This window comes from Arvicola amphibius, chromosome 15 (genome assembly GCF_903992535.2).
Source record: "Arvicola amphibius chromosome 15, mArvAmp1.2, whole genome shotgun sequence".
Taxonomy (NCBI): Eukaryota; Metazoa; Chordata; class Mammalia; order Rodentia; family Cricetidae; genus Arvicola; species Arvicola amphibius.
In genome coordinates this window covers 10,114,393-10,186,481 of record NC_052061.1, presented here as the reverse complement: position 1 = coordinate 10,186,481, position 72,089 = coordinate 10,114,393, and the positions used below count along the sequence as shown (strand labels likewise).

At 41.8% G+C, this 72,089-nt stretch overlaps 2 long non-coding RNA genes and 1 other non-coding gene across 3 annotated transcripts; 2 read left to right on the top strand and 1 right to left on the bottom strand.

Moving 5' to 3' along the window:
* Positions 1-3,820: 3,820 nt before the first annotated feature.
* Positions 3,821-3,927, top strand: LOC119802413. Its single transcript, XR_005283425.1, has one exon. It is a non-coding gene; the product is annotated as a U6 spliceosomal RNA (small nuclear RNA).
* An 11,454-nt stretch (positions 3,928-15,381) lies between these two features.
* Positions 15,382-25,148, top strand: LOC119801656. The gene is made up of 2 exons (XR_005283273.1): positions 15,382-15,444; positions 24,541-25,148. It is a non-coding gene; the product is annotated as an uncharacterized LOC119801656 (long non-coding RNA).
* LOC119801654 lies at positions 23,856-59,132 on the bottom strand. Its single transcript, XR_005283272.1, has 4 exons — positions 58,931-59,132; positions 57,530-57,715; positions 52,687-52,758; positions 23,856-24,751 (listed from the first exon to the last, which is right to left on the bottom strand). It is a non-coding gene; the product is annotated as an uncharacterized LOC119801654 (long non-coding RNA).
* Positions 59,133-72,089: the final 12,957 nt, after the last annotated feature.

The following is a 72,089-nucleotide window of genomic DNA, read 5'->3' as shown; positions in this document are numbered from 1 at the left end:
AAATAGTTCAAGGAGCAAAAGCAAGTGGCAAAATGATGTCACCTTTTGACCAAACACATGCTGCAGAACTGTGTGGTGGCATGGTAATGTCTAGGGGATGGAAATGTTGGAATCTGCATGAGAGATTGAGTGCCACTCAGTACTGGGGAGAAATTGTAGGAGGACGAGCTGCCCGAATACAGAGAAATAGGGCAGCGCAGGAAAGGGGGAGACAGGTGCAGTGGCTCACACCTCTAGGCTCGGCTACTTGAGAGGCTGAGACATGAGAACTGCAGCTTCTAGGCTTACTTGGGCTACTTTGTGAGTTCAAGGCCTGCCTAGAAAACTCAGCAAGGCACTGTCTCACGACAGCACTTGAAAAATGTCGGGTGGGGTGCAGGAGAGGTGGATCAGCAGCCAGGAACACATGTGCACAGGTTGCTCTCCCAGAGGACCAGGGTTCAGTGCCCAGCATCCGCATGGCATTCATGACCATCTATGGTCCTAGTTCCAATGTTTTTCCCTGCTCTCTGTGGGCATCAGGCATATACATGGTGCACAGACATGAACACAGCAAGACACCAAATATAATAAATTATATCATAGTTTATTTATCATATATTTATCATAAGTAAAGACAAAGATATAAGTAAATTGAAAATCTTTTATTCCTGCGGTTGTAGCTCAATAGGAGAGCACTTGTCTGGCTGGTCCAAGGGCCTGGGCTCAACCATTAAGACAGAAAGAAGGATGTTAACTTAGGTATACTGATACTGTTTTGGAGAGAAAGAGAGAGAGCTAAAGCAAAAATGTAAATGAATTAAAAACATAACCTTACTGTAGTGAATGTACAGGAGTTTTGCCATGTTATTTTTTTTTAAACATTTAATAATAGCTTCTTAACTTTTTCAGTCTTTTTGAGAACCCTCTTCAGTCCAGGCTGACTTTGTCCTCCTGCGCCCCCACCTCCCAAGTCCTTTATTTTAAAATAATTATAAGCTGTGCGCAGTTTTGAGAATTACAGCATGTTTGTATCTTTTTGAGACTGGCCCTTTTGTCTGACCACAACACCCCAGAAACTCCCGCAGGCCGTGAAGTCCACTGTCCACCTTCCTGGCTGAGAATTCCACGGCATGAGCACAGCAGACCGTGGTCCCTTGCACTCATGTTTGCCAGCTTTCAGACACCGCGAGTGAATCTGCTGTCCATGTTCACACACAGGCCCGTGTGAAGATGGGCGCCAATCTGGAGCACTGCACTAGCTGGAGATCCGGAGAGCATGTGACAACGGCGTGTTCAATCTTCATAGAAATTTTCAAGCTGTGTTTCAGAGTTGAGCCTGCCACATCCCACCCACCGTCGTGTGTGTGTCATCTTGTCTCTCTGCATCCTTACGCCCATCTGGTACCCTCATCTGTAGTGAGGAGGCGAGCAGGCCTGCTTTTCGTCCCGCCTGGCTCCCAGCTGCCTGGCTAGCTTATGCCCAGAAATAACAACACACAAACTGTATTCATTTAAACACTGCCTGGCCCATTAGTTCCAGCTTCTTATTGTCTAATTCTCACATCTTGATTAACCCAATTTTAGTACTCTGTGTAGCACCACGAGGGGTGGCTTACCGGGAAGATTCTAGCCTGCATCCATCTTGGAGAGGAGAGTCATGGCGACTGCCCGAGGCATCTGCCTCACTCCCTTCTTCCCAGCATTCTGTTCTGTCTACTCAACCCACCTAAGGGCTGGCCTATCAAATGGGCCAAGGCAGTTTCTTTATTAACCAATGAGAGTCCTCCATCACTCATCTGTGCTTGCTCATCTGATGGGATGATTGCCATGGTCTCCCTGGTGGCAAAAGATGCTAAATGGTATCTTGGCTCTCGTCTCTGCCATCTTCTGGTGAAGGGCTCCTCCAGGCCTTTGCTTAAGTCTGAGAAACTTTTTGTTGTTGTTGCATGTTGTGAGTTTTTTTTATGTAGTTGATTTATTATCATTTTCCAGAGATAGGGTTTGTAAAATTTTCTCCAAGTATGCAAATTGTCTTTTCATTCTCTTAATGGAATCTTTCTCAGGGCCAAAGATTTTATTTTATTTTTTAATTTATAACTCAAGTTTTAGTGTCAAGTTTAAAATTCCCATGCCTAGCCAAGGATCCCAAAAAATTATAGTCTATTTTTTTAAAAGAAAAGATTTACTAATCAATTCATTCATAAAGTCAGTTTATTAATGAGGTTATAAAATTGTGTTTCATTGATATATCACAAATAATACAATTTACTGTTTACAATTGAGGAGGTTTTAGTATTCTCACAAGATTGCACAATCATCACTACTCAGCTCTGGAACATTTTCATGACCCAAAGTGGAGCCTTGTGCCCATGAGCCACTGCTCCCTACCATCTTCTCCTGTCTCTTGCTAGCTACTGAGACACTCTTTGGAGTCTCCTAATAAGGAGACTCACATGGCATGTCACCCTCACGCTCATTTCTTTTATCTTTCATTCTGTATACTGCTTTTGGTTTTTATCCATATTGCAGTTTTATATCCTTGCTGTTGTTGTTTGTTTTTTGAGAGAAGGGTTTCTCTGTTTAACAGCCCTGGTTGTCCTGGAACTCACTTTGTAGACCAGGCTGGCTTTGAACTCACTGAGATCCACCAGCCTCTGCCTTCTTAATGCTGGGAATAAATGCATGTGCCACCACCGCCTGGCAGGCTTTTATCCTTTCTAATGACTATGCTATGAAATATTCCATGCTATGAAAATACGACACTCATTTAACTGTTAGTTGATGGACCTTTGGGTTGGTTCCGGTGTTTGTTTCCTATAAAACTGCAGCTGATAACATGTGTACAATCTTTTATAAACACATGCTTTCAGTTCTCTTGGATATGCGTGTATGGGTAGAATTGTCCAGGGACAACCTCTTACTCCCCATTATTCACCCCATCATAATGCAGTTGCCCTCAGGGACGAACCACTTTGCGCTCACCCAACAACCAAAGCTCCAGCATCCTTCTTAAAATGTGTCAGTTTCTAAAACTTGGAATGAAATTCTGAGTGAGTGTGTTCATGCATGGTGGCAGGCACCCAGCACAGCCATGTAGTGGTCCTTCTGCCACGTGGATCCTGGGACTCGAACTCAGGTTGTTAGGCTGTGTAACAGGCATCTTTACCCACTAAGCCATCTCACAGGCCCTACCTTCTGGAAGTCATATTAAAAGATGACCGTTCATTGGAGTTTGGTTTTCTGTTGCTGTGATAAACACCAGGACCAAAAGCAACTTGGAGAAGAAAGGATTTGTTTCCTCTTGCTTGCTATAGTCCATCATCAAAGAAGCCAAGACAGGAGATCAAGACAGGCACTCAAGCGTACATTTTGTGTTTCTTTCTGCCCTACTCGCTCTTTTTCATTGTAGACCTAAAACCCACAATGCAGAATCAGTATTAGACTTCCTTGCAATTTCTGCCAATTGAAATTAGTCCCAGACTCTTCCATTTAGCCTGGGGCAAATTTCCAGGACAAAGGGCAAAAGGCAGCCACATTCTTTGCCTAACTATCACAAGAATTGTTTCCAGTCCAACTGGTAATATAGGTTACCTGTGAAACCTCTGGAGCTGGGCCTACATAATCCACTTCTTCTCAGTACTCTTGACTTCCAAGCTCCTACTAGGATGGTCCACGAATCCCCATGGACAGTATTCAACTTCTTTTCTAGTCCAAAGTCCCAAAGTATTCTACCTCCCTCCCCCAAAAACAGTGCTGTTAGGTCGGTTAGGGAAATACCTCATTCCTGATACTAACTTCTGTTTTCATTCCTTTTCAAATGTGATAAAATATCATCACCGTGCTCGCTTTGGCAGCACATATACTAAAGTTGGAATGATACAGAGAAGATTAGCATGGTTCCTGAGCAAGGATAACATGCAAATTTGTGAAGCATTTTGTATTTTTACTAAAATCTGTCAACGTGATCCACCACATAAACAAACTGAAAAATAAAAACCACAGGATCATTTCATTAGATGCTGAAAAAGCCTTTGACAAAGTACCACATCCCTTCATGATAAAGGTCTTGGAGAGGGCAGAAATGCAAGGAACATACCTAAACACAATTAAAAGGCCATATACAGCAAGCCAACAGCCAACATCAAACTAAATGGAGAGAAACTCACAGTGATCCTACTGAAATCAGGAACAAGAGAAGGTTGTCCACTCTCTCCATATCTATTCAATATAGTTCTTGAGGTCCTAGCTAGAGCAATAAGACAACCAAAGGAGATCAAAGGGATAAAAATCGAAAAAGAAGAAGTCAAACATTGGCTATTTGCTGGTAACATGATAGTTTACATAAGCAGTCCCAAAAATTCTATCAAGAAACTTCTACAACTCATAAACACTTTCAGTAATGTGGCATGATACAAGATTAACTCAAAAAAAATCAGTAGCCCTCCTTTACACAGATGATAAATGGGCTGAGAAAGAAATCAGAGAAACATCACCCTTTACAATAACCACAAATAACATAAAATATATTGGAGTAACTCTACCTAAACAAGTGGAAGACCTGTAAGATAAGAACTTTAAATCTTTGAAGAAAGAAATTGAAGAAGACACCAGAAAATGGAAAGACCTCCCATGATCTTGGGTAGGTAGAATTAACATAGTAAAAATGTCAATCTTACCAAAAGAAATCTACAGATTCAGTGCAATGTCCAACAAAATTCCAGAAAAATTCTTCACAGACCTTGGAAGAATAGTACTCAACTTCATATGGAAAAGCAAAAAACCCAGGATAGCCAAAACAATCCTGTACAATAAAGGAACTTCTGGAGGCATCACAATCCCCAACTTCAAACTCTACTACAGAGCTAAGTACTGAAAACAATCTGGTATTAGCATAAAGACAGACAGGAGGACCAATGGAACCAAATTGAAGACCCAGATATTAGTCCACACACCTATGAACACCTGATTTTTGACGAAGAAGCAAAAAACATAAAATGGAAAAAAAAAACATTTAACAAATGGTGCTGGCATAATTGGATATCAACATGTAGAAGGATGAAAATAGATCTATATCTATCACCATGCACAAAACTCAAGTCTAAATAAACCAAAGACCTCAACATAAATCCATCCACACTAAACTTCATAGAAAAGAAAGTGGAAAGTATACTTGAACACATTGGCATAGGAGACCACTTTCTAAATATAACCCCAGCAGCACAGACACTGAGAGAAACAATTAATAAATGGGACCTGAAACTGAAAAGCTTCTGTAAAGCAAAGGACATGGTGAACAAGACAAAACAACAGCCTGCAGAATGGGAAAAGATCTTCACTAACCATATATCAGAGAAAGGACTGATATCCAAAACATACAAAGAACTCAAGAAATTGGTCATCAAAAGAACAAATAATCCAATTTAAAAAAAATAGAGTACAGACCTAACAGAGAACTCTCAATAGAGGAATCTAAAATGACTGAAAGACAATTAAGAAAATGCTTATCATAAAAGGAGTGTTAATTTTTTTTTCTTTTGTGTGTCAATATCCAACTCTTATATTACTCATTAAAATAATTTCTTTTTCTCTTTTGCATGGTTTTGGCCCCTTTATCAAAATCAGTTATCCATGAATGCATGAGTTCACTTCTGGACTTCCAATTTCAGCAATTGGTCTGTATATCAACTCTGTCCCAGGAAGGAATACATTCTTAATTACTCTAAATTTTCCAGTGGGTTTTGAAATCTCATTTTTATTTTTTCAAGAATTGTCTTTAATATCCAGAGTCTTTCAACATTCCATGTGAACTTTAGCCAGCATGCTCAATTGAGTTTTGGAAACTCAATTTGAACTTCTGATAGAGGCAACATCAAATCTATGTATCAACCTAAGGGAGTTTGTATCTCAACAATGACAAATCCATCAGTGTATTCTCTTGTAAAACATTTCATTTAGTTAGCTGTTAAATAGTCTTGAGCAAAACATAATTTTTAGTGTGTGAAATATGTTTTGTACTTCTTTTAAAAATTTGTATTTTAATTATGTGTTTGCATGTGAATGTTTACATATGTGGTTTGGATAAGAATGGCCCTGTCTCAGTGAGGGTTTTCTATCTCTGTGAAGAGACACCATAAGCACAGCAACTCTTTTTTTTTCTTCTCATTTTTTATTAAAGATTTCCATCTCCTCCCCTTCCACCTTCCCCTTCCCTCCCCTCCCCTCCCCTCCACCCATACCCCCTCTCCCTCCCTCTCCAGGTCAAAGAGCCATCAGGGTTCCCTTCACTATGTTAAGTCCAAGGTCCTCCCAACTCCCCCTAAGTCCAGGAAGGTGAGCAACCAAGCTGACAAGGCTCACAGTGAGCCCGTCCATGCTGAAGAGTCCAAGACCATCGCCATTGTCCTTGGTTTCTCAGTCCTCCTCCACCGTCAGCCACATTCAGAGAGTCTGGTTTGGCCGCCTGTTCCATCAGTCCCATTCCAACTGGACTTGGTGGTCTCCCGTTAGCTCTGTCCCACTGTCTCAATGGGTAAACGCACTCCTCACGGTCCTGACTTCCTTGCTCATGATCTCCCTCCTTTTTCTCCTCATCAGGACCTTGGGAGCTCAGTCCGGTGCTCCAATGTGGGGCTCTGTCATTTTCTCCATCCAACGCCAGGTGAAAGTTCTATGGTGATATGCAAGATATTCATGAGTATGGCAATAGGATCTGGACATTTATGGCTTCCTCTCCTCAGCTGCCCAAGGAACTAGCTGGGGACATCTTCCTGGAAGGCACAGCAACTCTTAAAGAGAAAATATTTAATTGAGGTGGTGGCTTACAGTTACAGAGGTTCAGTCCATTATCATCGTGATGGGGAGCATGGCAGTGTGCAGGCAGACATGATGCTGGAGCTGAGAGTCCTGCCTTTGACCAGAAGGCAGCAGGAAGTTGACTGATTGTCACACTGAGAAAAGCTTAAGAAAAGAGACCTTAAAGCCTGCCCCCAGAGTGACACACTTCCTCCAACAAGGCCACACCTCCTAATAGTGCTAATCCCTTTGGGGGCTATTTTCTTTCAGATTGCCACAGGAGCCAAAAGGCTCATAGATTTGAATGTTTGATAACCAGGGAGTGGCACTATTTGAAAGGATTAGGAGGTGTGTCCTTGTTGGAGGAAGGGTGTTACTGGGGCTGGATTTTAAGGGCCTATGACAAGAACAGTCTTTCTTTCCCTGTTGCTTACAGATACACATATAGAAGTTTCAGCTCCTTCTCCAGCATAGTGTCTGACTCCATGATGTCATGCTCCCTGACATGGTGACAATTGAATAAACCTCTGAAACTGCAAGCAAACCCCAATTAAATGGTTTATTTTTAATAGCTGCTGTGGTCATGATATCTTTGCACAGTAATAGAATATGTTTGTGAGCAGGTACACATGAGGACAGGTGCCCATGGATGTCAGAAGGTATTATGTTCCCTGCAACTGAAGCTACAGGTGGTTGTGAGCTATCTGTCATGGGTACCAGGAATATTATTGGGGTCTTCTGAGCCATCTCTCTAGGCCAAGTTTTCAACAATTTTAGCTAAGCATATTTCTGAGAATTTTGCTGTCACTAACACTGTTATACCTGGAATTGCTTCTTATATTGTTCATTTTTACTATATAGAAATACACTGTTTTAAGGCATTGATCTCACTTTTTGCAAATGTACATAACTATGCATTAACTTTTTTTCTGTGTCTTCTTTGATTTTTATCTATGTAAAATTATATAATCTACACGGATGTACTTTTTACATATTCCATTCCAATATGTATGTTTTGCTCTCTTGTCCAATTGTCTGTATTGGGCCACTAGTGAACGCTGAATGGAAGGAGTTGGCATGTGTGCCCCTCACCTTGCTGACATTAACAGTGGAAGTTCCACCGTCAGGAATGATGTTCGCTAGCGGCTCTTCATAGGTGGTCTTAGAAGGTTAAAGAGGTGACTTTCCATTCTCAGTTTACTGTAGATATTTAGTGTGGAAGGGTGTGGGACAGAGTAGAATGCTTTTAGTGTCAATTTAGATGATCCTGTGAGTTTCACCCTTATCCCACCTGATATCAAGTGTATATAAAATTTTTGCTGTCTTATGATTCTATTTCCATTTCTCATTTTTAAATTTTTTTTGTAAATTACATATTCATACAATGTTTTCCCATGCTTAGATTTTTACAGTTATTACATTACATAGTTATTGTATTTTTAAGTCACAATGAATAAGAATTTTATACAACAAAAATACTTATACTCTCCTTTTTATTTACCTGTATAACCACTTCTATTTGCTGTGCCTGAAATAACTGTTTGATTCTGTTTTAATTAAGCTGGAGGGATGGCTTTACTATTTCTTGTAAGGTATGAGTTTTAGCAAAAAAGATCTGATGTTTTTGTTTACTTTATGTAATGTATTTTAAAAATGCCTTAATTTTTCCTTTCTCTGTGAAGGGTAGTTTTGCCAGATTAAAAACAAAACAAAACAAAAACACTCAGTGGACAGGTATTTTTTTTTTTTGGAAGTTTGAAAATGTCTTTCTGATGCTTTCTGACCCCTACGATTTCTGATAAGACACCACCTATTAATCTTATTCGGGATTCTCTGTATGTGATCAGTAGCTTCTCTCTATTTTCAGGAGCTTCTCTTTGTCTCTGGATTTTGACAGTCTGACTCTGATGTGTGTAGGTGTGAATCTCCTTGCACCCTGTGTGAAATATTCTGGGCTGTTTGGATGTTGAGGGATCATTTCTTCAGATATTCCCCCTACCTGTTTCTATCCCTCTTAGCAGAACTGCCTTTCTCTGTTTGGACTCTCGATGGTCCCCCCAGGTTTCTGGTGTAGTGCTCTTCCTAGTCTAGCTATCTTTCTATTCTGGGCTAGTGAATTTTTCATCTCAGCTTTTATACTTTTCAATTACAAAATTTCTGCTTGATTGCTTTTTATAATTTGCATATCTTATTGCTTATTTCTTTCTGATTACACATTTTTTCACATATTTTCCTTTAGCTCTCTGAACATATTCAAAATAGCTTATTTAAAGTCTTTGTCTTTTGAGTATGATCTTAGCTTTTTCGGTTATAGTTTATAAAGATTTCTTTCTTAGGCATAAGATTTTTGTAGGTGATTTATGCATGTTTATATACTTGTGTTTGTGTGTGTGTAAAACTGAAAAGAATGTATTTCTAGTAGTCTCATAGTAACTGAAAACCAGTTTCTTTTTTTCCCTTCATTCCTTATTGTTTCCTTTTGTAGTTGTTATTGTGAATTTAGATGTTGTCAACTAATTCTGTGAAATCTATATCATTGCTATGTATAGTCAATAAAGTCTCTACTCAGCTCCTTAATTAGCTAACGATTGGACAGAAATTTCCTTGGAAGCCTGGAGCTGATAAGTCTCCATTTTTGCTTAATGGTTGTGTATGGTTATTGGGGGAACGCCTTCAATACTCAACTAGCTAGTATAAAATTATAATTTAGCCTCCAGTTCTTGCTTGAGTTGAAATGTCATCTGGAGCTTCTCAGTGGGTAGTTTAGCTAATTGTTGACCTCAGCTACTAACTACCACTCAGTGCCCCAGGCAGTCTTAGTATACATTTCTTCTTCTTTATTGTTAACTCATGTTTGCTGGTATTCTCTTGATGGCGTTTGATATTTATGCTTCCATGAATCCTCACACTGGTCTGTGGTTACTTCTTCTTTCCACTCTCTTTGGTTTGGTTATTAGGGTAATATTATATGGTGGATTTTATTGATAGAATTTTATCATTTGCTTTCTCGGAAGAGGCCGGACAGAATTGCTCTTGATTCCTTAAATGTGTGCTGGTGTTTTCCAGAGTTACACTAAGGACTGAGAGTGTTGAAATTACCAGTTCAGTTGCCTCGCTAGCTGCGGGTCTTTGCAAACTGCCTGCCTTTTTGGTCACACAAGGCACGGTAGCTCACGTCTTTGTGGAATTGCTCCATATTATATCAGTTGTCAAGCTCACACGGGTGTGGGTGTTTTGTTTCTTACTGTCCCCTGTAGCTGGGAGAAGTCCCTGAAGCACCCAGGGGACCGTGTTTGATTTGGTCATTTGTGTCATGCCACCCCTTTGTCACTTTTGTTCATGTCAATTTGTATTCATCGTTTCAGGCTATTTAAGTGACTTTCATTGCTTCTCTTCTGTTTTTAATTTCACTAATTTCGCTGTGACTATGATTTCTCTCACTATGCTGTTGTCCTCGTTAGGGTTTTTATTGTTGTGATGAAACAAATGAAAGAAAGGAGGGAAGGAAGGAAGGAAGGAAGGAAGAAAGAAAGAGAGAAAGAAAGAAAGAAAGAAAGAAAGACAGAAAGAAAGAACGGCAAAAAGCAGCTTGGGGAGGAAAGGATTTATTTCATCTTTCTGAAGGAAGTTAGGAGAGGAACCTAAGGCAGGAACTGAAGCAGTGAGCCATGCCTGCTGGCTTGTGGCTCCAAGCTTGCTCAGCCTGCTTTCTTATACTGCCTAGGATCACCTGCCGTGGATGGCACTGCCCTCCCACATCAAACATTAATCAGGAAATGTCCCACAATGAAGACTTGTCTCTAGGCAATCTGATACAGGCATTTTTCACAGCTGACGTTCCCTCTTCCTAGCTAACTCTAGCTTATGTTAATATTACCAAAAAAAAAAAAACCAACCCAAAACAAACAAACCAAACCAAAACAAAAAAATAAAACCCAACCACGACCGCTATTTCTCTCTCTCTCTCTCTCTCTCTCTCTCTCTCTCTCTCTCTCTCTCTCTATTTATTATTTGCTATCCTTTCCCTAGGTTCTTGAAAGTAGAAGCTAATAAAAGTAGTGCTTACTTACACTCTTTTCTTCGTATATATAACATTAATGCTGAAAGCACCCCTTACTGGCTTCCATTAATTTATGTTATGGTGTTATTTTATTTCATTCAGTTCAATGCATTTTTTATTTCCCATAAGATTTCCTGCATAATTCAGAGACCATTTAGGAGGGAGCTCTTTAGTTTGCAAGTGTTTGAAGATTTTCATTTCTATCTCTTTGCTGTTGATTTCTAACTTAATTCCCCAGCAGTAGGAACCATGTGTGGTGTGAATATGTTCTGTATCTATGTGAAGGGATCTGTGTCGTGTCACCTGCGTGTTATAAATGCACATTGGCTGTGTCACCACCACTGATATTCAGTTACTGCCCTTCTGCTCCCTACTGATTCTTATTTATGAGTCATTTCTTTGAGTTCATCATATGTATTTGAATGTTTTGTCTCTCTTTTTTTCAAATCTTTTATCTATCTATTCTATTTATTTCTTTTACATCCAGACCGTATTTTTCCCTCCCTCCTCCCTTCCCATTGATTCCCCACCTCTCTTCCCTTCCCCGCCCATCCAATCTTCCTGTTTCTGTTCAGAAAGGGGCAGGCCTCCCAAGGGTATCAATGAAACATAGCATATCAAGTTGCAGTAGGACTAAGCGCCTCCCCTCGTGTTAAGACTGGGCAAGGCGACCCTGCATGAGGAATAGATTCCCAAAAGTCAGCAAAAGGGGACAGCCCCTGCTCCCATTGTTAGGAGTCCCGCAAGTAGATCAAGCTACAAAGCTGCCACATATATGTAGAGAGGGGTCTAGGCCAGTAACATACAGGCTCCCTGGTTGTCTGTCCAGTCTCTGTGAGCCCCTATGAGCCCAGGTTAGTTGATTCTGTGGGTTTTCTTATGATGTCCTTGACCCAGTAGTAATACATTTGAGAGTTGTTCCGTTTTATTGAATTTGTAGGCTTCTTGAAATTTGTGTTGTTGTTGAAATCCAACTTTAACCCATGGTGATCTGATAAGATACAGGGAGTTATTCCAGCATTTTTGCATGTGTTAAGACTTGCTTTGTGATCAAGTAAGTGGTCAGTTTTAGAGAAGATTCTATGCGATGTTGAAAAGACAATATATTCTTTGGTGTTGGGGTGAAATTTTCTGTAGATATTTGTTAGGTCCATTTGAGTTATAACATCTGTTAATTCTGTAATTTCTCTGTTTAGTTTCTGTCTGAATGACCTGTCCCTTGGTGAGAATTGGGTGTTAAAATCTCTCTCTGTTAATGTGTGGAATCAGATGTTTGATGTAAGCATTTTTAATGTTTCTTTTACAAATGTGGGTACCCTTGTATTTGGGGCATAGATGTTCAAAATTGAGACATCACCTTGGTGCATTTGTCCTTTGATGAATATGAGATGTCCTTCTCTACCTCTTTTAATTAATTTTAGTTTGAAGTCTATTTTTTAGATATTAGGAGAGTTACTACACCTGTTTGCTTCTTAGGTCCATTTGATTGGAAAATATTTTTCCAACCCTTTATTCTGAGGTAATGTTTGTCTTTGATGTTGAGGTGTGTTTCTTGTATGCAACAGAAGGATGGATCCTGTTTTGGTATCCATTCTGTTAGTTTGTGTCTTTTTATTGGAAAATTGAGTCCATTAATATTGAGAAATACTAATGACCAGTGATTGTTAAATTCTATTAGTTTGTTTATTGTTGTTGTTGCTGCTTTGTTGGTAATGGTGGTGTTTGTGCTTATGTGTGTGTTTCTCTTTTTTGGGTTTTGCTGGTGTGAGCTTATCTATTTCCTGTATTTTCGTGGATGTAGCTAAGTTCCTTGAGTTGAAATTTTCCTTCTAATACTTTCTGTAGGCCTGGATTTGTGGACAGATGTTAATTAAATTTGACTTTGTCATTTTGTTTTCTCTATCTATGATCATCAAAGGTTTTCCTGAGTCTAATTCTCTTGGCTGGCATCCATGGTCCCTTAGAGCCTGTAAGAGATCTCTCCAGCCTCTTCTAGCTTTCAGTGTCTCCACTGAGAAGTTGGGTCTAATTCTAGTAAGCTTACCTTTGTTATTTGGCCTTTTTCCTTTGCAACTCTTAATATTCTATTTTTATTCTGTATGTTTAATATTTTGATTATTATGTGGTGAGAGGATTTTTTTTGGTCTAGTCTAGTGTTTTGTAAGCTTTGTGGCTTTGTATACCTTTATATGCATGTCCTTCTTTAGGTTGGGACATTTTTCTTCTATTATTTTATTGACTATATTTTCTGGGCCTTTGAGCAGAGATTTTTCTATTTCTATCATTTTTAGGTTTGGTCTTTTCATAATTTTCTAGATTTTCTGAATGTTTTGTTAGGAATTTTTAGATTTAACATTTTCTTTGAGTGATGAAACTATTTCCTCTGTCATACCTTTAACACCTGAGATTCTTTCTTCTATTTCTTGTATTCTATTCTGTTGGTGATGCTTGCGTCTGTAGTTCTGTTTGCTTACCCAGACTTTCCATTTCAGTTTTTGTTTTCTCTATTGTTCTATTTCCATTTTCAGCACTTGGACAGTTTTATTTGTTTCTGGCAACCATTTATTTGTCTCCCTCCCCCTTGGCTTTTTTGACATTCTTTAAGAGATTTATTAATTTCTTCCAATTTTTTGCTTGTCTTTTTCTCAATTTCTTTAGAGAATTTTTTTTCTATTACCTCTTTAAGAACCTCTATAATCTTCATAAAGTTATTTTAATGGTTATTCTTATGCTTTAGCTGTTTTGGAGTAGTCAGGTCTTCTTGTCATAGGGTAGCAGGGTTCTGGTGGTGGCATATTTCCTTTTCTGTTATTGATTTGGTTCTGACATGATTATAGGTCTAGGTATTGATTCTTGTGTTTGTCTTTGTTAGATGGGTGTTTTGTTCCTTGATTTCTGTTTTCTCTCTTGTCTTCTGGCCTAAGTGGACAAGGGTTATGGTGATTGGTAAGTCTTCAGGTCCAATAGGGTATCTCTGCTAGGGATTTTGGGGCCTTGCGGCCTTTGATTGGGTCTGGTATCTGATAAAGCCAAAATCTTCTTGTGTCTCTAGATATGGCCTGGTCTCCAGTAAAGCCTATGTCTTCTTCTGGGGTACCTGGGACCAGCCTGGCCTCCAGTAGAGCTGCTATGGCTGTTCTTCCAACTGGTTTGGACTGTATCTGAGGCTATAGAGTCTGCCAGAGTTCTGAGGAAGGGCTGACCATGGGGAGTATGATGAAATGGGAAGGCTTGGGCAGCAGTGTGGGTCTTGGGGGAACAGAACTCGGGGAGTGAAAGCAGTCCAGCTGGCAGATGGGCCACTCACCTGTTTGTTGACTGGAGATGGCTACACCAGAGCAGTAGGATTCCTTCAGAATTAGGGGCAGGGCACTGGTGTAGGAGGTCCTTCTGTATATGTGTTGCTTTTATTGGTTAATGAATAAAGAAGCTGCTTTTGGTCAATGGCTTAACAGAAGATAGCCAGGCTGAAATATATATATATATATATATCTACTATCTATCTATCTATCTATCTATCTATATATATATATATATATATATATATATATATATATATATAGAGAGAGAGAGAGAGAGAGAGAGAATAGGCAGAGTCACAGAGAAGCCATGTAGCTCTCTGCTGGAGATAGATGCCAGATGCTGGATGGAACTTGGATGCCAGATGGAACTTTACGTGGTAAGCCACAGCTATGTGGCGATAAACAGATTAATGGAAATGGTTAACCAAAGAGATAGGGAGCTAGCTAGCAATATGCTTAAGTGACTGGCCAATCAGTGATTTAAATAATATAGTTTCTGTGTGGTTATTTCGAGTCTGGGCAGCCGGGAACAAACAAGCAGCCTCCACCAAAAAGTTAGAGCCCAACATGGGGCTCAAACCCATAACACTGAGATTAAGAGTCCCATACTCCACTAACTGAGCTAGCTGAGACTGTCCTTTGGGGTTCCTGCTTCATGAAAGAGTCTTCCAGACATTCTGCAGAACATAGAAGAAAGTAACTGATGGACTTTGCCATTACAAGGCAGAACAGATCTTCAAATTTCCTGCTTCATGGAAAAGCCTCCTGGATACTATGGGCCTGTGGTCTGAATATTAGATGCCCCAATTATACAGAAAAACTTTTGGTGACTGTCCCGGCAGTGAGATGTCTCTGTCAATTCTAGAGTTTTGGAAGTTGCTTACAATGCACTTCTTGTTTACTTAAGTAATATTATATCTTTCTGGAGTCTTTGATAGAATTGAAGAATAGATAGCTATAGTTAGAGTTTTCCTTAGTTATGATAAATAATAAAGTAAATATAAATATTGCAACTGTAATTCTTGCTTGATACCTATTTTGTTATATGTAATTTTACTATGTTAAAATTAAAAGCTTTCTTTTTACTTAGACAGAAAAGGGGAGGTGATATGGGATTCTGCTCTGTATGCTGTGATTACCATTGATTAATAAAGAAACTTGTTTGGGCTTATAGTAGGGCAGAACAGAGCTAGGCAGGGAAAACTAAACTGAATGGTGGGAGAAAGAAGGTGGAGTCAAAGAGACACCATGTAGCTACGGCCAGGGACAGATGCACTGGAACCTTGCTGGTAAACCACGAGCCTCATGGTAAAATATAAAATAATAGAAATGGGTTAACCAAAGATATAAGACCTAGCTAGCAATACGCTTAAGTGATTGCCAAGCAGTGATTTAAATAATATAGTTTCTGTGTGATTATTTTTGGTTCTGGGCAGCCAGGAACGAACAAGCAGCCTCCTACAACAGGACACAACAATGGTGCTGGTGTTTAGACGAAAGGAGGCTGACCACAGGGCAGAAGAGTCACTCACCAGTTGTGGGGACAGAATCTAAGGAGGGGTGCAGTTCTGCTGGCAGGCTGGTCATTCACTGGTTCTGGCTGGTGCATTCTAGGCCTGTTGGACTGAAGTCTTCTGGGGTTGATGGAAGGCCCAGCAGAGGGGCCAGGGACTAGCTGGGTGGTATAGGCTTCAGGAAGGGTTCAGAGGGACAGAGTCCAGGGAGGGGTACAGTTCTGCTGTCAGGCAGGTCACTCACCCGTTCTGACAGGTGGCATCTGGTTCTCAGTGGCAAAAGTCTGCTGGGGTTGGGAACTGGGCCCAACAACGGGGCTTAGGACAAGCTGGAACAGTATTGCCCTGGGGAAAGGTCACTTGGAACAGAATTATTTGATCTCTTGATAGGTGACACATTTAGTCTTATTGAATCTTTTTGGTAAATTGACCCATTTATCATTATAGAGTGTGCTTTTCAGTTTCTGATATTTCTCTAAAGTCTAATTTCTTTTAACGTGGATATTTTCTGTTTTAATATTTTTGTAATACATTTCTATTCTACTTTAAACATGCTTGGAATATGAGTATAACTGTGGTTTCACATAGACAGCATAGACTGCAACCAGCCGTTATTAGCCACTCTGCCAGTTTCTGTTTTTTTATTGAAAAATTCTAGGTATTTACAGATAGCACAATTATTAATATGATTATGATATTTAAAATAGAAAAGTCTGACACTCTGTTCTGTGTTCATGATTTATTCTCTGGTTTTGTTCCTCTGCTTTACTTTTCTGGCCTCCTGTGGCTTATTTTTAACTTTTTTAAAAATTCTGGTTTAATTTATTTTATTATGTTTTGAGTCTATTTTTATCTATGATATTTTCTAGTGTTTTCTTTAAGACTTATATTTCTTTTTTATTGTTTTTATTGAGTTATATTTTTTCCTGCTCCCCTTCCTTCCTCCCACATTTCCTTCTACCCTCTCCCATGATCCCCACACTCCCAATATACTCAGGAGATTTTGTCTTTTTCTACTTCCCATGTAGATTAGATACATGTATGTGTCTCTTAGGCTCCTCTTTGTTGTCTAGGTTTTCTAGGGTTGTAAATTGTAGGCTTTTGTTTTTTTGCTTTATGTCTACAAGCCACTTACAGGTGAGTACATATTATATTTGTTTGTCTTTCTGGGTCTGGGTTATCTCACTCAATATAATGTTTTCTAGATTCATCTATTTGCCTGCAAATTTCAAGACACCATTATTTGTTCCCACTGTGTAGTACTCCATTGTGTAAATGTACCACATTTTCCTTGATTGTTCTTCAGTCAAGAGGCATTTAGGTTGTTTTCAGGTTCTGGCTATGACAAACAATGCTGTTATGAACATAGTTGAGTACATGTCCTTGTGGTATGATTGAGCATCCTTTGGGTATATACCTAAAAAAGTGGTATTGCTGGATCTTGAGGTAGGTTGTTTCCTAATTTTCTGAAATATTGTCATATTAATTTCTAAAGCAGTTGTACCAGTTTGCATTCCCACCAGCAATGCAGGAGTGTTCCCTTTACCCCACATCCTCTCCAGCATAAGGTGTCACCAGTATTTTTGATTTTAGCCATTTTGACTGGTGTAAGATGAAATCTCAGAGTCATTTTGATTTGCATTTCTCTGATGGCTAAGGATGTTGAGCATTTTCTTGTGTCTTTCAGCCATTTTAGATTCCTTTGTTGAGAGTTCTCTGTTTACGTCTGCACCCCATTTTTTTATTGAATTATTTGTTCTTTTGATGACCAATTTCTTGAGTTCTTTGTATATTTTGGAGATCAGTCCTCTGTCTGATGTAGGGTTGGTGAAGATCTTTACCCATTCTGTAGGCTGTCGTTTTGTCTTGTTGATGGTGTCCTTTGCTTTACAGAAGCTTTTCAGTTTTGTGAGGTCCAATTTATTGTTTTTCTCAGTGTTTGCACTATTGGGGTTATATCTAGGATGTGGTCTCCTGTGTTCAAGTGTACTTCCCATTTTCTCTTCTGTGAGGTTCAGTTTGGTTGGTTTTATGTTGATGTCTCTGATCCATTTGGACTTGAGTTTTGTACATGGTGATAGATATGGATCTATTTTTATTCTTCTATGTAATGATATCCAGTTATGCCAGTACCATTTGTTGAAAATGCTTTCCTTTTTCCATTTTATACTTTTTGTTTCTTTGACAAAAATCAGGTGTTTGTAGATGTGGGAACTGATATCTGCATCTTCGATTTGATTCCATTGTTTCTCCTGTCTGTTTTTATAGCAATATTAGGCTGTTTTCAGTACTGTAGCTCTGTAGTAGAGTTTGAAGTTAGGGACTGTGATGCCTCCAGAAGTTCCTTTATTGTACAGGATTGTTTGGCTATCCTGGGTTTTTTGCTCTTCCTTATGAACTTGAGTATTGTTTGTTCTAGGTTTGTGAAGTATTTTGCTGGGATTTTGATGGGTATTGCATTGAATCAGTAGATTGCTTTTGGTAAGATTGCCATTTTTACTATGTTAATTCTACCTACCCAAGACCATGGGAGTCTTTCCATTTTCTGGTGTCTTCTTCAATTTCTTTCTTAAAAGATTTAAAGTTCTTGTCATACAGGTCTTCCACTTGTTTGGGTAGAGTTACTCCAAGATAGTTTATGTTATTTGTGGCTATTGTGAAGGGTGATAATTCTCTGATTTCTTTCTCAGCCCATTTATCATCTGTAGAGCAGAGGGCTACCCATTATTTTTGTGTTAATCTTGTATCATGCTACATTACTGAAGGTGTTTATCAGTTATATGAGTTCCCTGGTAGAACTGAAGTCAAACTCTCACTTTTTGCTGATGATATGGTACCTTACCTAAGACTTGTGTTTCATATATACATCGTACCATCCATGATGTTGCTGTTGCCATCTTACCAGTTTGAAGCATAAAAGTGTAAAAACTTCACCTTGCATTCTATCTCTTCTAGGTACTTACATAAATTTTCTGTCTGGGGACCTTAGCTAGTTTCTAAGCTTTGTCTGCCAATGACAAATTCTCTTAGTTTTTCTGAACGCCTTGATTTTCTCTTTATGCTTTTTTGGTTTTGTTAATTTTCGATTGTTTTTAGTTCAGGTTGGCCTGGAAGTCGCTATGCAGTTGAGGCTGGCCTTGAGCTCCGGATTCTGCCTCCGCCTCTCAAGTGTGGGAATGACAGACAAGGCACTCCATATGGCCCTCTTCATTCTTGAAGGGTATCTTTAGATATAAAGTACCAAAATGCCAATTCTTTCCCCTGAGCTGTGTCAATGTTTTTGTTGTTGTTGTTGTTGTTTGTTTTGTTTTGTTTAATTTCTTCCGTGGTCTCTAATGAGAAATAAACTTCATGCTTTTCTTAATCTGCTTTCAAAGTTTTTGCAGGGTTTTTTTTTTAATTTTAGAAGTTTGTGCATGATGGTTTTGCACCAAATTCTTTGAGTTTAGCTTGCATCTGTAGTTTAGGTATTCTTCCAAGTTGGGAAGTTTTAAAGCTGTCATATCCTAGAGTGCCCTTCCAGTTTTGCTTCTTCAAGAACTTAGTGAAGACACGCCAGGTATTTGTCACAGCCTCAGAGCTTCCTGGAATGTTTCTGTGTACTTTCATCTCTTTTCAGTCTGTGTAAATAGGCCCTTGGTGGCATCTTCAGACTCGCTCATTCTCTCCCCTGATCCCTCCACAGACTTGCAAAAGCCATCTGGTATATTTAGCCTTTTACTTATCATATTTTTTAATTCTAAAACTTGCATCTATTCATTCTTTACATTTCTTCTTTTCTTCTATCCAAGGTTTTTTGTTTGTTTCTAATAACTTTTAAATTTTTAAAAAGAATACTTATACCTAAGCTTGGTAATGCATGCCTTAGATTCCAGTACTCAGGAGGTAGAGGCAGTCTGGTCTCTGGGTTCAAGGCCAGATTGGTTTATAGATGGAGTTCCAGGACAGTCAGGACTACACAGAGAAACCCTGTCTTAAAAACCCCTTTGGTGGTTTGAAAGAAAGCGCCCCCAAAGGGAATGGCACTAGTGGGAAGTGTGGCTTTGTTCAAGTAAGTGTGGATTTGTGGGAGGAAGTGTGCCACTTCAGAGACAGGCTCTGAGGTCTCATATATGCTCAAGCCATGACCAGTGAGACAGTCTACTTCCTGTTGACTGCTTGTTGACATGTAGCAGCTATCTCTTCAGTACCATGTTTGCTGGCACCTGCTGTGTCTCACCATGATGAGAATGGACTGTAAGGGAGTCATCCCAATTAAATGTTTTCCTTTATTAGAGAGTTGCCACAGTCATGGTGTCTCTTTACAGCAATAAAAAACTAACTAATGTAGCAAGCTTTCTTGTTGGAATATATTTGGGTCACCAGCCCCCAAATAGTGACATAGAGACTTCTTATTAATTATGGAGGCTTGGCCTTTAGTTTAGGCTTGTCCCCAACTAGCTCTTAAAACTCAAATTATTAGGTTATTAATCTAGGTTCTGCCTTTCCTCAGTATGGCACATCCTATGTGCTCTGAGTCTGCCTGAGAAATCCCAACCTCTCTTCTTCTAGAGTTTTCTTTCTCCCTGGAAATCTTGCCTATTCTCTCCTGCCTTTCTCTTGGCCGTTCAGCTCTCTAATAAATGAATTGCAATGACATATCGTCACACAATGTGAACTAATATTCTGAGACAAACTAAGACACCCCCCTCCCAAAAGCTCATGATCTCATTGCAGCCTTCTGTTCTAGATGGTTTTCTCCAACATCGTTTTGGCAGGAGACGCAGATTGTCTTCTCCTGCAATTGTCTGGTCATAACCGGGGTACAGGATCCTTTCTGGCCTACTTCACCTTTGGGTGGTATGGGTTCTCACTGTTGTGAGAGAGTCAAAGGGCTCCCAGGAGCCCTTCACTGGGAATCTGTGCTGCTTCCCATAAGGTCACCCCTGGCTTCATACAGGAGCAGGTTGGCCTGTTTCCGCTGTATGGTTCTGACTGACTTGACTCGTAACAAACCCTCTTTCAGCATCACCCAAGATGGAACAGCCAGGGGCCCTTCTTCTGCTGGTTAGAGGTTCAAGTTCAACATCTCTGTGTAGCCTCTCCTGGCATCGCAGGAGTAGGGAGAAGGGTTCTTGACAGCGATAAAAGCTTAAGTTTCTACTTGGTATTTTATCTTCTCTTTCATTTTTTCTTTCCTCCTTCTCCTCCTTCTTCTTTCTTCTTCCAAGACAGGGTTTCTCTGTGTAGCCCTGGCTGTCCTAGAACTAGCTCTGTAGACAAAGCTAGCCTTGAACTCAGAGATCCAGTGTCTCTGCCTCCCGAGGACTGGGATTAAAAGCATGTGCTACCACCGGCTCCACTTGATATTTTCTAATACCAGTTCCCTGAGAAAATTTGGATTCTTATTACAGACATTTTGTTTTCTCCATGGGACACAGGGTCATTGGTTTTTCTCTATAATGCTACTGTTGTTTAAAAGTGTGTGTGTGTGTGTGTGTGTGTGTGTGTATGATTGTGTGAGTGTGGGTTTTCTTGTTTGTTTTATAAGTTTCCACCTTTCTTAGCCCTGCTTGTGGCTAGAAACCAATTTATGCTATTCCCTCTGTTAGTTGGCCATCCTGGTGAAACATACTTGTGTTGTGTTCCCCCAGCTGATTGGCCATTCTGGTGTGTTTAGCCTCTTGAGGTTGGAGTCAGAGAAAGCAGGGAACTTTCCGACATGCTATTCTGAGATCCTAAAGTTGCTAGCAGCTCTATTTCCCTTTTTTCCCCAACTTTACTACCTTCTTAACATTATTTTGGGGACAATGCCTGGGGATCCTAGTACTACATAAGAGAATAGAGAAATTTTATGCTCCTCTTATCTTTATGGGGAAAATCTACCAAAGTTTACAAAAAATGCATTTTATCATCAATGTAGGTTTTTTAAAATGAGCATAAGTTTTAGAATGCCCGAGGCTAGTATTGGGTTGGGGACAGCAGTGAGTTGTGTAGGGATTGGGAGAATGTGACGGGAGAAGGTGGTTACCCAATGAGGGACAGGGACGTATAGGCAAGAGGGAGCTGGTGGAAGCTTCCAAGTGATGGAAATTGACAAGGGAAGAACTGATGAACTGGGCCTGGCTTCCAAAGCCTTTGGGGATGCAGGAGGAATGGTCCTTAGCTGACCAGACCCTAGCACAGTGGTCCTTACCCTTCCTAATGCTGCAACCCTTTAATACAGTTCCTCATGTTATGGTGAACCCCCCCCCCCCCAGCCATAACATTATTTTTGTTGCTACTTCCAACTGTCATTTTGCTAGTGTTATGAATTGTCATGTACGTATTGGATATGCAGGATATCTGATATGCAATCCACGTGGCCCAGATGTTGAGCACCACTGCCTTAGCAGCTACTCACTGTCTCTTTCCTTCTTAGGACTGCTTCGGTCTCCCTCTTCGCTATTGACAGTAAAGGTTGAATCCCTGGACTGATTTGGAAGGCACTCCCTGACTCAGAGGTCAAGCCTCTTGCTTACCCATCCAATCAGGGCAGCCCATAATTTGGGAGGAACACATCCGCAAAGCCTTTTCACTAATTAGCCCGACACCCTAGGATCTCTGAAGCCTCCCAGACTCTGAGGAGGAAACACCAGTGATCATTCTTTCTTCCGTGATTAGGAAATGAGATAAGGGAGGGAGGCTTTTAACAAAGCGGTGACAGCCATCTTGCAAACACCGGAGAGGCAGCTTTCTGTAATCTGAGAGGACTCCAGATGCAGGAGAAAAACAAACAGTAAGACCCCTTGTCCCCCTAGGATTCAGGTTTAAATAAAGTGTGTATATCTAATGCTCAATCTACACAGCCAGGCCAAAGAGGACAGTGTTAAATTGCCTTCTATTCTTGGACAACTCACCCTGTCACTGCAAAGCCTGCCTGCATCAAAGCCTTTGGAATCGTAGCAGGATGCAGCTCAGAGTTGTCTTGGTGTAAGTCTGGGGTAGTCTGAGCCATTGGGCGTGGCCTGACGTGGCGAAGTGACACCTCCCCAAACTGTTGAACTGTAGAGAATTTGGGGAGTTGGATATAAGATCAGAACTCTCTTCAACATTTGTGGGGTGAAGAAGGTGACACATTCTAAGCCTGAGACCCTTCTACTTTCTACAGACACAAAGGAAGTGTGGGTTGGGATGTGATAATGTATTCAGACCTTGGCCATTTACCGGCTAGATGGCATTTGAGGGAAGTTCAGTCTCTCCAGCTTCAGTTGGAGTTAAATGGCATTAATAATGGATCGTAGCTCCTGGATTTCGGGCAGGATTAAATGGGAGAGGTGCACTTTCTCAGCAAGGCACGTTCTATCTATGACCTGAGGGGGCTACTGTTTTTATCACTACTCGGTTAACAGTGTTCCTGGAGACCAGGGGGGAGGGCTTCCTGAGTTAAGACCGTTTATCCCATGTCCTAGAAGGTGTGACTAAGACTTAATAAAGACGATGCTCCTAACTGCTCCCGTCTCCACCCAAAGTCATTCGATACCTAAAGAAAGATCTCTACAAACAATGCGTGTCTCTAAACCGGAAGCTTTCAGTTTCTCCATAAAATCCAGTTTGTCGTATGTAGCCAAGAAATGTATGATTTGAGTTTTTAAGATTTTCTTTAAATACTCATCTCAGGAGAATTGTACCAAGGGGAAAACAAACTCATAGAGAAACAAACAAACAAAAAAAAAGGACAAAAATAAATAAATAAATGAAGTGAAACGTGGTTCTAAGAATTGAAAGAAAGAGATTACTGGAAGAAGAGCTTCACAGCCATAGAATTCACATCCCAAACAAAGCACTATGTGTCCTGTAGGCACACCATGCATATGACCGGAATTATCTGTGTCAGCCAAGAGGCTCTTCTTAAGATTATACCTAACATATTGGACTCCCCCTCCCAAGGTGAGAGATCCCCAGTGCATTCTAATGCATGTTTTATTTCTCCATTGATTTTAATTAAAAGGATATTGTCAAGGTTGCTAGGCATAAATATTGACTGATTTTGACACTACAGTTGTCCCAGAGGCCCAGGCTTGCTATTTCAAGGTTCTTGTATCTCTTTCAATTCCTCACACCTCCTTTTCGGTACATGGGACGAGTCAAAAACAAAGTTATCAGGAAATGTCTGAGATGTAAGCCAGGTTGAAAGAAGCATCATTTCTAGTAAGTCAGAATAATAACTCATACATCAGAACTTGGTGATATAATGGATAAACTTTACTGTCTGATGGTCTGACACCTCAGTTTGTATATGCAACAACCCAGAATGCACACAAATAATGCTTTTAATATAGCCAAATGACACTATCTTTGAAACAGGAATTTTGCTAAAAGAGATTCTTGCAGACATGCCTCCTGGGGTCAGGTGTGACCTCTCAGTGGTCCTAACTTCTCCATCCCATCAGGTTGTTTGCAGAACACGATTTATGCTGATTCCCACCCAGGAATAGGGAAACCTTGGGAAGGCGCTTGCACTTCAGGGTTAATTCTGGCAGAGACCTAAGCAGTAGGAGGGGAAAGCAGCCCAGGCCTGTGTCGGGAGGAGGCCAGCTGCTGAGAAAGATGGGGCAGGCTGAAATGCATTATGAACAGTCTCAGCACAGACAGATTGTCTCTTCCTTGTTGATAGTAGACAATCAATATGGTTGTTTTCTGTTCGGTTTTCAAGGGCACAAGTTGCTGCGACTTTGGGCTGGAGAAGTTCACAGGGTGGTTAACGAAATGTCAGCAGCGATTGAGCAATTCAAGCCAAATTGACATCCGGGTCCCATAAGACTGCCCTGAGTGAACTGGGAGTCACAGGGGAAGGCAAGGACATCCAGGGCCATGAGGAGCAGGTGGTCTGACTCACTGAGCAACAAAAGGGATTTCTGGTTTCCTTCAGCAGGCCAAAGGAAGACATGCCATCGTACGGGGATGGACAGTCATCCCGAGGAAGAAAGAAACGCTTCTGGTCCAAAACAGCTGAGACTCCAAGACTAGAGCAGCTCTTAGAGAAGAAGAGATTTGATTGAGACTTGTTTATCATTTCCAAGGGTTTAGCCCATTATCAGCATGGTGGCGAAGGCGGCAGCAAGCAACATCTACGTCCAAATCTACAGGTGACAGGAAGAGCAAATGACACTGGGCCTGCTTTGAGCTCCAAGTCCACTCTCAGTGACACACTTCCTCCAATATGTTCACACCTCCCAATCCTTTGAATCCTTTCGAATAGTGGCACTCCCTGGTGACTAAGCATTTGGCTGTGTGAGCCTACCGGGCGGGGGGAGGGGCTGTTCTCATTCAGATCGCCACTCTTCCTCCCCATGTCCTATCTTTAGGCCCTGTCCCCATTCCTAAGTAGCAGACGTTGCTCTCATGGTAAAAAAGAGGCAGGGCCTAGAGCCCATAGGCACTGAGTTAAAAATCAGGAAGGAATCGACTGAGATGTTTGGCGAGCCCCCCTCTACCCCATAACTTCAACTTCTTCAGCAATAAAAGCAGTTAACAATGGGTCAAGCTTCATTGAGATGTGATTTGAAGGGTATCATTTGCAGCAAATGCTTTCAGCTCCTCTTGTACTGCTAATGGGCTCTCCTGGTTCCCTTAGCAGCCCTAAATCTCCGAGCACACCTCTTCTTCCCAGAAAAGAAAATGACATATTTATTTAGACCAAAGGGTTGACAGCAACTCCTCTCCCCAAATACACCTCATGGGGTGTAAAGTATTGTTGGTAAATTATGAAATGTAACTGTCCCATAAAGCCCTAAGAGCAAGGTGTGGGACCAAGCTCATTAGCATATTGGTCTTTGAGGTGCTTTAAGGTTCCTTACTCTAAAGCAACAACTTAAATATGGGGTCTTAGTGGAGGCGGCACTTAAGTTAGGAAGATGTTAGTGACCTTTAGAATATGATCATACAGCAAATGTCTACACTGGTGACATTGGCTTTAAGGTCTCAATTTTTTGCTTTAAGATAGATTTTTGATTTTGGAAAATTATCAAATATAGCGATAATCAGGAAAGACTAACAAATGCCACATACCACTCTACCTGCCAAAAGGCATAGCTTAAAACATCAGTGCATGTCTTGTTATTGTTACTGTGGCATAGAGGCAGGGTGGCTACGGCAGGGCTATGTTCCATGTACTCATTGGGACTTAGGTCACTTTGGTCTGTGTGTATTTCACTGTCACAGAAGAGGTCAATGATCCACCCAAGAGTGTTCAGGGCCGAGAAACAGTTTGGCGAGTTACTAACCAGTGTCGGCCACACATAAAAGTTGTGTTTTTCCAGTGGGGGCAAGGTCAAGATTCGATTTGAATGGGGAAGAGTCAGAAGATAGGTTACATGGGTAGATCTTAAAGGAAGAGGGTTAGACACTGTCTTAGGGTTTCTATCGCTGTGAAGATACACCATGACCACGGCAGCTCTTATAAAGGAGAACATTTAATTGAGGTGGCTTTCAGTTTTAGAGGTTTAGTCCATTATCATCATGGCAGGGAGCATGGCGGCTGGGAGTATGGTGGTGTGCAGGCACACATGGTACTGGAGAATTCGACATCTCCGTCCAAAGGCAATAGGAAGGGAACTGAAACATTGGGTGTGGCTTGGGCAATTTTGAGACCTCAGAACCCACATCCACAGTGGCACACTGCCTTCAGCAAGGCCATATTTACTCCAGAAAAGTCACACGTCCTAATAGTGTCACTCCCTTTGAACTTATGGGGGCCAATTACAGTCACTACCACAGACACCTAGGGTATAACATTTAAGGAGGTATTTCACATGAAAGGCCTGTAATTCAATGCCTGGGAGTCAGTTCTGCCTTAAATCCAGTGTTCTAAGCACCTCAGGCACTTCAGTAGGAACTGGGGTTGGTTACTATTGCCAGGCTAGCTAACTGGATAGCTTCCTGTAAGGTTTTGCTCATTGGGCGACTATAATCTCTTAACCTTTTGATGGCATATGTTTGAAAAATTCTTAATCTTACTATTTTTTGTGCCCATGTACATATGTGTTCATGTGTGTGTATGAATGTAGAGGTTACAAGTCAGTGTGTCAAGTGTCTTCCTCCAATGTTTTCCATTGGATTTTTTTGAGACAAGGTCACAAACACAACCTGGAGCTCACTGATTGGCTAGGCTCATTGGACAGCAAGTATCCTAGCTCTGTTTCCCCAGGGCTCAGATTACATATACACACTGCCTCATTTGCATTTTTTTCCTTGAAGAATGAGGGCTGGGGATCTGACTCAGGTCATCACACTTGCATGGCAAGCACTTCTCTGGCAAGGCTGTCTCTCCAATCTGGATTTGTGTACATGTCCATAGTTTTGTCGAAGAGCATTCCCACTTGATCTAATGAATGGCAAGGGTTTTGTTGTTCATTTTGCTTTCTCCTCCCCTCTTGTACGGGAAGATGCCAACAGTCTTTCTCATTCATTAACACCTAGATGTTGGCACAAAGCTGCCTCCTAAAATGCAGTCACCAGTGGATTTGACCTAAAAGTAGGTGGTGAGAATTCGTCATTATGTTCCTCATCCCCCAAAGAGTTACATAGGCCTTTATCCCTAGTTCCCATTACATCTGTCTACAGGTGTCAGTCAATAGAACTTGAAAGAACAATTTGGGACAAACGATGGGCTGGGCAGCCAACAGTGGCTGCACTATCTTATGTTTTATTTTTCAGATGTAATGAAGACCCTGATGAGGAAGCACACTTGGGAGCGGCGTGTTGCGTACACATTTGTTTGTTTTTATAGAGAAGTATGTGCAAGTTTATACATCTTATACAATTGATGGCCAAGATTTTAATTCAATATGTTAGCTCTGCCTGGACCAAAATCCAGGATTTTGCTAGAATCTCACTAAAGGAAAACAGAACAATAAAAAGTATGATAAGATATAAATGGCATAAAAAGTCGATGTGGAGAAAAAATATAAACAGAGTTCAAAATTAAATTTTCTAAGTTCTTCCTCCCTCTCTCCCTCCCTCCCTTCCTTCCTTTCTTCTTTCTTTTCTTTTTTCCTTTTCTTTTCTTTTTTGTTTTCTCAAGATAGGGTTTCTCTGTAGCTTTGGAGCCTGTCCTGGAACTAGCTCTTGTAGACCGAGCTGGCCTCGAACTCACATAGATCCACCTGCCTCTGCTTCCCGAGTGCTGGGATTAAAGGCATGTGCCAGCACCGGTTTAATCCTTCCTTTCTTAAGCACTTCTCTATGTGTATGGATTTCCCTCCTCTTACTGAACTCTCCTCCACGCGCATTTTGGAAAGGAGAAAGGGAATAAACCAGACTCAGTGAAGGTGAGGATATCTTTTAAAAAGATGATCTGAAGGTCAGGTGGAGTGGATGCGCTTTTGGAACAGCTTGGGAGATAGGGGCAGGTGGGTCTTTGTGAGCTCCAGGCCAGCCAGAGCAACACAGTGAAACCCTGTCTCAAAGCAAACAAACAAACATGCAAATCCTAAAACAGAGCTGCCTCAAATGCTCTTCTGATGGTTCCTTTTCTTACCAAGATATTTTGATTTAGTCAGGAAAACCCTGAGCAATTTTCCAGACTTTTCTGCTCATGGAAGCTCCTTCCTTCCTTCTCTTTCTCTCTCTGGATGTGAGGGGGTGGGGTAAGAGAGTTTATCTTTATCTTTTTGGAAAATTCAGTTTTCCATGAATAAGAAAAGAGACATCAAAGGGTTCATTGAAATAGATAAAATGCTCCATCAAGGCGCTCTAGTAAAACATAGGCTTGATGGGTTTTGAGAGGATGGATCAGAAGCATATGGACTCAATTTCCCTTGGAGAAGTCTACTGGGAAAAGGAAAAGCCGCAGCTTGGGTAAAGTGCTGCAAGCGTTTATTCTATTTCCAGTTCTGAAGGCCAGTGTAACCCTGCCAGTTAAGAAGCCCATTAGGTTGATTTTTAGCTCTGAGTCCAGATTAGATTTTGGCTCCCAAGGAGCACAGGAATTTCAGCTGGGGGGAAACACGAAAGAATGGAGCCTTAGCTACTGTCCATCTAGAAAGAGTATACTGTGTTTTAATCACCAAGCACAGGAATTCATCTTGTGGGGGGAGGAGGCATGGGAAAGGGGAGAAAGGACTTGGATTCCCCAGCATGTGACCTCCTGTCCCGGGTCTTCCATCTTCAGATGTCATCAGCTCTGAAAAGATCGCTAATTCTTACTACATCTTCTGTGATGGTTGATCATTCTTTTATTTGGTGTCAATTAGATAAGAAAGAATTTCCAATGATTCAATATTTCTGTATTAAAGGGCAGCTCAGGCACACAGAGCTCATCTCTAGTGTTATCAATTGTTTTGATGGAACAGCCCAGTGGAGATCACATGGATGACGGTCCATCCATCCATCAAAGCTCAGATTTATCTGAGGAAATGCAGTTATGATTTAATTACCAAAGACTGGCTTCAGATACAACAGAATGAGATTTGTTTATAGAAAGATGGCTTGTTTTTCTCAGTTACTAATCATGAGCTTAATTTTTAATGGAAGAGCATTGCTAGCATAATTAACACCCAATTTACATGTGCATCCATAGAACCAATTAATTAAATTTTATTGATGTCTAGTTGCTCTTTAAAATGCTTTCCAAATGCCTCCAAATTGATTTGAAACTGTTGATAGTGGAAGTCAGTTTACACTTTCTTGGGTTTATGAAACACTAACCTCTTCATTCATTAAATATGTTTTATTCACTAGGGGCATTCCATAATTTCTCAAGAATATTTTGCATGGAATGCACAGTGAAATCTGATGTCGTTGCCAGTTTGAACAGTACTTAAAACAGATGCTACATACTGAGGGATACAGTTATATGGCTCCCTGGATTTGACAACAAAGCAAAGCAGCATGCCAGAGACACCCAGAGCAGAAGCAGTCAGCATCACCCAGAGCAGAAGCAGTCAGCATCATCAGAGTGGAGGCAGTCAGCATCACACAGAGTGGAGGCAGCATCACCCAGAGAGGAGGAAGTCAGCATCACCAGAGTGGAGTCAGCATCACCCAGAGTGGAGACAGTCTGTATCAAATGAAAGAGTCAAGAAAGCTTCCAGAACAAGAGGACAAGACTGTAGGTTGATGGTGATGCTAACAAAGCTAAAGTTTGAGTAGTACTAATGGTAAAGCAAAGGGGGTCCTGGATGTATTTCACTGGTAAGTGTATTATAAGGACACACTCCGGGCATCTAAATTTTCAATTCCTCATGAATGACTGTCTTTGCAATTGAAAACCTCTGGGATCCTTAACTCACTAGCAGCAAATGCTAACTTATGCATTCGATCCTGTTCAGGGGGAGACTTCTGCAGGTAGATCCAGAGACAGATACAGAGGAGACATGAATGACCATGAGAGCTTCTGCCGACTATGGAGACTTTGTGATGTTTTTTTTGCATACTGAATTAATCGTAACAGAGGATGGAAGTGATGATCAAGCAACTTGGACAACCCCTTCCCTTCATGAGAATTCCAGAAAAAACACTGAACATCACTCATTTCCCCCACTCCATAACCTTAACAAGGTACCATGAGATCTTGCCTAATAGTAGTAGGGTCCTAATAATTGGATACATCTCCAACTTGGACATCTCAGATCTGTTCTTTGTATTGTGATAATGTCATTTACATGTGTGATATCTCTCCCTCGGAAAACACACACTCCCACAAACTCACACAAACACACATGTGCACAATCATGAGGTGGTCTGATCTCTTATCATTATGCCACATTCCTCCACATGCCAAGGTTATGTGATTAGGACACTGTGTGTGTGTGTGTGTGTGTGTGTGTGTGCGTGTGTGTATTTCCACCTGCATAACACGACCCTCCTTCTTTTTACTAGCTATACTGTCTTTCTCAGTTCCTTGTGTGATATCCCCCTTTCTCATCACTATGGAGACTGTCAACCACAATTTTCTCAAAAGAACAAGACTATTGGGAAGGGAAGATGGTTAAGTGGGTAAAAGTACTACCAGGCAAGCCTGCCAACTTGTGTTTGTATCCCAGAGCCCATGTTAAAAGCTGGATGCAGTTCAGCCAGCCTAGAGTGAGCCATTCAGCAGCATAAACAGGAGAGGTTCAGCCTCAGCTGGTTGGAAGTCAAGAACTTACTCCAAGAAATTGTCTTCCAACCTTCACACTCATGGTACACGCATGTTCACGCTCACACATAACCCCCAATAAATTCATTTAAAAGGGGAATAGGTTATTGGCAGTAAGGAAAGTACACAAATGCAAATACTTATTAACTAATTGATTTAGTGAGGGAACCAACAGGATGGAAAAGCTGGTTTAAAGAAAAGTAATGTCAGGTTCCAGTGCTAGTTTAGATGCAAGGGCAGCAGATGCACTCAGTGCCATGAGCGTGCAACCTGAAGCTCGTTCTCCTGCTCACAGAAGTAATTTTCTTCCCTTCCAAACAAAAAACATCTTTGTGCTAATTGTAACTTCCTAGAGGGCATTGTCCTCATTGATAATCAAGAACACGGCAAAGGAAAGTAGCAGCTTCTAGAACATAAACGGCCTAGCTATGGCTCATAGGCCGAATACAGCTTGTGGCTTCTTACCATATACAGCTGGAGAGCAAAGACTTTTGATAACCATTTTGTGTTCTGGTAGAGGAAGCAATCCTCTAAAACAGCAAAGAAAGAATATAGGTCAGACATTATGTATGGCCCAATTTTTAAAAAGATTTTCTTTCTTTCTTTCTTTCTTTCTTTCTTTCTTTCTTTCTTTCTTTCCTTCCTTCCTTCCTTCCTTCCTTCTTTCTTTCTTTCTTTCTTTCTTTCTTTCTTTCTTTCTTTCTTTCTTTCTTTCTTTCTTTCTTCCTATCTTTCTTTCTTTTCTTCCCTCTCTCTCTTTCTTTTTAAATTATGTGTGTATATGTGTATGTGCATGTGGGTGTGAGACTCAAAGGTCATAGGTATTAGGTATTGTGAGTCTCCTGTCATGCATATTGGTCATTGAACTCAGGTCCTCTGCAAGAACAGTGTGAACTCTTAACTTTGAGTCATCTCATTAGCTTCAGTATGGTCTAATTTTTAAAAGTATAGCTTAAAACATTGTCTTAGGGTTCCTATTGCTGTGGAAAGACACCATGACCATGACAGCTCTTACAAAGAAGGATGTTTAATTAGGGGTTGTCTTGTAGTTTCAGAGATTTAGTGTAAATATAAGTTTTCATCCTGCCTGGTCCCGCAGGTGCTCAGTCCCAAATAAACACACAGAGGCTTATAGTAATTATAAAATGTTTGGCCTATTGCTCAGGCTGATTACTAACTAGCTCTTACAACTTAAATTAACCCACAATTCTTATCTATGTTTAGCCATGTGGCTTGGTGCCTTTTTTCAGTAAGGCATTCTCATCTTTCTTCCTCTGTATCTGGATTGCAATTGCATCTCTGCCTTTCCTCTTTCCAGAATTCTACTAGTATGGATGATACCCCCCCCATACTTCTTTCCTGGTTAATGGCCAATCAGTGTTTTATTAAACCAATATGAGCGACAAATCTTTTATTTTATTTTATTTATTTATTTTTGGTTTTTTGAGACAGGGTTTCTCTGGATCTTTGGAGCCTATCCTGGAACTAGCTTTTGTAGACCAGGTTGACCTCAGACTCACAGAGATCTACCTGCCTCTGCCTCCTGAGTGCTGGGATTAAAGGTGTGTGCCACCATTACCCGGCTGAGTGACAAATCTTTACAGTGTGTATTGTACAGTGTGCATTATTCCACATCAGTTCAATTCATTGTCATCATGGCAAGAAGCAAGGCAGCATGCAGGCAGACATGATGTGGGAGAGGTAACTGAGAGTTCTACTTCTTGATCTTCAGGCAACAGGAAGTGAACTGTTTCCCATATTGAGTGTAGCTTAAGCAATGAGGCCTCAAAGCCTGCTCCTACGGAAGCATACCTCCTCCAACAAGGCCACACTTACTAATAGTGCTACTCTCCATTGAACAAGCATCCAAACACATGAATCTATAGGGGATATCTATTCAAACCACCACCACAAATGATTTTCTAGTTCTAATTCTGTCATGGATTTTTGTTTTGTTTGTTTTGGTGGTGGGTAAGTGAAATTTAATGTGAAACACCACAGTTTCCAATTTGAATGTCAATTCAAGCTGCATAAAAGTTCACGAAATTTATATAGTCTTTGTATCTGGTTAATTTTGGTGAGTGATATTCTTACTTATTTACACACCTTTGTAAAATAAAAAATAATATAATATTACACAATATAAAATATATTTAGATTATGTATGAAAAATTAAAAAGGAGTAAAGGAAAAAGAAAATAAAAATAACTATTTATAATCTAAACCAGTGAAGAAAATTCTGCTGTTGCCTAGAGAACTTGGTGGTACTCAGCTGAGAACTTATTAGACTTCACTGGGACATCCCAGAGCTAGTAGCTGGGGCCTGAGATGGGACTCAGTGGTTAGGAGCACTTGCTGCTCTTCAGTAGGACTGGATTTGACTCCAGCACCTATGTGATTAGGCCACCGTATCCCCCTCTCTCCTGCTCTCAGTTACACGATCCTCCATCTTTCCACCAATCTACTCATTCTCAGTTCCTTGTGTAAAACAACACCCCTGAACTGGATATGGTAGCATGCTCTTAATCCCAGTACTTTGGAGGTAGAGATAGGAGGATCTCTGTGAGTTCAAGGCCACCCTAGTCTACATAGTAAATTGCTGGACAGCCAGGGCTATGTAGATAGACCATGTCTCAAAAATCAACAAAACATACAACAACAAAATAATATCCCTTCCCCTATTGCTATGGAGATTGTTCTGTGCATTTTGTTTTCCCCCAAATAAAACAAAACAAAATCCAAGATTGTTGGGATGGGAAGATGGTGCAGTGGGCACAAGTACTCATCACCAGCAAGCCTGGCAGCCTGAGTCTTCACTGAAACCCATGTGGTAGCCCACAGGCTCCTGCAACTCCAGTAAAGGAATTCAATGCCCTCTCCCATGCTTAGTGGGCATCAGGCATGAACACAGGGCACATGCATACGTATATTCCCAGAAAATAAAACACATCTTTTCCATGGAACTCACTTTGTAGAGCAGGCTGGTCTCAAACTCACAGAGATCCACCTTTCTCTGCCTCTCAAGCACTGGTATTAAAGGTGTGCACCACCACCACCCAGCTTAAAAAAACACATTTTAATAAAAACAGCATAAAATCTAGCAGATCTTAACAGATATTTTGGTCCTTAAAACTAGGTACTATCATTCTACTCTTTTTGCTTAGTATATTCTTCCCTTCCTTGCTACACTAAATTATTTTTTCCTTTAAAAGTTTTAGTTCTGACGTCATCTCCTCCAAGAGCCCGTCTTGAGCTTGTCAGGCAGAGCCGTAGTCCCCCCTTTTTTTTGGAGTGAGGGAGGTTCTTGGAGCCATGAGCCTTTCTGTAGTGGCATGTGTCACAGCTCTGTTGGTGGGATTGTTGCTGTCTGTGGAGGTAAAGACAGTGTCCCCTGTCTTCTGTCATTTCTCCCACATCTAGAATGGTGCCCATTTGGTAGTAGGCAGAGACTCAATAAGTAACTGTGAAAGAGACAAATCTGTGATGGTCTCATGGGGCAAGATAGTATTCTTTTGTGTAACTTCATCGTGTGTGTTAGGGAGCAGAATTTCAGAGCTTAGTCTTAGAACCTTTAGCGTTTATGAGCACTGTGGGCCTTTGAAATAGACCATTATGCAAGGCATGGTGGCATACACCTTAAATCTCAGCACTTGGAAGGCAGAGGCAGGCAGATCGTTGTGAGTTAAAGGCCAATCTGGTCTACAGAGCAAGTTGAGAACAGCTGGAACTACACATAGAAACCCTGTCTCAAATAAATAAATATGAATGAATAAATAAAATAGGCGACTAGATGCAAAGGAAGCCATGGAATAATGAAGATAGTTCCACTCTCCCAGACATCTTGGTCGAGGCTTAGCCAATATCTTAGTTTTCCTTTCCTGATAAAACCCTCTGACCAGAAACAGATTGAAGGGATAAAGGGTCGCAATATCACTGATAATATTTACAGGGAAGGTGTGTAAGACTCTGGCAGAGTTTCCAGTTGAGAGAATTTACGTGGGCTATGTTAGGCTCTTACTATGTATTTTATTTTGTATTCTTCGCTTTATCTACAGTTAAAAGTCAAAGTAGGAGATGAAGCACAGGCACACAATCCATAAGAAATTACATCAATAGAGTTGTCAGGGCAGTATACTCATGAAGTTGAAATTTAAATCCTTCTCTGGGGCCAGTGAGATGGTTCACCTGGTTAAGTCGCTGCTGCCAAGCCCGACAACCCGAGTTCCATCTTTGGAACTCGCACGGTTGAAGGAGAGAACTGACGCCTGCAAGTGTCCTTTGATCTCCCCAGGGTTTGCTATAGTACCCACACACCCACACACCCACACACATATCCACATACCCACACACCCACACACATATCCACACACCCACACACCCACACACATATCCACATACCCACACACATATCCACACACCCACACACATATCCACACACCCACACACCCACACACATATCGACATACCCACACACCCACACACATATTCACATACCCACACACCCACACACATATCCACCCACCCACACACCCACACACATATCCACACACCCACACACATATCCACACAAACTAAGTCAATGCAATGAAAACCATTTAAGACCATCTCCAAAGTTGTTTCTCTTCTGTGCCATCACAGGTTCCTCGGGAAAGCAAGCTTTGTGTCTTCTCTCCACCCTCCAGTTTAAAAAGCTGTGTGCCCTGAGCTGGGGACTCTGAGTTCTGTACCCTGAGCTGTGTGTGCCCTGAACAGGTAGAACTAGCAGGCGGCTCTGAACTGCATGCTCCATTGCCACACGGAGGTTCTGGCACAGCACTGGAAGACTCACTGGCTCCTCATTGGCCTTGGGCAAGGGGTACAGCAATGGCCAATTTGCCAAAGATACCCTGCGGCAGAGTTCACTTCTGTCTCCTATAAACAACCACGTTTTAGGACTTTGCTCAAGTCGAGTTTCCCAGTCTTTCTTCCCTGTTCTCAGACTTAAGACCCGGGTTGAGTTTATCCTTCCCCTGTTCCTTCACAACACTGACGTTCTCTGTGTTCAACTCTCACCATACTTGGGATTTGGGTCCCAGTTAACCCAGTTGTCCCCCAACAGTTCTGGCCATATAGGAGCTATTCTGCCCTTTAGGGGTAATATCTTCCTGCACCCCCCAAACATATTCTAAGCCTCTGGCTGATGGCTAATAAGTAGTGTTATTTCATATTTTGGCAAATTGAGAGTCCAGAGGTGCACTTTTAACAAATTACTTACTAAAACCTTCATAGAACATCTGTGCTAAAACTGCCCTGAACAGACTGAAATTCTTTCCATGTCTGGCTGTCGGAAGTAAGATTTCTTTGCTATCACCTTCTGTAGCACAGGATGTCTTCAGTTTCCAATATGCCGTCCGCAAGATAGTGATAGCTCCCATCACAGAGCGCACACGCAGGGTGCCAGTATGTCAGTTCAAAGATAATGGCCTTGCCACACAGCAAGCCTCCGATGGCTGAGGCATGGATGTGGCTCCGCTCACATTTACCAGGCCTAGCTAACAGTCACACCGGGATGTTGAGTTTAACTATTCTTGACTTCAGAGCTCCAGATTTTCAGAGATGGAAGAAGAAACCACTGCCTTGCGCCACTGTGGTTTGCATGGACAGAATCATCTTAGTATAGGGGAAGCTCTGGTCAGTACAGCATCAGCATTAGACCCTTTGCCATGAGAGAGCTGCCTTGGGACGCTGTCATCTTTATTGTGAAGTCAAGCCGGGAACAGACTTCACAATCCTTTTTGTAGGAAAATTTGTAATAAAGCGAATTTCATTGGTTAGATTAATTCTTCTTAAATGGATCACAAAAATCTAAGTAGTGAGATGAAATTAATAGCCCTGAGATTATTTTATTGCCTAGGCTGATTGAAAAGTTAGATGGCTATTCAATATGCACATAGTTTGCTACATTCTAAATGATATAATATGTTTGGACAAGTGTACAACTGCACAGTATGAACATGTATGTTATACGTCTCCATATATCCCTTCTTTGTAGTGTAGATGGGCAAAGCAAAATTCTATTGAGCAAAGGAATTCTCTCTAGGATAATCAGTTTCTCTATGTGAGAAAGAAATAAACTAACTCAATAGAACAGAAAATAGGTAGAAGGCCTAACTCCTATTTGCAAGTTTGAATGGATCAAGTCTCGTAACAAATGAGGATATAAAATACCAATAGCTGTATTATCTATTGGAGACACATGTATTAAAGCACATGAGATGTGACTATATGTCCATCAAAATGGGAGAACCCAACAAAATCTGTCTATACCAAATGCTGCCTTTGTGGGTGGGATACAATGGGAGGAGCTGGAACAGACAGTATCTGACAGCTCTGTCAAGGGGATGCTTGGCTGAGTGACTTTGCTGAGGGCTCCTATGACATTGTTCTAAGTCTTCCAACTAGCTTAAGCTACTGCCTGTGTTGGAGGAGTGTCTATGTGTTACTTTCATTGGTTAATAAAGAAACTGTCTTGGCCCCTTTAATAGGACAGAAAATTAGGTAGGAGGAGTAGACAGAACAGAATTGTGGGAGAAAGAAAGCCAAGTCGGGCAGATGCTTCAGGCAGTCACCAAAGTCGGTCCCCATGCCTCTCCTCTCTGAGTCGGATGCAGGTTAAGATCTCTCCTGGTAAGCGACCACCTCATGGTGCTACACAAATTACTAAATATGGGTTAAAGGAAGATGTGAGAATTAACCAATAAGAGGCTGAAACTAATGGGCCAGGCAATGTTTAAAAGAATACAGTTTCATGTAATTATTTCAGATATAAAGCTAGCCGGGTGGCAGGATGCAGCCCCACTGCTCCATCTACATGTCTATCCCTGACCTCTTTCTCTTAAAAAAAAAGACTATTACATGCACGTGTGTGTGTGTATATGTGTGTAGATTGGCTTGTGCACATGAGTGCAAACACCCACTGATGCCAGTGCATTGAATTTCCTGGAGCTGGGGTTACAGGCAGTTGTGAGCTGCCTGATTTACAGGCAGTTGTGAGCTGCCTGATGTGGGTGCTGGGAATTGAACTCGGGTCCTCTATAAAGCAGAATGTACTCTTAACCACAGAGCCATCTCTCTAGCCTCCTGACACCTTGCTAATGGGAAAGCAAACAAATATTTAAATGCATAATTAAACAAATGAGCCTCTGTCTAAGGTAATGTTGGGTTGGGTTTTCTGTTACTAACAGTTGAACATGTCCCCAGCTTACTGAGAGGTAATCATTAACAACCCAGCTGCCCTGAGCTTCTGCTCTGGCCTTTCAGCTCCTTCCAAATGGAAAACTAGTCCCTTGGTTTGTTCTTGAGACAGAGTTTCTCTGTGTAGCCTTGGCTCTCCTGGAACTCTGTAGACCAGGCTCACCTTGAATTCAGAGATCCGCCCAACTCTGCCTCTCAAGTGCTGGGATTTAAGGCGCATGCCACCACTGCCTGGTTGAAAACTGTTTCTTGACTATCTCCAGCTTGTTTCTGCCTCTTCCACTCAGCCTGAGACTAGCAATTTAAATTATAGTGTAGGGGCTGGAGAGATGGCTCAGAGAGTACCAGGGTTCAGTGCACGCATGCATACTCACTCACGCACACACATACACACACACACACACACGCACACACCACACACATATACACACATGCATGCACACACAATGTCTTGAAGCCAAAGAAATACATCGGCTCAGTGGTTGAGAACAATTGCTGATCTTCCAGTGGACCTTGGTTCCCAGCACCCATATCTGGTGGCTCACAAACAGCTTGTCAGTCCAGTTCCAGGTACTTTAAGCAGGTAAACAACCTTGGTGGTCACTGACATAAATAAAAATAAATCTTCAGAAGTATAAATGTAGTGCACTGTACCACATTACTCTCCTTACTCATTTTTGACCATTTGCCGCTCCCTGGCCAACCCACATGATCTTATGCACACACTGGTTGGAAGCGTAGAAAAAGCTCAAGGGGTCAAGAAGCAGAGGTAAGTGCCCAAAGCTCCATCAGCCAGCATGAGTGGCATCAAGAGTGTTGCACACATATCTCATCTTTTCTCCGAGTGTGTAAAAGCACATGAGCGTGTGTTCCCCAAATGCCTTAGCCACTGCGGTGCCTTCAGTGCCAGGCCTGTGTGATGACTATGAGGAGAGGCTGGGGACAATGTCAACATGCAGCCTGACTCAGGCCTCTGGTCTCTGCTGTGTGATCTTTGACATGTTTCTTAACTTATTTGTAGCTTGGCTTCCTTGCCTCATGACTATAACGCAGAACAGTATATCTGCCTCAGGGGGTAATTTTAAGTAATACATGAGTTCATGCATAAAGAAGCTTATAAAATTGGTGCCTACGTAAGTGTGAGGAAGGGGGAAATTCTAGAAGTCCAAATATGCCCAAGGAATAATTGGTCAGCATTGCTTTAACAGTGAGGCAGAAACAGGGGGAAATTGTCAGAGCTGCTATGGACGAGGCATTTGAAACTCCTCAGGTAAAGTACTTGGGTTCTATACATACCTTCTGGAACTTTCCTTCACTCTGGTGTGTGATCTGAAAAGAATGGTGTGTGTGCATGCGTATGTATATGTGTGCATGTGTGTCTCTGTGTGTGTGTTTGTGTGGAGAGAGAGAGAGGGAGGGAGGGAGGGAGGGAGAGAGAGAGAGAGAGAGAGAGAGAGAGAGAGAGAGAGAGAGGAGAATGTTTCTGAGACATGATTTGACCTGGGCTTTGACCTTGTAACAATGATCTGGGTGAAAGGAGGTTATGTCCTGGGTTTCCCCTCACCAAGCAGAGTCCGAATGGGGGAAACATTGTTCTAGTCGGTCCACCTTGGAAGCTATTATTTTGTTCTCAGTGGTATCTGGATGTGAGAAATGTATTGACCAGCCAACCATGAGCAATATATCAAGATTTATCATCTCTTGGAGTAAAAATTGACCCCAATTTAACCTCTATTAATATTTATTTCTCAGGTCAATAAATCTAGAATTTGTCTTAGTAAAAGTCAATGTCAGATGAATTCTGTCTATTAATCTTAGAGGGCATACAAATAAAGAAGCTATCATTTGGAAATATTAAAAATAAAACAAGAAAGCCACACATAAAATCCCCTGGAACAAAAACCAAAACCCAAACCAAAATTTGATTTAAAAACAAATGAACCCTTTCCCCTGCAGCCACTGAGTTACAGGGAGGCAGAATCTCAGGTGCATTCAAGATTCAGACACACCTGTAATCTGTAGCCATGGACCAGAAGGTATGGAAGTGTCATGGACATCAATACTCTATAAGAGGTGCTGAAGACTGCCCTCATCCATGATTGCCTAGCATGTGGCATATATGCCAAAGCTGTAGACAAGTGCCAAGCCCATCTTTGCTTGCATCCAGCTGTGATGAGCCTATATATGTCAAGTTGGTGGAGACACTTTGTGCTAAGCACCAAATCAACCTAATTAATGTTGATGACAACAAGAAACTAGAGGAATGGGCAGGCCTTTATATAATTGGTCCAGAGGGGAAGCCACAGAAAGTGATTGGTTGTAGTTGTGTAGAGGTTAAGGGCTGTGGCAAAGAATCTCAGGACAAGGATGTCATTGAGGAGTACTTTGCTGAAAGAATTTCTATAGCTAGTAGCCTTTAAGTTACCCATCTACTTGAGCATGGCCCCTTATACTATATATGCTGATGTAAAGCGTGGTCCGGCTTTTCTTCAGGTGGCATGATTTGGTTACTGTTCCCTGTTCATGCAGAGGATTGTGATCTAAATCCTAAATAAATAACCCTTTATTATACTCAATTCTGAGCTAGTGTAGGATTTCTTTTTAGTGTTCTTCATCTGGTGCCCACATAGATCCAGACTCCATACCTACCTGGTATACCAGCTTAAAGGCCTAACTGGTCAACAGTCCAGAAAGTCTTCAACCCTACCCCTTGGTTTTTTTTTTTTTTTTTTTTTTTGTAAAATCCTCGCCACAGTGGAGCTAACTGCGTGCAGTGACTATGAAATTTCCCAAGCTTGGGAACATTCCCTCTCCCATTGCTGCATTCTTTGCCCTGTGGTGACTTGTGCAGCTTCTGGTTTGTGTTCCCTGCCTGTGGAGTTCTGGTCTTCTTGCTCCGTGTATGGAATTAATTTAATTGCTTTTAATTTGTCAAGCAAAGCATATTTCTCAGTATATAACCAGTACCACGGTGGGAAACTAAAGCGGCTCAGGACCATTTGTGTTGCCACTGGTTGTGTGGCTGCTAGTTGCGACTCTGCAACCACAACTCCTGCTGGACAATAAAAATTATTATACCTAACAATTTTACAATATTACAGTTTATCAGACCTCATAATGGGTAATTAATAAATCAATAAACTTGAAAGTTATATAATAGGAGACAACATTACCATTGAAACTTTTAGTAACTGTTTGCTAATACTATGGATTATATTCTGCGAGGCTTATATGGTTATGGTGATAGATCCATTTATTGCATATTGGGACTCAGGTTATTTCTTCATATTATATCTTTAAGAAAATGGTTTGATAACAGAGCCAAGAAATGATACAGTCTTTACAGATTAATAATGAACAGCTAGCTGACAGGATTAATACCATCAAAAACCAAAAGTTACCTGAAAAAAAAACTGATATTATTGAAAAGGGTAGCATTCATTTGACAGACAAAACTGAATCCATGTCTAAGGGTACTGTGAAATTATCTGAAAGAATTCATACTGCTGAAATTGACAATCAAAATTTGTTTAAAAGTTATGATAGGTTAGCAGATAGAGTATCTCTTCAGGATGGCAATCTGCATGCTATCCAAATAATGTCCAAGGATGAGGTATTATCTTTAAAGGAAAAACTTTAGACCTTGGAATCACATGTGCAGAATGAGGACCAGAGACTATGTGCCTCAATGAAATCACTAGAAATATATACAGGTCAGGAGATTCAGGCTTTACAAAAGACAATAGTAAAAATATTTGAAATGATTGAGGTAATTATTAGAGCTGATAATCAGGGAAAGAGGGTACAAGGACAGGGTTCAACAATGTCCAGTAGCTGTCAGAGATGACTTACCCAGGGTTTTAGTTTCCTACCCTGTAATCTATTCTGACAAAGCACCAAGTTCTAAAGGCCCAAAAGGATCCAAAAAAGGGTAGATACCTATAGGAATGAATAATGTAAAAGAAATAAGCAAGCTGTAGTAACTATGACTTGCATTCTGCATTTGTTAGGGAGATGATAAAGATATGGGCTTCTAGCATTAAAGCCACACTACATGACTGGTTTGAATTAGTTTCAGCAGTCCTGGATGACAGGCCTCAACTGATGTTTAATGCTATTTCAGAGAAGAGACTAAAATTTTAGAACAACAGGAAAAAGCAAAAAGACTTGAGACTTCCCAAGATCAAATTCTTGGTGAAGGCACTGATGCTGACCCGCAGGCTCAAGCTCTTTACAATAAACAAATCTTGTTCCTATGCCACAAAACAGCCTTAAATGCTTGGGACAGGATTCAAGAACTTGGAAAATGAATTGAATCATAAAAGGGGATGGAGATAACCCTTTAGTGACTTTTTACAAAGACTAACTAAGGCTGTACAAATAGGAGTAACAGACCTAGATGAAAGATAAGTACTATTGAATCTATGGCTCTTGAAAATGCCAACTTAGAATGTAAAAAGATATTTGGACCTTTAAAGGTTAGATCAGCACCAATGAATGAATGGGTCCTTCATACAATGAAATTGAGACATTTGACTATAATACTGAATCTTGGGTAGGAGAAGCAATTTCCAAAGGTATGAGGAGATATCAAAATACCAAATGTTTTAATTATGGTAGAATAGGACACCTGAGAGGGATTGTAGACAAGGAATTCCAAGGAATAATGTCTCCTCTGGCAATGGCAATAATGGGAAGACTCAGCCGTCAGGTATATGGAGAAGGTTTTGGTAAAGGCCAATATTGGACCAATGAATGCAGATCACCAAAAGACAGACAAGGCAATCCGATACCATTGGGAAACTCCTTTGGGGCCTCTTGAAGGCTCCCATGTCAAAAGTGGTCCAGACATTTCCAGTCACTGTGGAGGACATGTCCCACCAGGAAAATTAAAAATCTAGAGCCTTCTGTAAAAAATAAAAATACTGTTCTAGATGATGGAATAAACATGAGGATAAATCAAAAATTTCAGTAGCAAATAGGAAACATATATTCTGGCAGACTTCTATAAATTATCAAAGACAAAGCTAAGAGTGCATATAAATGACATTGTAATTGTGGGTTTGATATACATAGGTGAAGAAATGAGTATCATTACTCTAGAATCTTGGCATCCAAATTGGCACGTGTTCAATTATTAGGAATTGGAACCCTTTCTGAAGTGAAAGAAAGAATGAGATGGGTTGAATGCATAGGGACAGAAGGACAGAGAGGAAGGTTGAGGCCATATGTGGCTAATATTGCAGTGAATTTATGGGGTCAGGACCCGCTGCAGCAATGGAACACTCAGATTAACATTCCTGAAATCCCAGAAACTCATAATTCTGGAAAGGATATTATAAGGTACTATACACAAAGGTCACCAGCCATTCAGGCTGTACAAGAACACAAAGAAACTATCAAATTTTTAGTGGTACCAACAGCCCTACCTTTAAAATGGCTAACTGAGAAACCAATATGGGTTAAACACTGGCCGTTGACAGAAGACAAACTGCAAGCTTTAGAACAGCTGGTACAAGAGCCACTAGATGCTCACCATATTGAAGAATCAACCAGCCCTTGGAATTCTTCTGTATTTGTTGTTAAAAAGAAATCTGGTAAATGGAAAATGGTGACAGATCTAAGAGCTGTCAACAAGGTAATTCAATCTATGGGCCCTCTACAATCTAGAATTCCTCTGCCTTCTCTATTACCAAAAGGATGGCCTCTTATAGTTATTGATTTAAAAGATTGTTTCTTCACTATACATTTACAATAAAAGGACAGAGAAAAATTTGCCTTCACAGTGGCTACTTACCATAATTCTCAGCCTTCTAGGAGATATCAATGGACTGTCCTTCCACAGGGAATGCTCAATAGCCCCACCCTATGCTAGTACTTTGTAAGTTAGCCATTGGAAATAATATGTAAAAGAATTTCCTAAATCTATAATTTACCATTACATGGATGACATTTTGCTATCTTATTAAACCATAGATACTTTAGAAAGAATGCTTGAAGAATTTAAAAAAAAGTTTTGCAAAAATGGGGATTACAAATTGCTCCCGAAAAAAATACAGAGAGAATATTCTGTCAATTACCTAGGTTATAAAATAGGTTTACAGAAAATTATAACACAAAAGGCTAAAATTAGGAGAGATTCATTATGGACTCTTAATGACTTTCAAAGATTAGTAGGAGATATTTCTAGTCTATGACCAGCTGTTGGGATAACACCTGATCTAATAGTTCATTTAAACAAAACCTTAGATAGTAACAAAGACTTAAATAGTCCCAGAGAATTAATAGTTGAAGTGGAAAAGGAATTGATTGTTCTTGAAGAAAAATTACAGGAGGCACATGTATATAGGGTGAATCCAAATCTTAATTGCATTTTAGTCATATTACTTTCCAGAATTTTTTTATAAGAATTTTAATAGTAAGGGAAGATATTATCTTAGAATAGATCTTTTTACTACATAAACCAAGTAAAAAATTAAAAACTTATGTAGAAAAAATTCTCTGAATTAATTATAAAAGGAAAATTGAGACTTCATCAACTTGCATGTATAGACCCAGCAGAGATTATAGTACCTTTTACTTCTGATGAAATTAAAAAAAATATGGGAAGATAATGAACCTTGGCAAAGAGCTTGTGCTAATTTTTTAAGGAGAGATTAATAGCAATTATCCCAAAGGTGATAGAATTAACCTTATAAAAAGAACTACTTGGATTCTTCCCTACATTTTACAAGACACACCAATAACTGGAGCCTGTACATTCTAGACTGATGCAAATAAATCAGAAAAAGTAGGTTACAAATCAGAAGATTTAAGTAAGGTGGAACAAAAACCTTATAATTATGTCCAAAAGGCAGAATTAAATGCCATTCTCATGGTGCTAAGGGATTTTAAAGAACATCTTAGTATAGTTACTGATTCACAATATACAGAAAGAGTTGTCTTGCATATTGAAACCACTGAATTTATATCGGATGATACAGAATTGACTTCATTATTCATACAGGTTCAACATATAATCAGGAATAGGCTCCATCCCATATACATAACACACATCTGATCCCATACAGGTCTGCTAGGTTTTCTAGTACAAGGTAATGAAGACATTGATCGATTACTGATTAGAAGTGTGCTGAAGGCCTCAGAATTCCACAAAAACATCATGCTAATTGCAATGGTTTAAAGAAAGAGTTTTCTATTACATAGCAACAAGCTAAGGAGATTATAAAGAGATGTCCTGCTTGCTTTTTTTATAGCCAAACACTGCTACCTGCAGGGAGTAACCCAAAAGGTACTCAAAGGGATGAAATCTGGCAGATAGATGTGTTTCACTTTGCAGAATTTGGAAAATTAAAATATGTACACCACACCATCGACACTTATTCAGGTTTTCAATGGGTAACTGCTTTGAGCTCAGAAAAGGCTGATTCAGTAATCACACATTTATTAGAAGTTATGGCCATCATGGGTATACCTGCACAAATAAAGATAGATAGTGGTCCATCATATATCTCTAAGAAAATGAAACAGTTTTTTTGCTTATTATAATATAAAGCATATTACAGGTATACCAAACAATCCTACAGGTCAGGCAGTTATAGAAAGATCAAATTGAAATATAAAGGATATGTTAAACAAACAGAATGGGATGGAAAATACCCTCAGAAATAAATTACATAATGATTTATTGACCTTGAATTTTCTTAATACTAATGAGAAAGGGACAACAGCAGCAGAGAGACAATGGAAAATAGAAAAGTCATCTGAATTAAATCAGCCAGTGTATTTCAAGGATGTGTTGACCTCACATTGGAAACTAGAAGTTGTGCTATGTTGGGGAAGGGGTTTTGCTCTTGTTTCAACAGGAGAAGAAAAGTTATGGATACCATCAAAATTAATAAAGATTCAGTTTGAAAAAGAGAAATCTCTTGAGAAAGAGAAATGAAAGCTCATTCATAGAGGTGACAACCATACAGGTGGTAAGGAAATTATATAGGGTTGGGATTCTGCTCTTGTCTTTACAGGAAAATACACATCTTCAAAAATTCAAGACTTTATATTAGAATATTAAATAATCTTTAAACAACTGTGCAACAAATGAGGACAATGACCTTAAAATGTAAACAATGCATAAGTATTGTTTGGATGCTGACAGCAGGAAAAATAACTATCCAACAATGATCACCAAGAAAAAGGAATATGACTTATGAGGACAGGTGGTCAAACCTTCTGTCCTTCTGTCCTTCTCTAAATCCAAGCATGTTGTTAAAATAAAAATTCAGAGTTTCTGTCTCATGTCAGGAGCCATGGTATAGGACAGAAAGAAAAAAGCAATTTAAAAAAATTACTTTTCTTCATACATATTTTTGTCTCTATCGAGATAAAATGTACCTTTCATTGAATATATGTCTGTAAAAATAAAGTTTAAGTTTTCCTCAGTGAACAATGAATTTTCCTGCAGTAATCTTTGAAGTTTCCAGGAAGAAGATAGGGCCCCACAACAACAACTCCACCTGGGTAATATGAAATCACGATGCTGATAGTGCTACTATAAGACTTGTTTGGGTAGCAGCTGCTCAAGATGGTTCCAACTTGGTTATCTGAAATGGTGTACTTTATTTTTATATCATTCTGGCCAGAACTCCAAATAGGAACCTCAGAAAAACTCTACCAAATACTCAGAGACTATATGCAATTATACCAGACAGTAATCTTGGAACTTAACCAAGAGTTACTTTACTTTCACAGGATCCCATAGAAAGACCATTGCCCCCATGACAGCTGGAAGTAATTCTAGAAGATGACATTCCCTGCCCCAACAAAGTTTGCCCTAGGGTTAGGGACATCATTTAGGGGTTGACTACAATTGTTATAGAGTTGAGGGTTGGGGAAATTATGTAAGCTCAGGGATCTCTTTGGGGAAAAAAAGGAAAATTGAATGGGATAATAGATTCGTGTGAGTTTACTCACACTAATAATAATAGTGAGTAATAGAGTGACTACTTATGAGCTATTATTTATAGGCAGTTTACATTGGTTTAGATTCTTGTATATTGATACAAACTTAAATTATATTGAGTATGTTCCTATTTTTGTCTACAATATTTATATACCTAGGCAAAGTTATTTTGTCATATTGTATGCATGCATGCTTAAGACATTTTGTATATTGATATAATTTTAGGATTGCAATATTCATTTCTACCTCTGATCAAGATACTTATGCATTGTTTACATTTTAAGGTCATTGTCCTCATTTGTTGCATAGTTGTTTAAAGATTATTTAATATTCTAATATGAAGTCTTTAAGTTATATAGTTATTAAGAATTATAGGTTAATAGTCATCCATGTTTGTCATACTTATAGTTAGACTAATCAGGTTCTTTAGATACATAAAGATTATATTCTACATAGATAAGTAATCTTCAACCACTTCAAAGAGATGTAAAATATGGCATTTAAATAAATTAGGGTTCTGTTGACATGAGACATGATTGTTCCTGGCAGCACTAATCTATTCTCGATAGAATGTTGAACACTGATGACACTCCACTTGGAGTTTGTTTTCTTCTTGGCAAAACTTGCCTTTGGGCAAGGAACTGCCCATGCATTGACCACTGACAAAATGCACGATTTCTGGACAGTACAAGCAGGATACAAGAAAAAAGACTGTCAAATCTTGCCAACACAGGGTAAGACAATTTTGAAAACTTTCCTGCCTCTGAAAATAGTCTGTCAGTTACTCTAGGCCTTAGCCAAAGTTGGTTGCTCCAACATTGCAAATGAGACTTTGGGTGATTGCCCAAGTAGCCAGTTGTCTCTGTAATTTGTTGCACATTTTAGAAGTTGCTTGATTGTACTTTCTGCTTACTCAAGAAATATTATTTCCCTTCTGGGGTCTTTATTGGGGTTGAAGACTAGATAGTTGTAGTTATTTTCCTCTCATGACTTGACTAAGATATTTATAATATAAGAGTTAAACTCCTTTGGATAGAATAATTATTGAGACATTTATCACATATTTCTTGCTTGATATTGTTTATGTTGGTTGTAATTCTTATTTTTATATCTGATATTTGTTCTTATTGTATTTAATTTTGTATTAGGCTTAAAACTTATTTAAACAAAAGGGGGAGGTGCTATAGGAATTTCTACAGCCAGTAGCCTTTAAGTTACCCACCAACTTGGGTGTGGCCTCTTATACTATATATGCCGATGTAAAGTACAGATCCAGCTTCTCTTCTGGCAGCGTAATTCAGTTCCTGTTTCCCATTCATGCAAAGGATTGTGATCTGTGAATCTACCCCTAAATAAATAACCCTTTATTATACTCAATTCTGAGCTAGTGTGGATTTCTTTTTAGTGTCCTTCTTCAATGCATCAAGTGCAAGAAATAAATAAATAAAAATTTTGGTTCATCAAAAAAATGGAAAAAAATGATTACTCAGCCTCGAACATAATTTGTCTTCACTCTCCAGTTAACATCCTCAGTGGAGTAAAACATCACTATCCAGAAAAAGGAAGTACAGGGTTACAGTCTAGAATCAGTTGATTTCAAGTCCAATGTTTTACCTCTCTGATCCTCTTCTTCCAAAGACCTGCATATCTTTCTATATTATTCTGTTGGGCTGGACCTGTAACTTAGTGATAGGATACTTTCCTAGCATTTATGAGGCCTTGGGATGGATCCCTGAGACTATACCGAGGAGAAAGAGGAAAGGAGAAAAGAAAAAGAAGAAGAAGAAGAAGAAGAAGAAGAAGAAGAAGAAGAAGAAGAAGAAGAAGAAGAAGAAGAAGAAGAAGAAGAAGAAGTACTTGAGCAGAAGAGATGATATGAGGTCGGCGGCTGGAGAAGACCGGCTCGCGCGCGCGAGAGGCGAGCGCGAGAGTGCCGCCGAGATGGTTGATGGAGGGATATATGCAATTACAGTATTTTTATTTTGTCCACAGTCTCCCAAAGAACGTCAGCTCTGCTACTACATTTTTCTGACCTTACTAGAAAGAAACCTTCACTATGTTAGGTTTTTAAAACCCCATAAAATGTGATATTAAATTCTGATATGACCAGCCAGGACATGTACCTCCCACCTTTTCTTCACACAGTATTGTTCTCTCATAATGCTTTGTGTGGGAGGGTAGCTCGTCCCAACACACATGATGTCTTTAACACATCTGTTTTAGACATATTAGCCACCTACAGCTCCTATCTCCCTTCCATGCTTCATTTTCTTACTTTTCTTTTCTCCTTGACAATAAATTTAATACCCCAAGACTTGATTCATTGCGTGTGTGTGCATGTGTGTACAATAATTGAACATCTGATATTGAGTAATAGATAAAGTGGTTCATTTACCTCACGATTGTGGTGGTTGGAAAACCCAAACAACATTGTGCTTGTATCTAACAAAGACCTCCTGCTTTGAGAAAACACAGTAAAAATGTGTTGTATGGCAGAGTAGATAGAGAGAAAGAGAGGGAAAGAGAGAGATCTCCATATAGGAAATAAGTTCTTTTTTTCTTAAAGAACTTTCATTTGGAGGAACTAACCCACTCTTGAAGATCTACATTAATCCGCCCCCGAGGATTGTGTCCCTGAGAGCCAATTATCCCTCTTTAGAGCCCCACTGCAATATCTATCTATATATTTACTTATTTAGAGACAGAGTTTCTCTGTGTAGCTCTGGTGGTCCTGGAACTTGCTCTATAGACCAGGCTGGCCTTGAACTCAATCCAGGTCTGCCTGCCTCTGCCTCCCCAGTGCTGGGATTAAAGGTATGTGCCACCACTGCCTGGCAACTTTTAATATTTTTTACTCTTTAGGCTGAATCAATATCTGCTAGCATTGACACATAGAATTTCCATATGAAGCTAGACACATTAACCATTGTTCCATGGCTTCCTGCTTTAACTAGCAAACAATAGCCAGTGCACATTAGCACTTCCCAGGTCTGGGTGCTTATGTGAGCCAGGTACACAGATGAAATGGGGCATTGGCTTCCCTGACCTCTCGCCCTCGCTCTCCAAATTTGCCTCTCCCCCTCCCATCTCATTAATTCATTTACTTTATGGTGGCAATATAGTACCCGATTATTTTATTTGTTTAGCCAGGTCACTGTTGTCATGTGACAGGGATCTACTTCACATGTCTTCCACGCCTATATTCCTTGGATCCCACACTTATTTTGTTCACTAGTAAATCTTTATTGACCTACTTGTTCTATAGTATATAACGAATAAATAAAAACACAGTTGCAAGGATGCATATGAAAGTAGATGCAGCAGACTGAATTCCAATCTCCCCCACCCCCCATATATTCTTTGCTGTGTGACTTGAAGTCTTCGGACGTGCTTTGCAGAAGCGAGGAAGGTTTTCTTGACTGAAGCAGGCTGCAGTTGAGAAGTTGTCCCCTGCTCCCTCTCCCCTCCTGTGGTGAGACCTGCCTTTCTGGCCTACTCCAGAGAGGATTAGCACTGCCACTGGCAGTCCCTTAGTCTAGACGGTTGGGTCTCAGAAGCATGAGTCGATTTTTAGCTTCTCGCTGGTTTACTGATTTCCTGCGGAGGAATGAGGCAGGCGGCGACAGTCACAGCCAACAGTGACAGGTGACAGGTAGCAGGTGAGCTGTCGGAGTGCCCGTCGAGCTGGCAGTTCTGTGTGCCTGAGTTTTGAAGACTCAGGTTTTCCAGATTGTGTAGGAGGGTATAGAATTTGGAAGATGTGGGGACAAGTGGAGAGCGTCCTCATGGCCATTCTTTTCCTCCTGCCTTCTGTCTCTGTCCTTCACACAACAGAAGCCTCGGGATGGATAGGACTCCAGTAACTCCCAGAGGTTTGCTGGGAGCCTCCTTTGCCATAAGCCACCAGGGCTGAGGGAGAACAAGTCACGCCTTGCTGTGTGCGTTCATAGTCTCCATTCCCGCCATTTATGAGAGGAAGCAAAGTTAATTCGACATTTATTCATCTTCTATAATGAACTTGTGAAGAATGGCATGGATCGCTTCCCGCAGGCTCCCAGAAGATCATTTTCTAAATGTGTGGGTTTTTTTAATCACCTAAAATGTTTATCTGCCCTGAGGTTTCAAGACAGAAGACTCACTGTTCCAAGTACTATGCAGAATCCATAATAAATTCACTATTAATTGGAGCAGCAGGAAAGTCAATTACAGAAAAATACCCAATCTTTTTACCAACCTACTCATATTTCTTATTATCTGGCACGCAACGTTTGTTTTTCCAACACAAATAATGTTAGCACTTATGCATTTAATTTACTTTTCTTGGAATCTCTTTTTTTTTTTCGTTTGGTCCTTAATGCAGTTAAAAAAAAAATTTCCGGCTTCTATTTAAATGGTGGCATTAAAAAATTTTAGAACATTATAATTTAACTATGTTGCTATGACAATAATGAGGCTTTCGAGATGATTATCCAGCTTTCTGAGTTCCAGAGCTAAGATTATAGGAAGTCACTCAGTGACAGAGGGACTTTGGCAGGACCCAGCATGAAGGAGACTCACCCTATCTTAAAAAGAAAGGCCTCCCGTCTTTAGTGTACCACAGAGACGTCACCAGACTGTAGTGGGCTGTGCCTGTCCAGTTACAGGAAAAGTCCAGACTTCTTTCTCATTGGATGTGCTAGGTCACATGATGACCTCTGAGCTAACCAGAACAGACAACAGTGTGGCTAACTTTGATGGGTCTCAGGCATTATGTTTTGGGTTTGTTCTTCCGTAAAAACAGAGGTAAGATGGGCCTCACTTTTGTTATATAGAAGGAAAAGAAGTTTCCCCAAAGGAAGTTGACAGTATTATCAGAACTGGATAGATAATTATAAATCTCACCTCTCCTGTGTGTATTTAAGAAAAAAAACAAAACAAACAAAGTTTGTATCACAACTTGAAAAATTCTGGCCTTCTACAGTAGATTTAAGTTTTGGCTGTAAAATCATTCTCCGTGAAATGGTCTGAATGTACATTGTGACAAATTTGAAATTCCTGTTTTGAAATCCCATTCCCAAAGTGATGGCGTTAGGAACTGACACACCTGGGAGGTGATGATGCCACAGACACAGCGTTCCGAATAAAAGGTGTGCTGTTAAAGGACCTGAGCCCCCACCTCCACATACCTCCCCGCCCACCCTTTACCCAACGAGTCCATGGAAACAGAGCTGTATGTGGGTGGGAACGTGGACAATTGTGGGAAACGGATTTCTACTGTGCATAAGCCAATCAGCTTATATTATTTTGTAAGAGCAGTCGGATGGATTTAGGCATTCCATCATGAACTGCTAGATCTAGACCTTTGCGTTATCTGCATCATAGTGGAGTCCACTTCCTGTCTCTTGAGCTAAGATGTGATCATGTGATTGACGTTGGCCTCCTGGACATCAGAGAGTGACGGGTCAGGGTACGATAGTATACCACAGTGCTGAAGTGTTTGGGTTGTGACTTTTGCTACTGTCACGGGAAGAATGTGCTGTGGGGAATCGGTTGGCCACAAAGATGTGAAGCGCACCTGAAAATGATTTGTCACCTGGGCCCGATCTGGCTAAATTTAAATCATCTAAGCTGGACTGAACTACAGATGCACAGGTGAAAGGGAAGTCTGTTGATAAAGGTTAGCAAGATTTTGTTTTCTGCTTATGATATAGCTGTCACATTTCTTACTCCATCTAACTCTGGAGTAACTGGCAATGGGCATGTACCTGAGAGTCCATTAGCTGCATTTTCAAGAAAGCTATTGATGGATAGCTTTTCTTTTCATCTGTCTGGATCATCTGTGAAGTGAATAAAAATGATTTCTAATTAGTTGAGTAATTTTCCACCATGACTCCCCCAAATTAGATTTTATTTCTATTGTCTCCCTTTTTATAAAATAAACTTCCCCCCCCAACTCTAAGAGTTTGTAATTTGTGTCCCCTAGTGTGTAACATTGAACAGGATGCTATAAATATTCCACCACTTTGAGCATGCTCAATAAGAATTATAGCTCTATTATTATGACTACACTTAGCATCTACAAATTTGCCTGTAAATGGAGACTTATTGGGGGTTTCAGCTTCTCGGTGACAGAACAGTATTAATGTCTTCACAAGGACAAGCAAGTTAATCCAGTCTTTCTATATGCTTCAAGATGCTTGCTAACATTGTCAGTTTGGGCAGCTGGCTTTGTACATAAAGCAGCTTCTCTGTTATATGCGAGGGCTGGAGACAGGGTGCTATTCGTGTATCTTTCTGTGGTGTGATACAGGACTTGAGATTGCAGAGAACAAAACATGGAGATAGACCTTCCATTAATCCTGAGCTGCAGACATTCAAATAAGGCATGGAAAAGGGGCCAAGCCTGGTCCCTGTAGGAGAATCTATGGCGTCTCCTTGAAGAAGGTGCTTAGTTACAGAGGGGCCTCTATGACTCAATCCACCTAGGTTTGAATCTTATGATTCATTAAATCGTGTAATTCATTCAAGAAACCTTTACTTAAGGCTCATTTGAATTGCATAATTTATCCAAGAAACCTTCACTCAAGGCCTGTACTAAGCTGAGCAAGGTTTAAACAGTGCAGGTTCAGGCTCGGCAGGGCTAATATTCTACCGAATTGTTTTGAGTTGATCAAGTTATTCTATAAAGGTGTAGATGTAACTCACGGGAGTTCTGATGAACGTAAGAGAGGGCCTGACCTCAGCAGGCAGCTTGAGAAGGTCTTTCTAAGGAAGGTATGTTGGAGGTGAGTTCTGGGGAACAGGTGTCAGACAACCCTGTGCTTCAGAATAGAGCAGGCTGGTGGCCACAGGTCTTGTGTTGGGATGCACCTTGCACTCTAGAATCAGAAAGGACTGTGGCAGCGGAGGGGAGATGAAATGGACTGGTGTTCTTAGATGTGCCTGGTGAGGAAGGCAGAGACCATACGTTCAAGACAACCTTGGGAGTTTATATTCATTCTAAGGGCAGTTAGAAGCCATTGCATAGGGTTGAATATGGCTGGGGAATATGAAGGACCCACTGTTTGATGTCATTTTCTATTATAAGGAGAAATAGTCTGTGTGTTTAAGGCAACCTATCTCTCAGATTGAAGGAGTACAGGTATGATATTTCCATGTTCCATTCTCTTTTGTTACGGATTATTTTTCTCCTTCAAAACGCTTGTTGAAGTGCACTTGCCATTGTAACAGTGCTGGAAGGTGAGACTTAGCAGAGGTTTTCCATAGACGGCTCTACTCCCAGCTCTTAGGCAGGTCACAAGTTCTGCCATGGGATAATACAGTAAGAAGATTCCTCCAGGGCTTGGTGTTGGTCTTCCCTGCCTCCAGAGCCTATAAACCCACCGTCATTATAGGTTATGTAGGCACAAATGGTTAGGGATGTCTTTACTGCCACCAGAATATATTCTCCCATTTGTGGTATCTGCTGGTTCTTCCTATTGGTAGTTTGTGTCTTTATCTGCTTGTAGGTTATTCTGAGGTCAATTTTAGTAGGGTCAGTACCCATGAGAACACAAACGCCATGGATTGTGAAAGGGTTTCTATTAATATCGATCTGTTAACTTAATATTAGTAAGAGTTTGAGAAGGGTACAAGAGATAAGAGCCCTCGTCCCAACCTAAGGTCAGAACTGACATACATAAGCAGAGATGTCGCACAAATCAGGACTGGCTTTGCTACTGTTGAAGGCGAGGCTGGCTACCATGCTCAGACACATAAACACATAAACAGGAAGCAAAAGGCTTCCTGTTTCCACACCTGAAAATTAGACATACCGTTTCTGACGATGTTGAAGACGACTAGAGCTCATATTTTATGTTGGGTAGAGTTTTACCGCTGAGCCAAGTGAAGGTTAAGAGCATGGTCTCCATCTTAACAAGAAGAAATGAAGAACCAGGGACTACAGTGATAGTCCAAAAGGTGCTGGGACCAGCAGGGGAAAACGCAGAGTGTTCCTTGAAGGGAGTGAAATTTGAATGACAGACTTCTTATTCAAAGACTATTGGTTGTTGACTATGGTGTAGGTTCTACCATTGAGGATGACTTTGGGTTGGCACAGAGAATGATGGCATTCCGTGATGGGGTTCCATATTAGGCAACAACACAGAGGCATTTTTGGTCCAGAGAGACAGGCTAACTAACTGATAACCTTGTTGGTGCTCCACTGACCTCACCATGGCGGTCACCCCTCCAGCTCAGGATTCCTTACTGGTGTTATCCCTCTGGTGACAGAGGCTAAAACAGACAGTAAGGGCTGGGCATTCAACATTTGCATGACAAGTCCTATACCAGTGACGGGCAAGAGCTAGGTCATAGTCTGGTTTCTTTGCTTCTTATATGATCCAACTTGTAATGAGGTTTCCCATGTGGACATTGAGCACGGCTGTCCATGTGAAAACAGGCTACCTCTCTTCCTTATGGGCATTTCCTGAGAGTTCTTCTCAAATCAAAGAGTCTCACACCTTATCTGCCCCTCAAGATCTTCCTCAGGTAAGGTAGCCCTCTACCTTTTCACTACTTAGAGGAAGACACATTAAATATTAAATTAAATCATGTTCCCAAATGCTTACTCATAAGATCAGTCAGCTTCCGAATATTGTTGGGCACCCATGACTCCTGAGCAGTGTGGGCATTGTGCCAAGCGTTTAACAGTGTCACATGCTGCACACTGGAAGTGCTCATGGGCTATTATTTCACCGTGTACGTGATTCACATCACTACACTGACTGTAATAGGCTTGTTTTTTTGATTTTTTTAAAAATGAGTTTGTCTTTCTTCTATCACAAGCGTTCTAATATGTTTATAACATGTTGCAATGTTGACTCAGCTGCTGCTAAATACCAAATGCCATACACCATCACGGGGTGCTTATCTAAAGCCCAAAGGGCTTGTCTGGTTATAGCGAGTGTATCATGCTGATGTTGACAACTCTTGCAATTCTCGGGTCAGGGCTTGGGCAATCACGAGGCCTATTTAGCCAGAGATCACCTACTTTTACAGAGCAGGTCAGGGTTGCCATCTTAGCTCAATGTTCTCTTGGATGCTAGTCCAATCTGCCTCCATATTGTTAATCTTCACGCATGCACTCACATGTGCATAGCAATGCTTGCCAGCAGGTGCTTTCCTCTTTCTGTGAATGTATTTGATCGTACAAAATCACAGATTCCATCAGGACATCTTCATACATGTTATATAATATACTTCAATCACATTGACCTCCTATTATCTTATCTTGTCCCCCTCCCTCTTTCCACTGGTCCCTTCCACTCTTATGAGTTCCAATTATGTATATATATATATATATATATATATATATATATATAATGTGTGTGTATGTGTATGTATGTATAAAATTGGACTGTGTGCATAAGATAAAACATGAAATATTTGCTGCCTTAATGGTGGCCATTCTCATTTGGATGAAGCAGATTTTGAAAGGACCCAGTTCCAAAGCCCTAAGTAATGCCATGCTGCTTTGGAATTACCATACACATTTTCTGTTCTGTTCACCTCTATCTTTATTGTTGCCAGTAGTTTTCTTCTGTGTGTGTTCACTCAATGCTTATTTAAATGTCAGGGGCAGAGCCCTGCAGCTGGAAGGGACTTACATCAATGCCGAAACACTACTGGGGACTCAGAGAAAGCTCCATTAGTCTGTGTCTTCCCGGCTGCTGCTCCTTTGGAGAGAGTATGCCTGGATATTGTCGCAAGCAGGAACAGGCCCCAGGGGAGCAGGCACGGAGTCCTGCCCGGTTGTCATGCATTCCACTCATGAGTTCTCCCAGTGGATAGCCACTGGATAGCTCTCTGTGCTCACTAGCCAGTGCCTGTGCTGCTTTCTGCAGAGATAATGGAGGCTCAAGGTACCCAAGGATCAGGAAGCAGGGAAAGGAAGAGCTGGGGGACCACTAGAACAGGATGTGAGGAGTCACACCTGCCCAGATGTGCAGTCAGGGATGTGAGATGCAGAGAAAGGATGCTGGCTAAGCAAAAGCAAGAACCAGAAAGATGGACAGAAGTCCCTGGCAGATCATACACCATGAAGAGAAGAGCATAAAGACGGACCCTGAGAAATACAACAAAGAACAGCACAGCTCTCTTTGGAGCATGGCTCCTGGGAAGGTAACCCAAACACTCTGCATCTCTCTGCTGCCAGAGCCTCGGAGGAGGACTGTGTGGACTTGAACCAGGCTGCCTGGATTTGGATCTCATGTGGGTGCTAAGAGACTTCAAGTAACTAACTTAACCTGCACAAGTCTAGATTTGCAAGACAGTGATGCCATAGGGGAGCTTAGTTCGTGGAGATATAACAAGATGCACAGGAGTCCATGTGTGTAACATACTGAGAACAGTGCCAGGCCCCAGGTCCCTGCTGTGCAAGAGTTATTAGATAAAGTTAGTAGAGATGGCAGAAACATTTTTTGACAATGACTTCATTCTTTCAGGATCCTGAACCATCATCACTTTTAGAGGTTCCCAGAGATGAAGGGCACCTGGGTCTCCTTTCTTCCCAATTGTCTTCATGTGGCTTCCCTGCCCTGCCTTGGTGACCATATAATTTCCACCTACCTTCCTTCAACAGCAGGTGTCGTCCCTTCATGCTTGCTCCCGGCTTGCTGTAGCACCTTCTGGGGGCTGAGTCAGGGCTCACGCAGGCTTCCCTCTTTGCCTGCTCTGTGTTTTCAGGCAATGGCATTGAATGTCACTTCCCAGTTCCCCTAGGACAGCTCCTAAGCAGGTTCCATGACAGGGCCCCTTCCAATCAAAAAACCATGTTTCAAACCCATCAATAATGCACTGGCGTGTTCCCATGGCCTTTCACCCAGCAGGTGGAAGCCTCAGAAAGGGGCTCCTCCCACCTCCCCAACAAGGCACCTGGCATTTTCAGTTGGTATCCAGCAGGTTGAGCAGCAACTGGGGGGGGGGGGGGGGGGGAATATCTTTGCAAGAGTAATCAGGTCGAACTGTCTCCTGAACTGTTACTCAGATGTCAAGCATGTGGGGGTCCTTTAAATGGGGCCATGCCTTGCTTCTTCAATTCCAGCAGAAGAGGTGCCTAAAACAGTTCTTTGGAGAGGGATCTCTATCCCAGGGAGGGCCCTGAAGGTTGAAATCGACTGGAGAGGCCACTGTTACCTCCTCCTCTCCATGGAGTACTCAAGAGGAAGAAACGAGACAATTTCAAATGCACACAGTTGCCTGTCAAACATGGGCTCTTGGTAAAGCAGCACATATAGTGTGCGCACAGAGACACGGAGGGTGCAGTGGAGGGATAGGGCTGCATGAAAACCAACAGTTTGCATTTGAAGACCAGGATGGGGTTGGAGAAATGGCTCAGTGGTTAAGAGCACTGGCTACTCTTCCAGAGGTTCTGAGTTCAATTCCCAGCAACCACATGGTGGCTCACAACCATCTGTAATGAGATCTGTTGCTCTCTTCTGGTGTGAGGGCATACATGGAGGCAGAATGTTGTATACATAAGAAATAAACAAATAAATCTTTAAAAAAAAAAAAGCCGAGTGAGAGACGCCATGGGAAAATAAATGACCAGGATGAGGGCAAGACTCCCTGCCAAATGGTTCTGGACCCCCCCACCCCAGCCAATGGTTCTGTCTGCCTACTCCCCGGACTCCCCAGAAAGACTACCTCTCCTTTCCCCTGTCTGTATAACCCCTACCATGCAAGACCTCACCCTACTCCCTCCCTGCCTTGCTCACCTTCTGGAGGTACACTGTTCCCCACCCACAATTTCTTTTACAAATTCCTCCAAGAGACATTCCATCCACCTGGATGCAGAATATTCTTTGCTGGCCTAGAACAAACCTAAAATCTAAAGCCTTGCTTCTCCTTTTCCTCTCAGCCCATCTCAAACACCTCCCCCCCCCCACCACCACACACACACCTGCTTGCTCCGGCTGGCTCTCGCCCTGGCTCCCCCCACCACACACATGCTTGCCTGCTGAGACCTACCTCCAGCTCTCTGTCTGCCCTGTCCCCCTTTCCTGCACGTATCTGCGCAGACGTTTTCATAAAAACGTCAGCTGTTAAGTTAACGTTATTTAAGGGGCCTTGGGTTTTCGTTCCTGAATGCAACCTAAGCTGGATCCTCGAAGGCCTGACAAGAAGCCCAGGCGGTATAAAACATGACCCACAGAGGCACTAAATAAATAACCTGGCTGTGGGCTCCCAGGCCTCTCTATTTATCACTGAAGCAAAGATAAGGATCTGATTTAGAGTGAACCCTGGTGAGGGTCGGACCGGCACAAGCTGTAATATGATCTGCGGGGGAGGGCTGAGAGCCCTAAACAATGTGAAGAAACCCTGTCAGATAAATAAAACAAACTGTTTGTCCATTAAATAGTGCTGTCAGTAAGAGAACCGGGAAGCCAAACACAGCTAAATCCAATTCCTTTATGGCCGCACAAAGCCAGAAACATCTGAACCACGTTGGGAAATAAGTTTCCTCAGAACGTGCTGGGGGCTGGGAAATGTGATTATTGAAGTTCTGGGACGGGGGGGGGGGTTAGGAGGAGATAGCAGATTTTTGATCCAGGGCATACCCTATGCCCTCTGTCAACCGTGGACTTTGGAGTCCTTTTATGTGTAATGGCTTTTCATCCTGTTGGGCTAGCCCACCCTGTTGACTTGTTCCTGTGAACCCATGAGTTGATCCTGGCAAAAGGATTCTGAAGAAATGATTATGGGATTCCTGGAAATGCCAGTGTCCAGGTGATCAGGGTGCCTACTGAAGGGCTTGCCAAGGGCAGAACCAGAAGTGGAGGAGCTCATGACAAAGGACAACCTGCCGCTCAGCCTTGCCAGTCCGGCTGCCTCGAAAAAGTCTGAGTGTGTTCGAAGATCAAGACAGAGTTTGAATGTGAAATCTCAGGGGTCCACATGGAAATGTGAGGTTTCTAACATGTCCAATGTTGCCATAGAATGTTCTTAAAGTTTCATGTGTGGTTAGCTGTAAGCTCTGTGTGTGTGTGTGTGTGGTGTGTGGCAGCTTACCGACTGGACCAGGGCAAGCATGGCAGAATGATTTCCTGGGATTCACTGTGAAACCGCTGTTCTTGCCATGTTGAGCTTAGGGGTACAAAGGATACAGAGACAAGACCCATCCTCAAGCTCTCAGGCATACCCACCCACATCTCTCTTTCCCTTCCAATTTTCCCATGGAATTCCATGCAGCACGTCATTGCACGTGACACAGAATCATCCCCTGACAGAGATTCGCTGTCATTGGTGTCCTACAGATGTTCCTGAGATGTATGCCCCTGCACAGAAAACCCCATCTCTCTCTTTGATAGTTTCTCAACAGTGTTTGGATAGGGACTGCGGGTCAGTAGTTGTCTTGAGACTTAGGGCAACCAAAACATGCTCGCATAGTTTAGGAACGACAATGACAGTATGGGTGAGTCCTCTGCTTCTTCCAGCCTTCTGTGCACCAGGGTCTGTCTGTGTTCTTGAAGACAACCAACCATGCAAGTGGTCAGCATGGCCAGGCCTAGCTTGTGAGGTGATCCAGAGGATATGCCAAACTGGCCAACAGGAGCAGGCTGCTCTGGAGGACTGTGGTTGGTTCTCAGAACAGGCCCAGAGCTACCAGGGCTGTGTGCTAGACAGGGCCTTCCAGGGTCTTTTCCTGTAGATCTAAGAGGGTATGACCCAGGGATATTGATTCCTCTACTCGTCATCACTGGTGAGTCTGGGTTCGCTTCTTTCTACTTGCTGCTTTAACAAGCATTAAGTTTTGATTTGCCAGAACCCTCAGACTTGATTGCTTGCCAGAATTGTAAAAATGTTTGCCAACTGTGGCTCCCCAAGAACCCTCTAGAAGATGGACTGGGCTTGACTATGAGCTTGAGTTTTGATGTACCCGTTGTGAGCGTGGAAGTGAAGAAGGAACTCTTGTCTCTGCTATGATCTGGAGAAGTTCTTCTTCTTCAAACCTTACAGATGGCAGAACTCACATCCAGAAACAGAAAGTGACCATAATTTTAGATCTAGGACGAGACCAGTCTTCATCACAGAGGCTGTCACCGTAAATGTCTGCTGTGGGCTCTGTTCAAGTCACTCATTGTGAGTTCAAGTTCATTTCTGGAGGGAGAGGAGGAAGTATTTATTTGTACTGAATTACATATTTTCTTTGTATTTGATTTTTATTATTGAATTATTGTGCCACCTTTCCCTGCATCAAGCCAGAATTGGGTTCTGTATTTCCTTGGCTTGGAATGTTCTTGAGAGAACATTAGATCCCACTATTCACTCACTGGGAAGCCTATGTGACAAGGATCGGGGATTAATTCTAGATGGAAAAGCAGCTCCAGGAATTGAGGGAGGAGTAGATGGAGATAAGAACAAATGTTAAATGGACTGACAATACTGAAACCTGAAATGTTTTTCCCAATAAATATTTTATATCAGAATTCTGGATATTTAACCCTTTAGTTCTGGAGTAAATGGGATATGAGCTTAATAGTTTACAGGTGGTGAGGCAGAGCTTGGGGACATCTGTCTATGATCTTAGCAGTTGGGAGGTGATTCCTGGAGCCCATACATCCAAGAGTAGACAGGGAAGAAATATAGTAAGACCTTATCTAACAACAACAACATGCATTCACGGGCATTTCTACCTATATCCGTAGAGAGCAGGTTCTTCATGCGTGAGGGATTCCTTAAGTGAACACAATTACAAGTTTTAAGTGAATAAAAATACAACGTAAGATGGTTAAGGGGAATATTTTACAAACAAGTACATGTTGACCAATAGGAGTGAAAATCGATGGTATATAAGTGACTTTTTTGGGTCCTAGCTGACCCGCAGCTTCAAATGATAGCAGCAGGAGTCTTTACCTCTTTGCCTTACCTTCAAGCATGCTGACTTTACTTCTGATGCAAGTTCTCTCCCTCAACATACATCCTACCAGCTGAACAGCAGGCTTGTATGCCTGTCACACTTTTCATTGTCTTATTTTGAGACAAGTGCACCATCCATCCACTCATCATTATATAGTGTGCTGATTTTCTGTTGTGGATTCAACAAAATGGACATGCAATAAAGACACAGCGATGTCCAAAGGCAGGGAGGTCAAGATTGTTAAAGACAAAGTGGGGACTGATCCTGATCAAGAAGGAACTATGGATGCCTTCTACAGACAGAGACAAGATGGATGTAAGCAAAGAAGTCAAGTCTACTTTCTCTCCTGTCTCATATTCACACTCATTAAACCAGAAAGTCAAAAGACTGAAATGAACACTCACTGAGAAGGGGGACTGAGGACAGGGTCCCTTTGCGCTTGTGAGATTTCTAACTTGATGTTGTTTTTAGGAAGACTGACTAGTTTTGTTTGCCTTCAAGAACCTCCCGTAACTCAGCCTGGCTAATAAAGTGTTGGCCTAGTACATTATGGAAGTCCTGGGAGACTACTGAATCAATTAGAATGATTTGTAATTAGCACACCAACCTAATGACAGGGTGTCTCTAAATGGCTTGAAAATAGTTTGGTCTTTTAAGGGACTTGCAATGCTCCTCTTATGAGCTCATTTATATTAGTGATGGGCTTATTCGGTTTACAAAAATTCCACAAGATAAATTTTTGCCCTGATTCTGCATGAAATGTCCCAAATTCTGAATGAAATGGTTTTGAATAATGACTAAGTTATTTTGTTAAACAGAAAATTTCCCATCCATGAAGAAAATTATTCACAAAGCCTCTGAAATTGGATAGTACAGAAAGCACCTTTGAGAATTCTAGTTGACAGGAAGAAATAATGTTAGGTTCAGAAGTCCTGTCAAATAGAGGAGCCAGAAAGAATTGATCTGCCATTGAGGGTGCCATCGCCACAACCATACATATTATCCAAGTGTATAGTGGCATAAAATAAGTTTATACCTTTGTTTGCCTCTGTTTAGGTTTGTATTCTACTGCTGCGACAAAGACCATGGCCAAAAGCAACTTAGGGAGGAAAGGGTTTATTTCTATTTCACTCTCAGCTAATAGTTCACCACCAAGGGAAGTTAAGGCAACTCCAGTCAGGAACCTGGAGGTAGAAACTGAAGCCTGGAGTGATGTTACTTACTGACATACTCCCCATGGCTTGCTCAGCCTGTTTTCTTATAGAACCCAGCACCACATACCAAGGATAGCTCTGGACAAATTAAGCTGAGTCTTCTCACATTAACCATCAATGTAGAAAATGCCCCCAAGGACTTGCCTATAAACAAATATTACAGAGATGTTTTCTCAACCGAGGTTCTGTTTTCCAAGATGACCCTCATTCATGTCAAGTTGACAAAAAGATACAGCCCGCACAATTGACCCCTTGTTAACTAAACATACACACACACAACTATTAAACCATAACCTTTCCTTTCTTTATTATCCCCACATCTCATATTGATATTATTACCTCAATATTAAACCTGCTCCAACTTTGAAAAAGGCCCACAGTCTTTAAAAGTTTAGTCACTTTAAAACAAAAAGAAAGTCTTTCTAAAACATAGACCAGTCTCTGAATTGTGGGTTTCTGTAAAATAAAACAAGGCTCCATACTTTTTATTCCAAGAGAGGATTTTATACCAAGGCATAATCACAATCAAATCAAAGCAAAATGATAGTCCAACCATGTAAAAAGCTTAGTGTGGGAAGCTCAGACATCTGGGAGTCACTGACCATTTTTCTGGCTCCAAGGATCTTAGCAGCTTTACTTCTCAGTTCTGGCATCATTACACACATAGCTATTTTCATAGACTCAGGCTGCCCCATTCTATGGCTACTGCTCACATTGGTAGTTGTCCCATGGTGCTGGAATGTCTACTATCCTGGGTCTCCATGGTACCTGGGATGGATGACTAAGAGACTCTCTTAGTGTCTCTTCAGGGACTCTGACCATGCCACATGGTGTTAAGTCTCACTTTCCATTATCCCTTCATTTCCAGGGTTTCCCACTGAAATGGAGGCTGCACATTCACCAGAGACCTTTAAAACCTTAGCTTCTTTCAATGATGCCTCATGTCCTCAAAACCAACACAACTTGGAAAACACTATATATTACCAAGTCTGGCTATAACTGTGGTCCTCTTTGAGCCACCGCTTCTGGGTGCTGACCCTGAGGAAATTTTATCTGGGATATTTCACCTCAGTGATGCTGGTCTCATCTTAATCACAGCTAATTTCCCAGTCACAATTAACCAGTATCCTGATTTCTTATAAGGATTTCTTTAGTTGTTCTAGTCTCTTGTTAGTCAGCAGATTATTTAGCTATATCTGATCAGAAATACAGATCTACAGATTTTCTTTTTATTCAAAATATCATATCAACAGCCTAAACAGAGTCTTTACAAGATGACCAAACGTCCTCTGAAACTTTACAAGTCAGGAATCCATCACCTGTATTGCTGTTGGCATTGTCTCCCAAGTTCCCACAATAGCTCATTAAACTTTGAATGTTCAAAAGCTTTTCCAGTCCAAAGTTCTGAACGCTAACAATCTTCCACAAAAATAATGGTCAGGTTTGTCACAGCAATACCCCACTCCTGGTACCAACTTTGATCTTTGTTTTCCATTGTCCAAAAGCAATGGGATGGGTAGTGTATTTGTCTTGAAGGTCACAGAAACTAAGACACTATGGAGGGGTATTTCTTACTGACTTGCTCTCCATGGTTTGCTTCGAGTGCTTTCTTATGCAAGCAGGAACCACCTGCCCAGGGATGGCACTGCCCACAGTGACCTGGGCTCTCTCCTGTCAGTCACTAATCAAGAAAATGCCTGACAAATTCTCCTTCAGGCCAACCTTTTGGAGGCAATTCCTCAGTTGAGGTGCCCTCTTCCAAGATGGCCCTTGCTTGTGCAAAGTTGACAGAAAGCTAACCAGTGGCGCCCAGAAGCTTGAAAGGCAGCTGTGCACCCGTTGATCTTTTTCAAAGGTTTAAATGCCGGATCCAAAGACTAGGTGCCCGTCAGTTCACAACTCCAGGACCCAGCGTAAGAGAACAGAGTCTAAGAGGGCCATGGATTCTGGAAATACCTGGAGTTGTAGTTATCTCCTTCCTTGCCATGGGTGCGGAATGTCACGTAAGTGACTTGAACGTCCTCCTTTGTACTATTTGTTAGGAAAGTTGATGCCATCTAATCGCATGTCGTGGGAGAACTGAAGTCACATACAGCTACATATTCGATGGATACTGAGTAGTCTAACATACCATTTTTACCTTATTTTATGGGACTCATATCCAAGTCATGAAGGGGTGGTCGGTCCTAGAAGCAGAGGTTGAACGGAGTAGAATTGCAAAGAAAGAGTGTTTACGTTCAAATCCCTTGTCTAGCGCTTCCCAGCAAGCAATAGTTTTCCTGCCATCGCCTTTCATTTACTTTCCCCGTAGACACTGATACCTGCAGAGACTCATCATAAATAGTAGTCGTTCGGCAGAGCTGGAAGTCATGGAGTAATCGCATCCTTAGGCCCACTAATCGCATCCTTAAGCCAACTAATTTTCAATCCTCTAGGACAATAAAACCTATGATGTTTCGCCACAACCCACACAACCAACAGCAAAAATAAAAAGGAGATGAAAAATTCTCCAGCTCGTAACCATGGTTAAAAGGCCAAACACATGTGGTGGGCTGACCACAGGGGTTTCCTCATGATACGGCCTAGCAATGATTGCACTCCCAGCACAACTACGAGTGATTTCCCATTAAAGAGCTACAACATGGTTGGGTGTGGTAACTCACACCTTTAATCCCAGATTCTCAGAGTATAGAGGACAGGCAGGTCTCCCCAAGTTGCAAACTAGCCCAGAAGAAGACCTTGACTTAAACAACACCAAAACCCAACCCCCCTCCCAACAACAAACTCTAGTGTGGATAGAGATATTAGCAGATTCCGATCTGGCCTGGAGACAATTTTGGACAAGCTGTTCGGTCTCTCTGAGTTTTGATTCCACGTATGTTAAGTGACCATGAGATGGGTGCCTGATTCTCAGGGTAGTTGTAATCATTAGGTGATAATTTGTCTGTCAAGGCCCTCATACAGCACCTGAGGTGTCGTCGCTGCTTTCTGGTTACCATAATCAACACAGTGGTTGAAGCATTATCTACTATATACATCGTACATCGATAGAGTTCTCTCACGTCCAGGCTCTCATTTTGCGTTCAGAAAACCATAGAAGGGTCACTAGTTGCTGTTGCTGTGGTCCTCATTATACCTATATCTAAACTGAGAAGGAGCTCAGAGGTTTTCTAAGGTCACCAGGCAGGTGACTGGCATTGGCCCTGGCAGCTGGTTTCACAACTGACTTTTGAAGTGACTGACCCCTCGGCCTGAAGAGAATGCCTCATCCGAGACACTCACACAAGGGACTCAACAGTGACCTGGGCATCTCTGAAGTGGCCTTCCTGCATACACCTTTCCATGGGGAATGAGCAGGACAAGCTAACAGAATGCCTACATGGCGCACTGAGGAACCTCATCATAGGCAGGGCCTATGCTGTCATTAGGAAAAGCCTAGATAGAGCCTTTGCTTCAGCTTCAGTCAAGGACAAGAGTTGGATGCTTTATTCAATACTCCAGACATCTTTCCTTCTTGCTGTAGCATGACTTGACCATAGCCATGCTGACACATTTCCTTTAATACACGGTTGGGAGGAGGCTTACTTTGCAACATCTTCTTCCCGTAAAAGGATGGATAGACAATCCAACACTGTAAGACCTGAGTCCAGCCTTTGTAGACCTCATGGTGCTCAGAAGGACCGGCCATGTCCATTGCAGTATGAAGTGTGCACATTTAAAAAATCCACAGGCTTAGGGCTGGAGAGATGGCTGAGAGGGTAAGAGCACTGGCTGCTCTTCCAGAGGTCCCGAGTTCAATTCCCAGAAACAACACGGTGGCTCACAACCATCTGTAATGAGATCTGATGCCTTCCTTGCCAACAGTACATTGTATGCTTAATAAATAAATAAATCTTAAAAAAAAATAAAAAAACACAGGTTCAAATGAAACAAGCACAGACCATCATCGCCGGGGTGAGAGCTGGGGTTTGTGATGATAAACTCAGCTGTCTTCAGAGGAGTGAATCATTCCAGAGGGCGGAAAAGAGCTCTCTGAACAGGAAAGCTGGATTCTCAGCCTGTGAGGAGGGGTAGGCGTTTGCGAGAGGAAGGGCAGGCACTGATCCTGTGGTGGAGTGTAGACTCCACATTATGGGATGTTGTCAGGCAGCTGGGGAGGGTGCAGTCCCGTGGCTCATTACAGATCCTCTAAAGATCATGGGGGATGGCGCTGAGGTCAGCCCAGGGAGCCTGAAACATGGCATCCTGGTGGCACTAGGGTGACATCGCTGCAGTGACTCACACTTTCACCCTAGTTGGAGCGCCATCTTGGCCCATCACCACAACCAGGCGAGTTTTGGCTCTACTTTACTGGGTTGAAAATGCCACGTCCCTGTCCAGCCTCATGAACTCTCCTTTCTTGAACTCTGCCCCCGGTATTTTCATTTTATACCTAAATGCCCAATTATCTACTGTCACTGAATAAAAATCGGGAACACGATGCATCAAAAAAAAAAAAAAAACAAAAAAACCTATCAGCGCATGAAACTTTGCTGCAAGGATCAGGGTTGAGGTTCCCAGCGTCATTTTCTTTTCTGTCTACCCGAGGGAACATTTGTCCCTTTGTATTTTGAGGAAAGCAGCCCTTTGGTTGTTGTTCTGAGCTCATTGGTAACTGTGAATTGAATTAGTTTGATGGCAGGGAATTTAAACAGTGTTCGTCAAGAGATACCATATCCCCGCTCCTACCGGGTCATTTTCAGGTTCCTAAAGCCATCCTGTAGAATGGTGGGGTTGGTTGGTGGCAACTGTCCCTAAGTGTGGGGACTCATACATCCACACGCCAGTGTAAATTTGCCACAGCAGAGACAATCAGAACATCAAGGCTGCCATATTACTTCTACAACAAAATGGAAAAAGGCTGAGATAAACGGAAAAATTACACATCGTAGTACTTGCTTGTCGGGGCCACCAGCCCACAAATAATAACACAGAGGAGACTTATTATTAGTTATAGAATATGGGTCTTAGCTTAGGCTTGTTCCATAACTAGTCCTTATAACTTAAATTAACCCATATTTTTAAGATCTACATTCTTCCCCGTCCCTCATCACCTCATCTCCTTACTGCACATCTGGCTTCTGCATCTGACTGGTGACTCCGCCTTTCTTTTTCCCCAGCATTCTCTCTCTGCCCGGAAGTCACACTTAGAGTCTCCTGCCTATCAGCTTTTTTATTTCACCAACCGGAGCAATACATCTTCACCCAGTGTGTACAATATCCCGCACCAAACACAGGCTGAAGAAAGCGTCTTTTATTGATCCCAGGAACGCAGTGCTTTTATTATAATATGCAATGTGACATGTTTAGAGAGCTTATTGAGAGGGGTTCTCGGCTAACTGCATGATCAAGCCTTTTGCCCCCAGCGCCATCAATTTTCTTCTCTCATTTCCCTGCTCTTACTTTAGACTATGGAAAAGGGAACAGAGACACTAACTGTGCAAACTCCAGTGACCTGCATACACGGAGACTCAGCTGCCATTGGGATGAATGAGTTGGTGTGTTGCCAGGCGATGCTTGTATCCGTCTGCTGGGCATGCTGCTGTATTTGTCTGATGAATCAGGCCTTGCATCTGCTCCCTTTGCAACGTTGCAACTTCTGCGTTGCTTTTGAGATGGCAAACAAACCTTTCAGATTTAGGTAAAAAGTGGGCCTTGCTCTTTGGAAGCAAAAGACTTCTAGATAATTCTATGTTTTCACTGTAAGCTATACAGGCAATTGCACATTCGGGGTTTGATTTGGACCAGGTTTATGCCCCCGAGAAAGTTCTATTTTTGCATGATTTAGACAAAAAGAAAATGTGTCTGCACGGTGTTCCTCAGCCTAATTTCTATGAAACTGAGGTTCTGCCACCTGGAGTTTGGGGTCTGCTCTGTGAGATGTATCTGGTCTGAGACTAAAGCAAGGAGGAGATGGTGGCAGAGGGGGCTGAATGAGTACATTTCAAAGGAAGACAGTCAACCCAGCCAATGGAACAGGGTGTGCTCAGCCAGCTGGGAGGGGCTTTCCTGCATTGCACCTTTAGGCTTGCTCTCCTGTGCAAGCAGAAAGGTGCCTCCTCCCCAGAGCATACTCGTTGCTGTGATCTGTTCCTTGCGGCTTGTGTGCATTTCAAGTGGCTACTCCGTTACTTACCAGTCGGGCTTGGGTCGCTCAATGGCCAAGCCTGCAGCATTTTGATCCCAGTCCTCCCGCTCCCCGCCAAGGCCCACCTGCAGCTTTGCCCTGTGAGAAAGAGAATGGAGGGTCAAGAGCAGGTCTTCCTGCCATTTTCCTTGGGGGAATGTCTGCAGAACCACCCATTCTTTGGCACTCAAAATCCTCTGAGAAGGCTCTAACCATTTCTAGGCGACCGCACTCAGGCGCTTTCGCAGTATGAGGGCTGGTTGTCCACGGTCTGTACCTGTTGAAGCTGGAGGGGCCTCTACAAAGGCTTGCGAAGCACTTTTGAGCGGCGATTCCATGCTCTAGCCTGGTGACACCGTGATGAACGAGGTGTTCACTGATACGAGGAGTTCACATCTGGACGAGAAAGAGCTACAAGTTCAATCCCTACAGTGACGTATGCAGACTGCACCAGAGCCTTGTCTTGCTGGGCAGTGGGTGGTGCTGGTGGCTGGAAGGGCTTTATAATAAGGGTCTCCTGCCTCTGAGACCTGAGGCATGAGCCTGGAAAACTGAGATGTCAGTCTTCGGATAAAGGGGATGCTGACGGGACTCTGACCTACTCAAGCGTGGCAAGCGTGACTTGGCAGGCCTTGCCCCACTCCCTCATTCCCTCTGCCTTGTTAAAAACTGTTAGATTACATTCCCTCATTTGGTTCATCCCTCCTCCTGAGACTGAGTACTATCAACGACCGGATTTCAAAGTATTGAAGTTCAGCAATCAAAAATCCCCTTTGGTCCACTGAATTAACACACCCAGTTAAAGTTAAACACCCCATCCTAACACAGGGTTTCCCTTGTACCTTTGTACACTGCTGCTTTCCTGTGTGTCATGTCTGTCTCCTCTCTAACCAGAGGCGGGAGGTTCTTTGTCCCTCCATGACAAGTGCCCCCTTTCCTTGTTCTCTTCCCCTTCTCCCCTTTCCTTTACCTCCTGTCTTTGTCTCTTATTCCTTTCCCTCTGGGGCAAAGAAATCTCCTTTGTGCTGAGAACTTGACCTTGGGGGGTAGCTGATACTTTTCCTTTCAGATGCCACTGCCATGTAGCTCATTAGAGGTGCCTTTTAGCCCAGTCAGGGACAATGACTGGAGCAAGAACACTCTGCAGGCCAGTAGCCATGGTCACAGCAAAACCCTCCATGCTTTTAAGGAACATGCTTCAACTGTCTAGCTCCTCGTCAGAGGTCTGGACCTGACTTGACAGCCTTTCCTCCATACAACTCATCCCTCAGATTCTGTTTTCTTTCCCCCTCTGTGGGATGCAAATCAGAATGGCAGCTCCTCTATAGGACTGCGTTGAGACATAATTCAGATCAGTAAGTAATGTGCCTGTGCGAAATAAATGTTAGTTATTACAGCGATTTATTCTTATTTCATCTTTGGAGGCGAGTTGATAGGATTTAAAGGAAAAGGTATTTCTCCAGGACCCACCCACAAATCTTTTATTGTAAACAAGCAAAGAAAGAGCCATAAAGGTTGTTCAATCATGCATGAATGAATCCATTCAAAATATTTATTTATTATGTTCTCACTATGGTAGAAGGTATTATTTGAGATGGAAAAATAAGGAAAACCTGTGAAGTAGGTTCCTGCCCTTGAGTTCAGATTACGTGTTTGAGAGGCCCCCGAGTTTCAGAGAATCAGGTGTGGGGGCTGGGGCCACAGGGAGGCATCAGCTGCTTTACTTTTTTGCTTTTTAAGTGGGGAACCTGAACCTGGCCTAGGATGTTAGGATCTGAAATTAGCGCCCACTCATTTCTGTGTGCCTTCTGCTCATAACTAATGACCAGTCAGCATGCCCAGGATTAAGTATGTGATTTAATGGCTAGCCGAAGTCTCTGAGATTAACAGTGTGATCCACGTCCATCCCCCATGACCCACCTTGACAGCCACTGAAAGAGCCCTGCAGAGGTCTGGAGAAACCTTCCATCCTGGTCCTTCCAGAAAGAGCACAAAGGGTTCCCATCTCCGACTCTCTGACAGTTTTGCTTGGTTTTCTGAAACAAGGTCTCCCTGTGTGGCCCAGACTGGCCTCTAACTTTCCATTCTCCAACCTTAGCTTCCCCAGAGCACAGATAGTAGGTGCCTCCCACCTGCCTCAGAGAGGCACTTAGCCAACTTTGTTCCTATTTCTACTTCTGTGTGTCTTCCTCTGTGTGTGTGCCATGCCACACGGATGTGGGTACTCACGGAAGCCAGAAGAGGGTGTTGGCTCCCTTGAAGTGGTAGTTACAGGAGGTTGGGAGCCGCTGGACATGGATGGTAGGAACTAAAATCCCTTGGGGGAGCAAACCTCCATTCATCTTGAATCTTAGCAAATGGTCGTAACCACTGGGGTCTCCAACCCCATCCTCTGAAATTTTATGAGCTCGTGTGAGGTAGGAATGACGCAGGGTGCAGGCAAGTGGGTGCTTCTTAATGGACGGAGGTCTTACTTTATAGACATCTCTAAGTGCTTCCTAGATCTTCCTAGCTCAGGTGTCCTGGACCAGTTGCTAACCCTTCCCCCACCTTTGCAGAATGTGGTGGGTCTCTGGGCTTAATTATCTGAAGTGGTATTTGCCATATGGTTACAATGCATGCATTACTTTCTTAAAGGGGGCATGGTCTAGAAACAAAGCCCTCACTGAGGGTCCGGGTGAAACCCACCCCCTGTAGAAACTGCTTAGAAGTATCTACCCGCCTCCTTCCCAGCCAGGCTTCACTTAGCTGACGGTTTAGGGAGGGCTTCTATCTTTCTCGGAGGCCAAACTAGTAATTTCTCTGCAGTGTGGCAAGCAGGAAGTCACTTGCGATTTGTTTACAGGTAAATTTTTTCAGAGGCTGCTCAGAGAGGGAGCCGTGCCGGCC